Source organism: Magnolia sinica, chromosome 19 (assembly GCF_029962835.1).
Source record: "Magnolia sinica isolate HGM2019 chromosome 19, MsV1, whole genome shotgun sequence".
In the NCBI taxonomy this organism is placed as follows: domain Eukaryota; kingdom Viridiplantae; phylum Streptophyta; class Magnoliopsida; order Magnoliales; family Magnoliaceae; genus Magnolia; species Magnolia sinica.
In genome coordinates, this window is record NC_080591.1 from 2,162,852 (window position 1) to 2,234,940 (window position 72,089).

A 72,089-nucleotide genomic window follows, 5' to 3' on the forward strand; every position below is an offset into this window, starting at 1 on the left:
TACAGAGATTTCTCGAATCCATGAAGAAAGAAAGCAAGAAAAATAAAAATAAAATTCATAAAATTCATAATTTGATTGATGAATGAAATTAATAATCTCACAACTCTTTAAATATGGATACTAAGCAATGAGAGAGATTTAAGAATCAAACTACAACTAGAACTCCTATAATTTGCAACTTACTATAAATAATAAATTTACTATTTATAAACGATTATAATTTCCACTAGTGTATGAGGTTTTTGGCCAGAAATAGTAAGTGTCCTATTTGGCTTTGCCATGTTGTTCTCCTAATTATTCTAAGCACTTTTCATGTTGGGTGCAACTTCTAAAGCCCAACAAATGAAGAATTAGGGAAATGACCGTCGATCTAACGGTATTTCGTAAATTTAGCTTATGCAACTTAGAGTAACAGAGTTGGGTGGCTAAAGTAGCTTGTTCTACCCCAAAATCATATATTTTACGTCTGATAGTTCATTCCGAATTGCAAGATACGCCCGATCTAAGGTCTAACGGTCCAGATCACTTTTGTTGTCGACCAAACCTTTTTTATCCATCTTGACAAGGAAACCGTCCATGACCTGCTCTACATCACCTAAGCTCTGTGGGGCCATGATGTATATGCTATATTTATAGCATTTAAATATTTCCCCTGCTCATCTCTCATGAACCCAAAGAGAGGAAGATCCAAATCCCAAGTTTGACCACAACTCGAAACAATGGGAAAAATGATGCGGGCATTCATTCCCCACTATTTCTTATGGTATGGTCCACTGGAACTTTGGATCTACCTTATGTCTACTTTCATACCCTAAATTGAGGCAGAGAAACGATGAATGGAGTGGATGTAACACATATATTTCAGTGGTACACTTGAGTTTTGAATCTTTCCAAAATACCTTCGCTACCTTTTCCGCGTCTCATTCCACCTTCATTTTCCATAGCTAAGAAATGGTTTTTTATTTATTTATCTTGAAAAAAGAAAAAAAAAAGAAGAAAAAGACAGAAATACACTAAAGTTGCGGAAAAGGTAGTGAGGGTATTTTAGGAAGGAAAGATGAGATGGGCCCATTGGTGGACGTTTGGAGAAAGTGATTGCTTAATGCTCAAGTAGCTTTCAATCTTCTAGGAGAAATGTGCCTTTTGGGAATAGTAATGAGGATGTTGTGATGGGTGTTTGCTTTTACGTTGGAGAGTGATTAGAGGAGAAGATCGGAGAAGACGAGAAGGATGTGTGGTTGTGGGGGATTGAGGCAATGATTGGGCGTTTAGGATAAGGAAGCTTCCTTCATGCTATGGTTGAGCCCACTTACATCAACACCCCATGTGAGAGAGAGAGAGAGAGAGATTCTTTTATCTTACTCAAGGTCTGTTTGGATGCGTGGAACTCTACTCCATGGAAACTGCACTTTCAACCGTTTGAATGCCGGAATATAATAAAATTAGATTTTAATAAAACTCAAGCTCCATCAAGAGGGATAACTTAATAGAAGTGTAGACGTGAAATTGAAAAGAAAGAGTAAGTAAAAAGGGTGCAGACTATATACCAGAGAGAGAGAGAGAGAGAGAGAGAGCATAAATAAAAATGCCCATGATTTCAAAAGATGGGTAACCCTTTTTCAAGTACTCCCGTGTTGTGGCCTACTTAGAATCTTGATCTGCCTTTTTCTTTTATTTAACGTCCTAACTTAAGTTAGGACAACAGATGTACGGTATGGATTTCAATAGATCTACAAGGGAATGATCATGTAAGGTCTACTATATACCATAGTATTGATGAATGCATGAAGCCTACTGTGACATGTGCATGACATCCAACCCATGCATCATGTGCACCCCACCATGAAAATGAGACCCATTTGAAATTAGTTTGATATAATCATAAGGTCGGCCACAACAAGTGAATCTATAGTCTTTTGTGAGCATTTCCATTGTTTTTTTATGGTGCATCTCACCCTACTTTCACTATGGTCTGCTCACCTGATGGTTTGATTGTCCTAATTTTCATCACCACCCTACCTGATGATTGGATCTACCTGTTGAACGGATTGGATGACATACACATGTCTCGGTGGGCCCCACACCACAGTTTAACAAAGGATTGGATAAGTGTTACATCTTTTAATCATCTCCATTGATCATAAGTGCTACACAAAGTACAATATGAAAATCAACCATTCAATTTCAGGCCACTGGAATCTTTGGTATAATTTCTTAAATTCAGAGCCATGTGATTTCTTGCTGTCGTGGCACGTTTGGATGTCCCTTCTTGTAAAAAATAGAGGATGACATGATGTGGCATTTAACTAAAATAATACTTAATAACACAAGGCATGTGACCAAAGTAGATTCTTTTATATAATAACAGAGCTAATATTAGTACCCCATCTTTTTGATAGATACACCTTTTTCTTTTCAACTTTTGCCCATACAATGGTACAAAAATCTGATAGATATACCTTATTTTTGTACTTTCACCCTTTTTTCTACTTGTGGTAATAAAATAGTACCAAGCTTATATATAGGGGTAGTGGGTGAGAAATATACTTAATGAGGCGTGTGTAACTCATCCAATCCATTCATCAGATGTGTCCCACCATTTGATAGGACACCCATAAAAAATCTGCCCCATCCAACCATCAGGTGGGCCCCACCAATTGAATTTAAGTAATATTTTCTACAGTGCGGGGTCCCCCGTTACGTGTGTTTTCCATGCAACCTTGCACCATGTGCATCCCAGCATGATGATGGGGTGCCTGAAAAATAATCCGAAGACAACAGTGGAGTGGGCCCCACCACTTGAATTTGTATTTTGGGCCGTTTTTTACATTTTGGTCCATGGTGTAGAGCAGATTCGCTGAGGCCCCAATTGCGGGGCCCACCTTGATATATGTTTTATATACCCACACTATCTATCCATTTGGTCAGATTAATGGTGGGCATTCAATCACCACTGGTTCCTGTGGTGTGGTCCACCTGAGATTTGGATCCGCTTCATTTTTTGGTTGACTCCCTAAAATGAGCTGCAAAAACAGATAAACTACTTAGATATACAACACATACATCAAGGTGGCCTCACCATTGTTAGTAATTCCCTGGCCTCAATGAATCTGCTGTCTCCATGGTGTGTCTCGTCTGACGGTTGGATCGCCCTATTTTGGGGCATTCCATTTCAAGGTGGGCCAACCTTTTGGACGGTTGGATGTCATGTACCCATCACGTCCGCCCCATTTTAGACTCGTTAGTTTTGGTGGTATCGTTACTACAGAATTTGCCGTATAATTACTGTTGAGGGCTATAGTGCTATGCAGTAACCACACACCAAAGATGTGGTGCACCGCACGCATGCACGTGCAAACTGCACACGTGGTAAGATGTATCTCAATCCAAACTTCCAAGTAATGGGGTCACCCAAAACTCCATTTATGGATTGATCAGAAAATCCAGACCTCTAATTGCCGGATATTCGTTTGTTGAATTTGGACAGTTTATTACTTTCAATTTTAACCGTACATTGTATGGCCTACAATCTGCCAGTTCGGATCGTACCTTCATTGTCAGACAGCTAGTGTTCTGGTTCATCTATTGTCGGCTGCACGATTTGGACGGTCTGACTAAGTTAAATGAATTCCACGTGTACATATCCGTGCATGCGTGCGGAGCATCTTACTCTGTCGGAGTATCGAACTCTGTCGGAGCATCTAACCCGGTTCCTCTACAAACGTTGTAGAATAAGCTTATTCTATAAGTCTACCATCACGTAGAGCTCACATCCACTTCATCCATCATGCACCCCTCCTCATGTTCTCCCTGCAGCATAAAAATCAGGTTAATCAAGAAATCTGGTGCGTCACACCATTTAAAATCATACCTAAAACAGCTAAATTAGGTGGTATGGCCCACCTACGTTTTGGAATAGCTCATTTCTACTGTGTCCATTTAGTCCTGATGCAGTGCATCTTATAAAATGCATTGGACAAGATATACAAAATGCAGTGAGCCCCACAAACAATTTTTCCTTGGTGTGATCATTTGTATTTTGATTGGTATGAATTTTTGGAATTGGGAGTGAGTACAAAGGAGCCAACCTTATGAATGGGTGAATGTGGACCCCATATCACAATAGCCCCCATAAAAGAGTTATTAAAACAAGCTCATTTCTGCTTTGGGTGAGGCCATGTCAGTGAGCATATTGAGAGTACAATGGACCACCTATATAGGCCAGGTAATGTACGAATTGCCTATCTCATTGACTTAGGCTGAGGAAATGAGCATCTCAACATTAAAGCAGGCTCCGTAAGGTTATATATTTGGAAGAGTGTTGTCCAAGTATATAAAGTGACTCTGTTTCGATGAAAATAATTGCACCAATTATTGTAGTGAACTCTCTGTACGTGAATTTTTTTGTGAGTGATCTTTAGGTAGGACTCACTTCCTTAGTTTTCCTTCTCTGTCTAATTTGGAGCAGTGTTGACTCCTATATGAAAATGCATTTGATTTTCGAGTTGCACTAATTAAAAGAAGATTTAGAATTTGCGGCTGGCTAGATAGTATAGAATCGCTTAAACATAAACTGTAAATTCTGAGTAAGAACCTTAGTGATAGAAAATGAATGAGTTAGGTACCATTTTTTTGTTTACACTTATATGTGGTTTTTATTTTACAGGATTTATCAGTTTTTAGAAAATTTTAGCAGAACTTCAGTAATATTTACATCTAGCCATACTTCGCAAGATTTATGATCCTGAGTAGACAAATAACAATAATAAAAATAATTATAGATAAGAGAGAAGGATTGTAAAAATAAATAAAAGAGTGAATGTGTGTTACTGGTGTCCTTATAATGTGTGGAGTTGAATGCAAATTGACTTGAGATGTGAGAAGGAAAAGAGGGGACCAAACACCCTTTTCTGCAAAAGAGATAGTCTATTATCCTCGATTCCAACACTACTCTTGATTTTTAGCGGCTTCTTGGATAATGTCTCCTTGATTGGGCATAAGAAATCTCTAGATACTTCGGAACCTTGGACAGATGCTACACATGCACCCTGCACATTCTAAGACCCTGAAAACCCTTTTTGTTGTTTTTTTCTCTCCCATAACATTTCTCTCATTGTCTATTAACTTGTTTTTTTTTTTTGCCCCTGAATGGTTATCATGATGCGGTTTATATAGATGAGATAGACAATCATTCAAGGATTGCCTATAACCTTATAGGTGTTAAAAACTAATGTCTTAAATCTGTTTTGTCTAGGCTGCTCGACCGGTCGAGGACCTGGCTCAACCAGTGGAGGGTTCACTCGACCAGTCGATGCCAGCTCCACTCAAAGTCTAGCGTGCACATTTTTTGGAAGTTCATGGTGCTCGACGAGTCGAGGCTCAGGCTTGACCGGTCGAGGGTGCCCTTCGACCAATCAAGGACCTGACTCGACTAGTCAAGGGTTACGCAGATTCGTCCATGGATTTTACACAGACTGCGTAAATTTATGGCGGTTTCGCAGAGCTGCTAAAAAGGAGTTCCCTAAATTATAAATAAGGGTCCCTAGGGCTATTCTAAGACTTTCTAAAGGGGTTCCTAAAAGGGTTTTAAGGTTTCTAAATGGTGTAGCAAGGGTGAGATTCGAGGTTGTTCGAATTGGGTAAGTCGTTTCTCTTTGTAATTTATGCTTTCATAATGGAATTCTGTCGATTTGTGCCGTAGTTTTCCACGTTAAATCTGTGTGTTCTCTTGTGTATGCTTGGTGCCATTGGATTACTATCCTAAATCTAGATCTGTGTGATTAAACAGATCCCCAACAAGTGGTATTAGAGCAATCGTTGGGGCACAAATCTGAATATGAAGGATTAGTAATAATGGAAAGCACTAGGTATGAGATTGAGAAGTACTCAAGAAAAAATAATTTTAAATTATGGAATATCAAGATGATCAGTTCCTTAATCAACTAAGGCAAAGATGGTGATCTTAAGGAGCAAAAGTCTATTATGACTGATGATTAATGGAATACTCTTGATAAGAAGGCTTTATCATCGATCCGTTTATGTCTCACAGATGATGTTCTCTATAATGTCATGAGGAAGAAAACTGCGGCTAAGTTATGGGCGAAGTTACAGAATGTCTATATGAAACAATCCTTTGAAAATCGCATATACTTGAAGCAGCAGTGGTATAACTTTAAGATGACAGAAAGTGGAGATCTGGAGGCTCACATCAGCAACTTTAATAAATTTGTTTGCAAATTGCTTGATATGGAGAAAGTGATGAAAAATGAAGAACAAGCATGTATGTTGTTGAATTCTCTTCTGGCGTCTTATGAGTCATTCAAGGATACTATGCACCACTAATAAAACCCTGAGTGTCGACACTGTTATCTTAGCCCTTCAAGGGAAGGCTATGAGAAAGCTTAACGACGATATAGGGATATCTTCTGATGCACTGCTTACAAGGGGTAGGAATTCTGAATAAGGTACAGGTTTTTCAGGTTTTAAGTCCAAATCTAAGGGCAAGGGCAAAAGAAAGGTAAAGTGATAGAACTGTGAGAAATGTAAAGTGATGGAACTGTGGGATGGAAGGACATGTGAAGAAGGATTGTACAAATCCTAAATCTAAGAGAGAAGATTCTAGGGCTTCGTACAAGGAGGTCAATGCTACCACGTCAGATGAATTGAGTAGATGTGATGGTGATGTTTTGTCCGTGTCTACGATCAGACGGTCATACAATGATCGTAAGGACGAGTGGATTTTAGATACAAGGGTATCTTTTCACATGACCCTTCATCGAAGTTAGTTCACCAGTTATTGGGAGTGCGATGGTGGACAGGTATTTATGGGCAATAACATTGCCTGTAATGTTGTGGCTATTGGTACTGTGTGCATCAAGATGTTTGATGGGGTGGAGCGTATCCTGAATAATGTGAGGCACGTTCCTAACATGAAGAAGAATCTAATTTCTCTTAGCGTACTTGAGGTAATGGGCTGTAAGTACACGAGTATTGATGGTGCTCTTAAAGTATCTAAGGAGGCACGAGTAATCATGAAAGCGCACGACTCGGTAACATGTACAGGTTGATCGAGAGAACTTCAAAAGATGGAACTGCAGTGGATGTAGCAGATTCTACCTCTGCACGTGTGTGGCATGATGAGCATGGCCACATGAGCGGGCAGGGCAGGAAGGCTAAGACGCGCGGACAATGATACAGAGTAAGTGGAGCAACCACCTGTGAGAAGAATCACATAGCATAATCGCAGGATATCGGCGAGGTACATGGACGACTTCAATATCGCAGGGGATTCATCTTCTATTCAGATGACTCTAGGTGATCCTGGTGCTGAGAAGTGCAAGGTGACTATGGGTGATGTGATGGACTCATTGCACCAAATCGATACATGGGAGCTGTGGAGCTTCCAGTGGGTCAGGAAGCGGTTGGATGCAGGTGGATCTTCAGGAGGATACAGTATAGATATAGGGCGATGTTGGTAGCGAATGGTTATGCTCAGAGAGAAGGGATCGGCTTCTCAGAGATATTTGCGCCGATGGTATAGCAGGTGTCTATTAGATCCGTGATTGGCGCTGGTTGGCCAACGTGATCTCAAGCTAAGAAGGATGGATGTAGAGTCTGAACTTCTGTAAGGAAAAATGGAAGAACAGATCTACATGAAGCAAACTAGAGTAGTTCGAAATTTAAAGGGACTGAGAAAAAAGTTTTCAGGAGGTCGTTGCACGACATATCACCTAGGCAGTGGTATAATTTGATTCCTTCATGACAAGTTAGGTATTATATGTTAATGACATATACATCGTCAATTATGACATGTCTGATATCAATATAATAAAGACTCGGTTAAGTGAGACATTTAGGATGAAGGATCGGGGGCTGCAAAGATGGTTCTCGACATTGAGACGAAAAGATGAGTAGGCTTTGGTTATCTCAGATAAAATACCTTAGGTAGGTATTGATCAAAGAGGTGATGAACCATGTAAAGTCGGAGAGCGTTCCCTACGCGTCTCTCCTCAAGTTTTCCTCAGGACATGTCCCAAAATAGATGAGAAAAAACAGGATATCTCATGATCTTTATTTGAATGCGGTTGGCAGTGTATGCCATGGTCTGGATTAGATCGGTTATTTAAGAGGCTATCAGTGTTGTGAGCAAGTACCCCAATAACCAATATTGGGTAGCGATGAGATGGTAAGAAGACTACGTCTTTCCTTTTGAGAAGACAAGAGCAAAAGTGGTTGGGCACGTGGATTTTAATCCGGCAGACATGCTCACCTAGAATGCTCCTGTAGAGAAGTTCAAGTTCTGTGCAACTTCTCTGAGCTTGAAGATGGCAAAAAAGAAGGATAGAGTGTGCACGAGAAGCTATGATGTGATATAGAAATAAGATAAGAGGTCAAGAAGCTACATGGTTGAAGATTGAAGATATGATGGAGATTGTTGAAAACTGATGTCTTAAATCTGTTTTGTCTGGGTTGCTCGACCGTCCGCCCGACCGATCGAGGCTAGCTCAACTCGAAGTCCAACGTGCACGTTTTTTGGAAGTCCATGGTGCTCGACTAGTCGAGGCTAAGGCTCGTCCGATTGAGGGTGCCCTTCGACCAGTCGAGGACCTGGCTTGAGCAGTCAAGGGTTACGTAGATTCGTCGCAGATTTTACGCAGACTGCTTAGATTTGAAGCGGTTTCGCAGAGGTGCGAAAGAGGAGTTTTCTAAACTATAAATAGGGGTCTTTAGGGCTATTCTAGGGCATTCTAAGGCTTTATAAAGGGGTTCCAAGGGTTCCTAAAAGGGTTTTAGGGTTTCTAAAGGGTGTAGCAAGGGTGAGATTTGAGGTTGTTTGAATCGAGTAAGTCCTTTCTCTTTGTAATTTATACTTTCATAGTGGAACTCTGTCGCTTTGTGCCATGGTTTTTTTCCCAAAAGGGTTTTCCACGTTAAATATTTGTGTTCTCTTGTGTATACTTGGTGTCATTGGATTGCTATCGTAGATCTAGATCTGTGTGATTCCGCAACACAAATCCCCAATAATAGGCTGCCTTCGTAGTTGCTATTAGGATAAAACGTCATAGTGTGGGGCCTATGACAACGTAGCTTTGGAATGACTGCCTATAAATTTTTGTCATTTTTGGGCCGTAGTTGCAATGCAAATAATTTGAAATTTTAGGCAATCATTTAATGATTGTCTACCAAATTTTGTTATTTTAGGGCCTAGTTGTTACATGAATAATTTTGGGATTGTGGGATTTATAATATGCGGTTGAGATTTGTCCTATCAGGTTTGTTTTGGGGTTGATCAAATCCGGCAGTTGTCTCCGAGAGGCGCCGGTGATCCTTTTGACTTCATCAGTTCGAATTTTTTCACTATTGGAGTATGAGGAATGTGGCTTGATCGAAGTTGTACATAGTCAAGGTTTCCTGGTATTTTAGACAATCGATATCTGATTTCATCGAGCCCACCAATCCAGTTCGTTAGTTATTTTTGTGACTAGTCAAAAGTTTATCCTACCTGACTTGCTTGGCTTTTCAATAGGGACTAATTCTCCCAAAATATTTATCAAAGCTGGGCTAAAAATCAAAGAATAGTTTAATCTCATTTTGGGTAGGATATCTACAAGAACAAAGGCTTCAATTGAGCCCATGGGTTAGACGTAGTTCACAAAAAGAACATACGGGTGGTTTCTAGCAATGGTTGGCAGATTAACAAATATTCCTCAATTAATAAGATTTTTTTAAAGCACAATTAATTAACAATAGATTTGATTGTGTTTTTTTTTTTTGTTTTTTTTTTTCCTTTTTTGGTTAACTTTTTTATTTGGGGCCATCCCTCTCATATAAATAAATAGCACTCTAAGCAATGAAAGGGCATGCAACTTTTTCCTCTCCAATGTTTTCATGGTATCAGAGATTGAGACAGCAATATACCTTTTGAGTAATGAGATTCAATCTCAACCCTTCATTTGCTCCATTACAGAGTGAGTCTTGCAAATAGAAATCACCATGCATTAATAGCATATTGATGCCTTAAGCCCAATATCAAGACACATCAACTTGAAGGGGTACACCTTATGAACAGTGTGGATGTAGTGCTACAAAGAAGTCTTGGAGTAAGCTTATTCTGCAAACATTGTAGAGGAACTGCCTTTAAGAAAATGCAAGAGAGAAAAGGCCAATTTCTCTGCAATATTCGTAGAAAAAGCTTATTCTACTATTATATTTCACTCTACAATTATATTTGTTGAACCATTATGGTTTTTTGTGTGCTCAGCGATATAAATAAGGCCTATCCAACCATCATACATGATATGCATGGTCCACTCTTTTACACGATATAGCTCACTTATTGATTGTATTGATTAACTTATTTTTGGACATCCAATCATCATAGTGGGACTAACATGATGTTTAAGTGGTTTGAAATACATAAAATATGGTGGACCCAGCACAGAGAGTTGAATAGCATTTACAGCAAACTGCTCCTTTATGGCAGTGCTTAATTTGCAGAAACTAAAATGTCGGGGCACGTGCCATGCACGAGTAGAGAACCCACGAGAGTGGACCACAAACAAATGCAAAACAACGCTCGAATCAGATGGAGAGAGAGAGAGAGAGAGAGAGAGAGAGAGAGAGGGACTGCAAATGGGCACGTGAGTGCACATGGCTATCAATTTGTCTATACCTGACCGTACATGTGACCACATGTACTTTAATCGTGGGACCTTTATTTGGTGGGACCCACGTCTCAAAGGCAATGATGCAATATGACACCGAGTGGATGATCTCAACTGTTAATCGGGTTACAATTGAAGACAATGGAAAAACGGTTGGCTTTCAACCAGGTCAGTTCCTCTGCAACGCTGCTTGTGGGGCCCACCATGGTGTGTGTAATGCATTACATCCACACCATCCATCACCCTGATCCGAAACCATAGTTTAATAAGTCAACTTTCCCGAGTCGACTCAACTTGACCAGATGTCATGAAACTTCGAGGAAAACTCAATCTGGTCATGACTCAGTCAAAACTCGATAAACCCTTATTCAATACTAGCAAAAAACCCAGTAAACACTACTCAACTCAACACAACTCAACGTTATTTATATATTATTTGCACAATTTTAAAAGAAATTGCCTAAGTACTGAGTCGACTCAACTCGACTACATTTAAAGTCGAGTCGAGTTTTCATGTTTCTAAAATATATCAAAGACTAAAGTAGGCCAATCATGTAAAATCATGCACAATATATACCTCTAAAATCACATGGTGTGGCCCACTTAAGTTTTGAAAGGGAGTGATTTTTAGGTGTCCATTCATCAGGGGTGGCTAGATGAATTGATTGGATGGCATATAAAAAAAAACACTGTAATTAAGTCCCACACAATCTGAAAGGTTTTAATGGTGAATGTTTCCATGCCAACGGTCCCGATGGTGTGATGCTGCCGATGCAGGGTGAAATTGATGGGACATGCACATAGGATGGACTTGAGTCCATTGAGCGGTTAAGATTGTCTGATCACTTGATTTTTTGGACCATGGTTCTTTCATGGTTCAATTTTTTTTAATTTTTTTTTTTTTTTTAAGAGTTGAATTGCATAACAAGATCCATGTAGCCAACCCTAATTAATTGAAATAAAGCTTAGATGGCAATGAGTGATCGTTTTCATTCGTGGTTTGCATACCAACCATATGAATGGTTTTATGGATAATGGCATCGATGCTGCTTTGGAAAGTCCATGGTTCTATACCAGGCAATGGTGTTAAAATGTGGACCCCACATCTTTCAAACCCACTACAAATGGTCAAAAGCCCAAAATTTTCCTATCAGATGATCTTAGCCATCCAAATGCTGACCTACAAATGGATGGTACACAAGATTCATCAATAATCCATATCCAAGTGTGGGGAGCTTTGATATTTCACCCATCTGCCGGCGCATGTGGTCGACATGCTTGTGGACCCAGCAAAATTCGATAAATGAATATATTTCTCGGTCACCATCATGTCGAGGGACCAAGCTTATTGAAGGAGCTAAATTAGGTATTTGCTCATTTTCTGCCCATTTCATATGCCAAAGACCTTGTACATTTAGAGAATTTTACAAAACGATAGAAGAGCATTTCTAAAATGTTTTAGAGTTCTTTTATAATTCTTCGTACAGAGTTGTAAAAAATTATATAGATGAATTTTTAAATATATTTTTTTAATGGTTGAATGATCGCCACATAACATCATCCTAGCCATTGATCATAAATGCTGTTGTATGATGATGAGGGAGTCGAAAGCATTTTTCACTTGTGCCTGTCCGTCTTGCCATTGCAGTAGGGCCTTGCATATTTGGTATGGGTTGACTAATCCACAACTATAATGGATAATTGGACCCAACTCCACACTTAGTGAGTCCGAGCTAGTAACCCATGGGGTGGGTCTAGATCCAGAAGTTCAACCCAAATTACTAAGTAGGTTGGATTTGAGTCCTCTTAAAATCAACTACTCTGACTTGACATGGACCTAATTTGTATGACCTAATTTGTAACTGGGTCTAATTTCTATCATACTAAAATGGACCAACATGGGACCTAACTTAGACATGAGAAAAGGTAGTTTATTAAGCATATGAGGGTTTTTTTAAAAAAAAAAAAAATCTTTTGGAATATAACAATCATTCACCCATTATTTCTAGAACATTGGTGCCTTTCCACTACTTATGACAATCAGGACAAGCAAGTCATTCATTTGACTCATTCGGTGGTGATCCCTCCCATGCCCCAGTACTGGTTGAGACTGGAAAAGCTCCGTGGGTTCACCATGATGAATGTGTTTTATCCACGCCATTCATTTATTTTGAGAGCTCATGTTAGCATATGGTTCAAAAAATGAGGCAAATCCAAAGTGCAAGTGGACCACACCACAGGAAGCAGTAGGAATTGAACGTCCACCGTTGAAGCCTTCCTAGGGCCCGCCAAAATGTTTATTTGCCATCCAACTTGTTAATAAAGTGACATAAACATGGACAAAGGGAAAACGCAAAAATTAGCTTGATTTAAAACTTTTGTGGCCCATAAGAAGTTTTCAACGATGAGTGTTCAATCCCCATTGTTTCCTTTGATGCAGTCCACTCGAGCTTTGGATCTGTCTTATTTTTGTGCTCATGGCCTAAGTGATATGGAAAAATGGATTAACAACATAGATAAAATAGATACATTATGGTGGGGCTATAGAGCTTTGACCGGTACACACTAGTAATGACATCATTATTAAAGGAGTCGCTACTAAATTGAGTCTAAGTTATTAACTTTATTTATGATAGAGAATACACTGAAAATTACACTAATTTAATTATCATAATCATCCGTTTTACACATTGAATTTAAATTGTTGGCTATTTTATTCTTTATTGTTGTAATGGATAGCCACCACTACTAGTGGATGGTTTGGATCATTACCATTGTGAATACTTTATAATTTCTAACTCAACTCATGTGATAAATGGGCTGGGTCTAGGTCCTATACTCAGACTTGACCGATGAAATAAGTAGGTCAGCTACTTTTTTCTTGGACCCAACAAGACCTAATCTAGATTTTAATGAATTGGGCTAGACCAACGTCCAAAATTACGACCTGATTCTTGATTCTTCGATGGGTTGGGTCCAAGGTAACACCTGACTTGAGTATTAATGGTAGGAATTTGGGTCCAAAATTACTATTCAATTCTTAAATGGACCAGATCAAGGCTACCATGAACTAATTTGCATGCTTATAGTCTATGTTTGGAGAAGCACTTAACCATGATTATAAGCCCGTCATCATGGCTATAATGGGTCCAAAAATCAAGCTGTCCCATTGATGATTTGGGCTAGAACATACAAATCAACCGAAGGCTGATTATCTAACCTAACATGCATGTTTGGCCTCAATGGGCAGTGTATGGAAGACAGAAAGAGCTTCTGTACTGTGATGTGGTCTGTTAAGGTATTTTGTAATTATAACGGTCACCGCAATGGTTGAAAAAATCTTGCATCGGTCTGTAACAGACCGTGACGACTGCCACCGTTATCTTTACAGCACACCATGATCGACATGATGATTGAAAAGGCAGTAGGGGCCACAATCAAGTAGGCAAAGGGAAGGCAAAGGAAATTTATGAAAACAATGGACAATGTACCAATCAAGTAAGCAAAGGCCATGCATGGAAGACGGAAAGAGCTTCTGTACTGTGATGCTACAATGTGAAACCTTATACTTTTTCTTTTACACACACTCACCGCCCACATACGCACACAACACATGGGTACTCAAACCCATGACCTCAGTGTTGAAATGCATTGTGTCCGCCACCCACTCATGAGTGAAGACCCAAGTGAGACCTAAGTAGTCATTTAGATGCTTGTAAAATTTTAAGTTGTAAATACTTTATATTTGAGTAGAATTTCAAGAGTGAGTAAGCTAAATAGACTGTGTAGTTGGCTAACTTGCAAAGTATTTGGGTCCTTACTCTTGGCCCTAGGTCAAAGGTTCGAAATCCCGCTACGGTGTGAGTGTGTGGGTGTGAACAGAAGAAAAAAAAAAAAAAAACTAGTAAAGTATTTAAATAGATCATGTGTTTGGCTAGCTTATAGAGTATTTACAGCAGATAAGCTAGGCAGGTATTCATACTATAGAACCTGGGTGATAATACTTACCAAAATCTGTAAATCACATTTTTTTTTTAAAAAAAAAAGACCTTTTTTTAAAAAATTCCTTGAAAGAGTATTAAAGCATGCCCACACGAGATAGATTGGATGTCCTCCACCCATCATGGTGGGCCCAAATGCAATATGTAAGCTTTAAATAGTGGACATCTCATCCTTCCGTCCCTTGTGTGGTCCATTTGATAATGGACAAGCTATTATAGCCATATGATAGCATCAACTATCAAGGAAAGTAGATGATACACTAATTGAATGTACCGTACACATTTATGGTGGGCCCCACATATTACCGACTGCCATTGTATTTTACCATATGTAATACCTTTATATATATATATATATATATATATATATATATATATATATATATATATATATATATCTGTGTGTGTGTGTGTGTGTGGCTTTATCTGTAATATGAAACATAGCCTTTTGCTAGCTAAAAGCTGTAATGTGTTTACTGCCTATAGAACCAGGGATCCATACCGCCCCTACAATCCGATTACCTGTTGTACAACTTCTCACGTATCCAGAAAATCAAATTACTTCCCAAGTTACAAAATGCCCAATCAGAAAGGTGGGCCAGAGATCCAGCCGGTGATATGAGCAGCGCCTGCGGTTGCCCACCAGATACTGCTGCTGAATCTCTTTGCATATCAGGTGGCCATCTGTTGAAGGGCTAGGATCCTTGTAATCTAGGGGCGGTACGATGGATGGGTCATGGATCATCTCGTAATACCAGATGGATTAGAGTACAACCGTTGCAGCCCGACGATTGTCATAATCAATGCAGAGAAACGAACACCTAAAGCAGACATGGGCCAGCCCCAATTCCAGAAACAACGCAGCGCGCTGCACATGTAAAAAGCAAATTCACCTGTCTTAGCAGATCACCTTTTTTGGGGTTCGACCACCATCAGGCTGTTTTGGGCCAGTTCCACACCAGGCAATGCGTACCAGTACCAATTTGGGACTGTATTTTAAACCTGAACCCCTGGTCGGGGGACCCAATTTGGTTAAGGGATGTATCTCGTACAGACTGGATCGGTTGAGTATGAAACGAAGCCCGAAAACACCCAATCTGATCTAAAGAGGACCCAATCTTAACCCAACCCCCGAATTTCCAAACCCAATCCTAAACATTCCTCAACCCGATTTCAAATCAGGTTGTAGTTTTCCAAACCTGATCCAACCCAAGGACCCTGACAGCGCAACCCAACTGGCTTGCACTAGGGTTGAGTCAACAAGGGCTCGGGTTGACACAAACCCATGTCATATCAACAAGACGATGAGAGAACATGTTTCAGATAACACTTGCTCATTTAAATAAATAATTTTTTTTTTAAAATAAAATAAAATAAAATAAAAACTGAAATTCATTAAATCCGTAAACACAAAGTACTCAAGTACATAAGTTAAAAGATAAGGAAAAAAAAAAAATAGGCAAAGAAAATATCATAGAAAATGGTGCATTTGATCCTGAGAAGCAAACTGCTACCTTCCTCTCACACAAAGGAGCAAAAAGCACTCTGCTTAGACAGGTGCAGTGATTCTATTATCTAGATAAAAAGCACCAATGAGCTGTAGTTGTTTTTTAGTTATAAAGATCATCGTCATCCGCAGTGGCTGCAGCCGGAGAGAAGGGATCAGAGGCCCCAGTGCCAGAAACATTCTCTGTACGGTCCGGAAAGCGGAATTCGGACCCGAACCCACGGGACTGCTGCAGAGTCTGTGCAAAGAGCTGATACTTGCGGATATCAGCATCGCTCACACTCCGACGAGCAAACTTCATCGACTCTTCAAAATGTGCAGCCTTTATCTCAGAGACATCATCGGTGTCATCTTCCTCCATTGCTTCTGGATTCTCTCTCCTCTTTCGCTCCCTCTCAATGTCCTGTGGGCCAGGGAGGAAAAAAAAATGAGGAAAACTGTCGCACAACCACACAAATGAGTTGCATAAACAAGAATGGAGAAAATAGCATGTCAGTTTTTATTTAAAAAGGTCAAGCACGGATTCCTGCCATCGGGCTAAATAATTTCTAATCAAAGTTCAAACCGGGTTTTGTGGTGGTTCTAAGGATTTCAGATGCAATCGAATGGGGCATTGGTTTGAAGACATTCAACGGTTAAAATAAACAGATGGATAATAGATGGTTGCCCTAAAAAGCTTGCATCCATGGGCACCCTTTTCTGCTACTCAAACAGGGCGCACTGTAAATGAGTGTGAGATCCAGGCTTTTCATCAAACAGCCCCAAGTAAATGCCTTGGCTCAATTTGGGCAAATCTCCTCATCAGGTGTACCCCACTTCTACAAATAAATAGTCGGTTGAAATTAAATAGCCAAGAGAACCTGCATATTGTGTAGCTAATGTAGGCGCATTTTTACACCAGGCTCAAGTGGAGTGGCCTGTGTGAAGCAGGGGCACACTCAGGGTGGGCAGCTAGTGTGAGGTGGGTGGTTCGTGTGAGGCGGGCCCCACCATGTGAGGCAGACGAACCCATGTGAATTGGGAACCACAAAGGGGGTTCAGCAGAGGATTGAACCTGGGTGTTCGAAACTCCTCACCGGAGGTGATTAATGCAATAACATTTTCACATCAGGGTTGAGTGGGGTGGCCTATGTAAAGTGAGGGCACACTCAGGGTGGACAGCCCGTGTGAGGCGGGTGGCTCGTGTGAGGCAGAACCCATGTGAATTAGGGCACATAAGGGGGGTTTGGCCGAGGGCCTGACCATGTGAAGTGAGACCAGGGCTATATGAGATAAAGGGATTGATCCGTCACGCTCTATCATTTTGAGCTTTTAGACCAAGTGGTTAGTTGTCCTGTGTCAGTAGCCCATCACATGACTGCAACAACCTGATTATTATTATTATTATTATTTTGTTTTTTGAACCAGGGCAACGAAAAGGTGGGAGATCCACCAGCCCAAAGTTGTTTGCTCTAACACATGCCCATCGGTGACATGTAATGTATGATCAGGATTTTTTACCAGAGGCAACTAACAAGTGGGAACTACCTGATGAGTGGATTGGATCCATGCATGCATCAATATCAACATGTGCCATGCATAAAGGTGTATCAAACATATCATGGACATTGATGCATGCATATGTCACATGCAACAAATCAAAGACCAGAGTAGTGAAGAGTTGACTCACCTTCTCTATATTTTCTCTGATTGCATATTTGCAAGCACGCTGACAGATCTCAGTAATATCTGCCCCACTAAAACCATGTGTATATCGGGCCAGAGCTGTAAGGTCAACATCCTTTGAGACAGGGGACTTCCGCAGGCAAGATTTGAAGATTTGAAAACGGGAGGCCTCATCTGGTAGGGGTATGTATATCAACTGATCCAAACGACCTGGCCTAAGCAGAGCCGGGTCGATGATGTCAGGCCTGTTTGTTGCACCGATAATGAAAACTGTTTTCTTCGCATTCATCCCATCCATTTCTGTCAGAAGCTGATTAAGAACTCTATCAGCAGCACCACCGGCATCTCCAACAGAACTTCCACGCTGGGGAAAAAATCATGAATAAAATGGTAATCAATAAGAGCATGATTTCAATGCATCTTGCTAGTGCGGCAAGCTGGTGCTTGGAACCTCATCATCTCCCACACCAGTTAATGACAGCTGGCAGGAATCCATAGGCACTTTGAAATTTGAATTCTCAATACTCAATTTTGAAATGCATGCTAATATTCCCACCCACAAATTGTTGAATGGTGGGACTTAGAAGATGTGTTTGCACCGACTCTCCATGCACACTGAGCGAATAAATCTTATCCAAATAAGCAAGTTAAAAATACTGAGGCAATTGAGAAGAAACTGAGTAACAAAACAGGAACAAGGTCTCTATGTTGCCCCAGCTATGGGAGGAGATTGCAAACTAGAACAATGGCATCAACAATTGCTGAAACCAAGCCAACTCAGCTAAGTCGACTCAGTTTCAGCCACCACCATTCCGAGTTAAATCCCTCATATGGATTCTGAACACGTTGGATTGTGACATTTAGGTTCTGGTAGATAGCTGAGTTACTCTCCAAGACAGTTTTGATTCCCTGAGCAGAACATCAGGGAGCACAATAAGAGTTTAGTACAGAGCATAGATTACCTGGGTTGCAATTGAATCAAGCTCATCAAAGAAAAGCACGCATGGAGCTGATTGGCGAGCTTTATCGAATATCTCCCTCACATTAGCCTCACTCTCTCCAAACCACATAGTCAGCAGCTCAGGTCCCTTGATGCTTATGAAGTTAGCCTGGCACTCATTTGCAATGGCCTTTGCAAGGAGGGTCTTACCGCAGCCCGGAGGCCCATAGAAAAGGACACCTTTAGATGGAGACATGCCAAACTTCTCAAACTTCTCAGGATGCTCGACCGGGTATTGCACAGTCTGCCAACGGTCGCACGATTAAGACGGAATTTAGCCCACCATCATAGAAACAATAAGTAAAAGCAATGAAACAAAAGCAGGCAGGAAACTCAGAAATGCAAAATTTTGTTATTACTGGTGCATACAAGCAGTCACAATGGATTTGATTTATCAAACAGCTGATGAAGACTATTTGTACAAGCTATCACTATGTTATGTGTAAAGCAATGTATTACATAGCACTAGATGATTTTTTTTTTTATAAAAAAATAAAAAATCAGCAGTCATGAATAATCTATGAGTTCCACATGGGCCACAAATCACTGTTCCAATTGCCGCTTTACCAGCATATGTTTTTTGTATGAAAAACAAAGAAAAGGAAAAGCCCAATGAAAGACATACCTCCTGAAGTTCCCTTTTGACATTGTCCAACCCGCCAATGTCCTCCCATGAGACATTAGGCACCTCCACAACCTGCCAGAAACAGTTCATTCTCATGATCAGGTTACATCCAAAAGACTAAAACAGACTGCAAGCAATGAAGGGGGGAAAAAACAAAAAGCGTAGGCAAATTCTGAGTCAAGGCTTACTGTTTCACGCAATGCTGACGGGTTCGAAGAACCCAATGCAGTTTGGAAGTGTTCATTTGTCACAGCCATTGAATTAAGAACCTCAGCATCAATTGTCTCATCTTCTAAGTCAATAACATCCATCTTCTCTCTAATGCACTGAAGAGCAGCCTCTGTGCAAAGAGCAGCAAGATCTGCACCTACATAACCATGTGTATCTTTTGCCACTCTCTCTAGATCAACCTGCAATAAGGATATACACATATTTATACTACTCTATCTATACATGAGCTGCTAAAGGTAAGAAAATATAAAATAAACAGTCCATGTCTCTCTTTTTCTTTTTTCCTTTTTGTGAACAATACAAGAGGTTGAATCTTACATCCTCTGCAAGCTTCATATTCTTCGTGTGGATCCGAAGGACCTCCAACCTTCCAACCTCATCCGGAACACCAATGTCGATCTCACGATCAAACCTTCCAAATCTCCTCAAGGCAGGGTCAATGCTGTTTGGCCTATTGGTTGCCCCAATGACAATCACATGAGCACGGGACTTAAGACCGTCCATTAAAGTCAGAAGTTGGGATACAATACGCCTCTCCACTTCACCATGTGTCTTTTCTCTCTTTGGTGCAATAGAATCTATCTCATCAATAAATATGATAGAAGGCGCGTTCTTTTCAGCCTCCTCAAAAGCCTTCCTCAAGTTGCTTTCACTTTCTCCAGCCAACTTTGACATTATTTCAGGTCCATTAATCAAAAAGAAGAATGCACCAGTCTCATTAGCTACAGCCCTAGCAATCAAAGTTTTCCCAGATCCAGGTGGCCCATAGAGCAAGATGCCCTTGGGGGGCTTAACACCGATGGACTTGAACAACTGTGGGTGCCTCAGAGGAAGTTCCACCAACTCACGAATTTGAGCCATTTGCTTCCTCACACCACCAACATCATCATAACCAACTTCATTTAATCTCTCTTCATCCTCACGTTTGACAGGCTCTCCTTCACAGAAAATCTCTGTATCCGGTGCGACTACACAATACTCACCAGGGTCTGTCTCAATAACTTTAAATTCAACACTGCGCATGCCTCCCCTCACAAGGAAAAGGTCACCCTTTCTGACAGGCCGATAAGACTCCAAGAAGTAAGCTGTTGAATCAAGCAGAGAACATTTACAACAATGTAACAAAGAAACAATACTAGGAATAAAATGAAAAGAGAAATTCCACTCACGCTTTAGATAAGCATCAAAGAGGTTGCCAGTAACACCCTCGATGGTATCATCAATCGGGAGGATGTGAACACGCTTCCCATACTTCACATCAGGGCACTGATGCACGGATACAACATCACCAAGGCGTACCCTGAGATTAGCACGGACAACTTTGTTCATTCTGATCTTAGGCTCTTCGCATTGGTCGTCAACAAGCACAATGCAGACAGTGTCCTTCCTCTTCTTTCCCTGTTTCATATACATACGTTTAAAAACCTCTGATGCTCAGATACATCCGACATCATAACAAAGACAAAAGGCAAGAATGAAACCTTGATTAGGATGGTGTCTCCCCTAAAAAACTGAAGCTTATCCATGGTTTCAGGGTTCATAGATACAACCGAATTGTCATCATTGATGGCTTCATCAACAACAAGGCGGTTGGGAGATTTCTTGCGTTCCAAGATTGCAGTACTGAAATCCCTTTTGGTACCTTTCCTGTTGAAAACACATGAATTACTGGCATGAACCACAGCTTAAAGGAATACAATGAAGGCACCAGTGCCATCAGTAAGAGTCATGGTTGCATTAGAAATAGCGCAACAAATCAAAAGATTGTGAATTATTATAAAACTGCGCGTGCAGTCGCTTGCATACAGTCAAAACAACCATTGTAAGATAACTACAATTCTGAAATTCATTACAGAATCTACATGTTATCTCAATAGACTAAAATCCGTCCCATCTCTGCACAAACAAAGCAGGAATCACGTAAAGGCAGCTTAACAATTGTGAACCATTCTCAATCTGCTACAATCCAGACCACCATCAACAGATGTATTGGGTTCTTAAATCCTGGGGCACGTGTTAGCACCATAACAAACATGATGTAAGTTAGAATTCACTTTCTTCTTCTGCTACACAGACCCCATAATGCAATCACACCCCCTTGCACACGTGAATGCTCCACAAGTGTGTACAAGAGGAGGCCCTGATGGACTGTCCACTTAGGCACACATGGCTGGAGCCCCCACCCTCATACATATGACTAGGAAATCTTCTTTCATGAATTTCCTTGTGTGTTTTGGTTTCAGTTTCCTCAGTTGTTTTGCACTTTTGGAAAGTCCAAGTTGTAAGTAGATTAGGACCCCATGGACTTATGTAGGGATAACTTTTATGAGATTTTGCAAAAAGAATTTTCTGAGAGACTTTCCAACAGTAGATGAATTGGTGAAGGTTTGTGTGATTTCTAGCATAAAGAATTGAGGACTGTTGAACTTTGCTCTCTGTCTTTTACTTCTTCTATCTATCTATCTTGTGGATAATTTGACCTTTGAATTACTAATGACAACTTCAATTTGCAAGTAGCTTCAATTTAATTCCAGTTGCATAACCCTGCCATCAACAAGCAAAAAGCTGAATTTCAATATCCAGCCGCAAATTCCATTCAAATATTTGGTGTCCATGTGGATTAATGGTGTAGAACAAGTCAAGGACAATCTTACGGAAGGCCAGGATTGAAAGAAATGAGACCGAAAGTTCAATCTAGGGTAAAGACAGCCTAAATGCGCACCAAAGCTTCCAACAGCCATAACTTTGTGACCGGCCATCAGATAGCACATGTAATATCTTGTTGGAAAGCTATCTACGAGCCTTATGACATGGATACCAATGGAGTCAGTTGGGACAGGGATTTCTTGAGAAAAGGTTGGTTTCAGGGTCAAAATTGTGTTTTAGTTCAAATTCTATACTTTGTAATTAAGATTGGTTTCAGGGTCAAAATTGTATTTTAGTTCAAATTCCGTACTTTGTAATTAAGACTGGTTTCAGGGTCAAAATTGTGTTTTAGTTCAAATTCCGTACCTTCTAATTTTTCATTCTTAGGGCTTTAAGAGTCCATAAACCCACTGCATTAATTAAGATCTTCACGCGTGAATACACCCCAACTCTGTAAATTCTCATACATGTTTACCTTATAATGTTATGCACAATGCCTAGGGTAGAATCCACCTCTCAATCCGCTAAATATACGCGCGAGCTTATGTTAGGGTGACTCTCTCTCGAAATTCGGAAGCTAATACTCACAGAACAGAACCCCTAACCCTAAAATCAACGGTGAGATGACATGTTCTCGAATTGATTGATTCAATAAGCAGGCGAACGTAAATCTAACCTTAATCGCATGGATTCAATGACGATGATTACAGAAATTGAAGCAATTGAACAGGAAATTCGCAATCGTGTGAGAAATCGATTGAATACGTACGATTCAGATGAAGGCTGGCCGCGATCAGTTGCAGACGATGAGCTCGGATCCGCCATCGGATGGATTTAAAGGATTTGTCGAAGAGATTTTTTAAAACCCTAGCTATCGGAGAACGATCAAACGATTTTGGATTGAATTGGGGACGATTCCAGCTATTTATAGGAGGATGAACCATGTCACGTGATGTGCACGTGACAATGCTTGGTAGATACGAAAAGTTCGTCCAATAGGAAAAGACTCTGAATCTGACGCGGACACTTTGTTCCGGACGCCGATTCCTTGCGAAAGCCATTGGCATAAAGCTGTAACTTGTGGGGATAATGTGATGTTTTCGAGAAATCCACTCCGTCCATACGTTTTGAGAGCTCCTTTAAGGACATTATACCAAAAATGAGATGAATACAAAACTCATTGGACCACATTAGAGAAAATAGTGGAAATTCATTTACCACCGTTGAAACATTCACATGTCCACAAAAGTTTTGTATGAAGCTAATTTTTTGGTGTTTTCCCTTCATCCCAGTGGCAATGCACTTATAGACGGTTCAGATAGTATATAAACATCAAGGTGAAGCCCAAGAAGGCTTCAATGGTACGAATTTCATTTCCAATTTAGTATCTCTTGTGGTCTAATTGACTTTTGGTTCGGCTTTTTTTTTTTTTTTTTTTTTTTGTCTAACGTCGTAATAAAAGGAGCTCTCAAAACCAATAAACAGAATGGATTTCTCACAAATATCACGGTAGGCCCACCTTAGATCCCATGTACTAATGGGATCAATCTTTCGCACGAAATCTGCGTCTGTGGTGCGACGTGATTAGATGCGACCAGGGCCTCACCCAGGATGGGGCCTCCTATGATGAATGTATTCCATATCCATGCCGTCCATCCGTTTTGCAAGATTATTTTAAGGCACAAGCCCAAAAATTAAAAAATATACAAGTCTCGAGTGGATCATGCTATAGGAAACAATGGTGATTGTATGCCCTGTGCTCAAAAGCTTCACGAGAGGCCACCATAATTTTTATTTTCCAATCCAACCTATTGATAAACTTATAGACCGGGATGAACTAAAAAAGAAAAAAAGAAATTTCAGTTTGATCCAAATCCTTGCCCTTTAATGGTTAATCACCACTATTTCCAATTTCCTATGGTATGGTCCACCTTATAATTGAACCCACTTATTTTTTAGTTCATGCTCTAAAATGATTTGGTAAGATAGATGGACGGCGTGATATGTACCAAACGTAAGGCTCGCACTGTCGTGGGTGAGACGAGCCGCAACTATTCCGCTCCCAATCTTGGGTTAGGCCGGGCCGCACCTGGGTGCTGGGTCGAAACTACCGTAACTGTTTTCCAACAGCGAGTGAAACAGCCACGCTTCAGGGCCCACGATTTTTATAGGAAAAAGAAAATCTAATCCGTCCATTAGGTTCTGTTCCAAATTCTATATATATATATATATATATATATATATTCCATGTCCACAACTTAGGTGGGCCACACCACGGGGAACAATGGCAATAGGATACGAGCCATAGGTTTGAGTACGGGGTAAAGTTGGTGTGTATTTTTCATCAAACCCATTAATCATGTGTAAATCACAAGAATTAAGAGAATGTATAAAAATCAGCCTGATACAAAAGTAGTGAAGGCCACACTTCATGAGCTTGTAGACTTTATGAGTAATTTTACATTATTCCCTTAGCCATATCATGAGTTTTTTTTTTTTTATAGGATTGACTTCTTTGCGTACCGATTCAGACAAGGTTTCCAACTGATGGACGGATGGATTTACGTATTAACATGGTGGCCCTACAGATCTTGTACGTTTTACGCAAACGCCTTGAGGGCGATTCTACTCCAAAAATAAAAATAATAGTAACCTGACGTGTTAGATTTCAGATAATTAGTTCAGTGCGCCCGTGTTATTGGTCGGTCCTAAAGCCCACGGCATACCACCAGGCCACCACGCATGCCTTAGCCAGCGTGAAGGTTTAAAGCGTGGGTGAGATTAGGTGAGACGCAGGCTCACCCAGGACAGTGCGGCCCTTAGCGTGGCCCCCACCTTGATGTATCTATTTTATATTCATAGTATATCAGTTTTTTCGTATCGTTTTAGAGCATAATTCTAAAGATGAAGAGGATTTAAATCTAAAGTGGACCACACTTTGGAAACAGTGGTGATTGACACCCTACCATCAAAACTTATTAAGGTGTACCTTGATGTTTCCATAGTGTTTATTCGTCATTCTATCCGGTTTTTAAGATCACATGAGCCCGGATGAAGGGAAAAAGCAAATATTAGCTTTATTTAAAAAAAATTATAACTTAATAATGATCAATCACCACTATTTCCTATAATTTGGTACTGAACCTAGAGATAGGAGATAGGCAAGGGGGCACCATGATGCGTTTTATTTAGGCATGTTGTCCATCCCTTTTCTTGTATCATTTTAAGGTGTGAACTCAAAAATAATGATGATTCAGCACTCAAGTAGACCACACCACATATGACTGGCATTTAATGCAAGCCAAGCTTATTATTTAGTGTGGTCCACTTAAGTGTTGGATCTCCTGCATTTTTTAGCTTATACCTTAAAATGATACGAGAAAAGGGATAGAAGCGTGGATAAATAGATTCATCATGGTAGCCCCTATACATGCCCTCCGGAGAAAGATTGCCTATAGAAGCTATTGGATGGTGTCATGGTCCCCACAATGATGTATGTGTTTTATCTATGTTGTTCATCCTTTCATTTATGGGCATAATCCCAAAATTTCAAGCAAATCCAAACCTCTAGTGGACCACACAAAAAGAAAATGATGGTGATTGAACAACCACCATTGAAAGCTTCCTAAGGCTCACTATAATGTTTATTTGTCATCCAACCTATTGATCATGATTGGGTCTTAATTTAGATCTAATAGGATTGGTCTCATCGGATATGTAAATCTTTATAGTAATGATAGAGGGAGATTTGAAAGTGGTTTGGATCGTGACCCAACCAATTCAACCCTACAGATCCATGAGTCTCTATACCAATGCTGGTAAGAAATCTGAAAATGATTTATAACGTGTATAAATATCTTATACAAGTATAAATGATTAGAGAACAATCTAGCGTCATGGCTATTAGGGATACTATATAAAAAGAAAACTTAATGAGGGTTTTGCCACATCCCAAAGTTATAAAAGAAGAACGTTACAAATAAATTCAAGCCCACTCCAAACAATTTATATTCACAGCACAATACTATCATTAAAAAAAATTTTAAAAAAATTACTCCAAATTTAGTCATTTTGCTTCTATTAGCTATGTTGTTGAGCGTTTGAGATTTAGATTAGCTTAGATTGCTCTTGTCTATCGCCGTCATTGAAATACGCTCAAGTGTATGTGACGCAGGGGAGGACATGAGGTCGAGCACCGTTTTCCTTAAGAGGATAACTATTCTGAATTCACGGAACTTCTCTGAACTCCTTATAGAGACTCCTCAAATTCACGAGGAAAAACACAAAAAATAGTAAGTGTTCTATTTGACTTCACCAACTTGTTCTCCTAATTATTATAAACACTTCTCGTGTTGGGCGCAACTCCTAAAGCCCAACGAATGAAAAGTTATAATTAAATTAAAACTTACTATTTATAGTAAAAATGGAATTAAAATGGGGAAATGGCCGTCAATCTGATGATATTTCGCAAATCCATCTTGTGTAACTCGGCACAGCAGGCTTGGGTGACTAAAGTAACTCGTTCTATCCTAAAATCATATATTTTATACTCAATAACTCATTTCGGATTGCGAAATACACCCGATTTAAGATCTAACGGTCCAAATCACTTCTGCCATCGATCAGCCATTTTTTTATCCATCTTGGCCATGAAACTGTGCGCGACCCACTCTACATCAATATGATAAATATCCACAACCTTATATTATCATATCTCAATCAACCAAATTCATGTTTGGAAGATTAAACCTTGGCAATGTCCTATTAACCATTCATATAGGTCATCGGTTCATACGGTGGCTTAAGTATTGATCTCTTGTCATTTTTATTTATTTTCTCTAGTTTATTTGTTACTCTAATTATTATATCGAGCATTAATTATACATCAATAAAAATCGGTATTGTTTTTGGACTATTTTGTTTTGAATTTATACGACTCTATTCAATTGATAAATACAAGAGATGCAATTATTAGTTAAAGAACGGATTTTTAAAACAGAATGCAAAAAGAACAATCTAAAATGGACTAATCCAAATGAAGGCATTGATACTCTTGTAATCACACACATTATACGAATGAAGGCCATCACCCACATGTGGGCTTGTGTTGGATTGAAGTGCGCAAACACACAGCAATTATAGTTTTTCTCATGTAACATTAAAAAGTTGTTATTATTCATTTAATACTATAAAATGTATGTGAAAAAGCCAGTTATATAGTTGGGTCTGATCATGAGATATATGTTATATCCAAACCGTCCATCCATTTGGCAAGCTTGTCTAAAGGCTTGAGACGAAAAATAAGACAGATTTAACTATCAAGTGGACCACACTGCAAAAGGTAGTGGGGGATTGAACGTCTACCATTGGAACCCTTTCTGGGATCACAGAAGTTTTGGATCAATATGAAAAAAAAATCTCCCTCTTCGTTAGGGTCTTTATGACCTTATGAATAGATTGGATGGAAAATAAACGTTATGTGTGGGCCCTACGAATTGTTTAACGGTGAAAATCATTATCTCCGTTGCCATTTTTGGTGTGGTCCAGATGATCTTCGGATGTGATTCATTTTTTGGATAATGCTCTAAAATGATCTCTAAAAATAGATGAACGGTATAGATATAATAAATACATCACTGTGGGGCCCATGTAACTTTGAACTCCTTTGAATCGTTCTTACAACTTGGACCTTGAGGTGCGTGAGTGCTCGTCTTTGCACAACTACAACAACTATATAGCTGATGTGTGGTACACGAGATAATCTGCTTCCTGAAAAATGTGGACACGATTGCGTACTCACACAGTCAGTTGTGAGGTGGCTACTGACAGTGCTCTATGAACCTCGCTTTGAGACTCAAATATTGCATAATTTTCTTCATTTATATTTTGATTTTATGAACATGAATCAGCTTTATGTTTTATTTTACTCATGTGTATGTTGTAATGTGAATTTAAGAGCTTGAATTGAAAAATGGTGCTAAAAAGCATAGATTTGATACTCAAAAATCACCAAGGCAAGGGATAGATCTTAAGAGACCAAGATTGAAGAATTGACATACCAAAGATCCAAGAAAACCCAGTGAGGAACGAAAAGAATCGAAGATTTGAAGTGAAAAATTCTAAAGCTCTGAAGTCTATTTTGAAAAAGTGCGTAAGTTTGAAGCGATTTCTAGAGTTTTCCAACTTTGTACGAAAATTGGAGTTTCCCACTTATAAATAAGGCTTCTTAAACATCATTAAAATCATTCAAGAGCAATATTTAGGGTTTTTAAAGGGTTTTCGGTTTTATAAGTTGTTTTTTTTTTATTTATAAATTTTTTTAGATCATTTCTATTTGTATTTATTTCTTTCATGTTACTTTCTTTCTATATTTTAATTATGTTTTTCTAAGTTCCTTGTAATCCAAGATAGAAAGGAAACACATGGGTTTAATAATTCTTTAAGTTATGATGATTGATTGTTTTAATGATGAGAAGAATGGTGTATGCATGTTATCTACTGTTTAGATTTTGTTTTCGATCTTCTTGTGAGATCCATATGTTTTCATCATATGAGATCCACATTGATAGATAGACTTACCCTAAATCAATCAGGTTTCCTAGATAAGAGAAGTTCTCAACCTGTTATATTTCTTTAATTTTTATTATTTAATTGATATTGAATTCTTAAAATTACTGGCGCTTGAGAATATATGTCAATGGTGCAAATCCATGATTTTCTAATCTTTTATATTATTTATTAAAATATTTAAACTGTTTTATTTTCCGATTAGGTTGACCATAATACTTAGATCTTAGTTGTGTTATCCAATTCATTATGATTTTGGAACATTGACCTATGTGTGAAACTTTGAAGCTTGAGTGTTATTTTAATTCAGTTGAATTACATCGATTTAAAAATTACAAAATCAAATCATTAGTTTAGTTTTTATTACTTAGTTTGTTTTGCATTTGATTTTCTCCTTTTCGCAATTTTATCTCCCTATGAAATCAACTTTGTTTTCACAAGATATTACTTATAAACTTCTGCACTTGGCGGCAAGCAATCACCCACATGTTATATGTGTATTTTATTCAAGCTGTCTGTTTTTCTATATCATCATAGATCATGAGATGAAAAATGAGAGAAATCCATATCTCTAGTGGACCAAAAAGAAAAGAAAAGAAAAAACAGTCGGCATTAAATGCTCACCGTTAAAAACTTTCTAAAGCTCATTGTAATGTTTATCTGTCATCCAACCTCCTTGATTAGGTCACAATTAACTGGATGAAGATAAAATACTCATATCAGCTTAATCTAAAACTTCTGTAGACCCTAACAAGTTTTTAATGGTGTGTTCAATCACCACTCTTTCTGGTGGTGTGGTTCATACAAGATTTGGATATACTTAAATTTTGAGTAAAATAGTCTGGAAAAAAAAAAAAAGAGGATGAATGGCGTGGATAGGACACATATATCATAATGGTTCCCACATAGCACCGTGAATAACCATCTCGTTACTGGTGCTGTCGGTCCGAAAAAAGTACATGCAATTCTTTTGTATCCAATTCCAGGCGCAATAAGAGGCGATACAAGATAACATACTGCGAGAACAGATCCTGAAGAATTCTTATAATCAGATACCATTCATTGGGAGCAACGGTTGTGGTAGTTGGCACAGGTTGTAGATGAGACTTAATTGCGCGCTGCTAGTATTCTCTCTCTCTCTTCAACATTTTCAATCTCTATTTGTTTCCAGAACCTTCTCGAGTAGATTTTTCCTATCCATCCGGTAGCCGACAATAAACCCCTTACTTGCTTCTGGTGCTCTTGGGCCACCTCATTGGTGTGTCAGGATATCTAGGGCCCCAGCTGATGGACGGTGGAAATGACAGGCACTGGCCCAACGGGAAGCATACTCGCACGTCCAAGGTTAGCGAACCACACATGTCGAAGTCCGTAAGGAGAAGGTCAGCAGGTTTTATTTCTCTACACGCATCAGCACCACACGTGCCAACATGTGGCCTGAGCAGAACATCCGACTCGAGTACCGTGGACGCGGCTTCGGTGGATCCCTGCCTCTGGGGCTCACTGTGATGTATATGCTTTACATCCACGCCGTCCACCCGTTTTGACAGCTCATTTTATGGCATGATCCAAAAAATGAAGCAGATCTAAATCTAAGGTGGACCACACCACAGGAAACAGTGATAATTTATATCAAGCTGATATTTGTGTGGTCCTTTCATCCTGGAACGGATTGGCTACTCCCCCTGACACCAGCCCCGTGGCTGGTGGTCGGTGCTCTGTGTGCCCCCACCATGATGTATATGTTTCATCCATTCCGTTCATCCATTTTTATAGATCATTTTATGGCTTTATCCCAAAAATTAGGGGTATATATATCTCAGGTGGACTACACCACATGAAAACAATAGTGGTTGGATATCCATCATTAAAATCCTCCTAAGGCCCACTATACTTTTTATTTGACATCCAATATATTGATTAGGTCATACAGGCCCAGATGAAGGGAAAAAACAAAAATCAGCTTGATCCAAAACTTTTATGGCCCCAAAATGTTTTTTAATGGTCTACGCTCATTCAACACTGTTTCCTGTAATGTGGTCCACTTAAGATTGGGATATACCTTACTTTTGGTCTTATACCGTAAAATTATCTGTAAAAATATATGGACGGCATGGATGAAACATATACATCATGGCGTGGACAACGGAGCACCGACCACCAGCCATTGGCTGGTGTCAGGGGGAGTAGCCAATCCGTTTCCCTTTTCACCATCATGTCAATGTTAACATATGATAGGTTGGATGGCAAATAAACATTCCGGTGGCCCCAAGAAGTTTTTAATGGCGGTTATTCAATCCCCACTGTTTCCCTTGGTGTGGTCCACCTGAGATTTGGATCTGCTTCATTTTTGGAATAATGACGGAAAATGAGCTGTCAAAACAGATGGACAGGTTGGATGCAAGGCATATACATCAAGATGGGCCTCACTACCAGGGATCCTCCGACCTTGGGATCCACTGACTCGAAGTTCTTATCCACACCATCTCTGGGCCTTTTCTTGAGTTGAATTTGGACGGTTACTGTATATCTCTCCGGGGATTGATGCACTGTTCAAGATCTGTGGGCCCACTTCCCAAATCATCCATTAGATGCTCCCCAGCGTGTTAGGCCCATGCCACAAATCCAACCATAACTCAGGTGGGTCACACCAAAGGGAACCATGAAGGGACATTGGGAGGGTGAAGCCCCACCAACCAGCCCATTGAATGTGGGGTCCGTGATGTTGTTCACATTCCATCCAACCCATTAATCACATGCACCCAACCAGGATGAAGAGATATGCTAAAACATATGATATTCAGAAACTCAAGTGGGCCACACCACCGGAATCCGTGATTTTTACTCTTGATTGTAGATTTCTCTTTGCGGGGTGCCCCACCAGAGTTTTGGATCAGGACGATCCTGAGTTTGTACGTTGAAATGAGTCGGATTACCATATTCATGGTTTGGATTACGCGTAGACATGATAGGTGGCCACACACAGCTGGAACATATGGTGATTACCATACCGCGGAAGGCATGCGATCATTCCCCTTCTCTTCTCAACCGTCCATTTTCATCCAACAAATACAAAAATTTAATCTTGTCCTATCCATTAGATAATTTGGAAGTGGCCCATCTACGGTGGGAGGCAACGAACGAGTGGTCTGGATTACAGAATTATGGCCTCACTCGTCATAATTAAAAACCCTCGTATTATGCGAAATCAGGCCGCGTATGTTCTTCTCCACTCGAGATTGCGACTCTCCATTTTCATTTTTCAGCGAGAGATGGGCCTGAACATTGGAGGGAAGGTAGAGAGAATCAACGGCAGAGAGCTGCGCTACCATGAATTCGTGGACAGATATCTTCAGAAGAATCAGCCTATTGTGATAACAGGGCTAATGAACGGTTGGATGGCCTCCAATGACTGGACCACAGAAAATGGGGCCCCCAATCTGTCTTTCTTCTCTACCCATTTTGGGAAATCCAAAGTTCAGGTACTTCCCATTCCAACTTTTGAAAATCTCACCTTCTTTTGTAGGAATCAAATATTGCAATTCATTGCTGAGATGATTATATAAGTCTGGATTGCAATTTCAATGTTTTAGATAGGAAAATTGATATCTCCACCCAACCTGATTGATTTGCATCCAATCATTTTTCATTTTAGGTATTGGAATAGTACAGTTTTGTGCCATTTTCATAGTGTTGTGTTCTATTGGTTATTTGGGTTTCTTCAGTAAAGTCTTTTGTTGTTGTTGTTGTTGCTGCAATAGTTATGTTTTTTCCTTTTCAAAATTTTAGGGCCTGTGTGGGTGTCACTTAAAACTCCATCTCATTTGGTTGATGATAATTATGTATTAGAGATCATAGGTTATATAAATTTACTACAAACCGTAGTTCGATTGTTGTTGTTGTTGCAATAGTTATGGTTTTTCCTTCTGAATCTTAGGGCCTGTTTGGGTGCCACTTAAAATGAGTTCATTTCATTCTAGTTGATGGTAATTATGTATTAGAGATCATTGTTTATATAAATTTACTACTAACCATAGTTCGAAAACCCAAACCTCAATTGGACTCAATGCTCCGCCAGGTTGGGTCGACTTTAAGACTCTACCCAACTTGACTCAGATATTTAATAATCTATACTACGTATTACGTAAAAAGAGTGAGTTTTCAGTTTTCGTTTAATGACATTTATGTCATGTGAGTGCACTCTCCTGTGGTAAAAGTGGGAGCCTTGCCACGTGTGTGCGCATTGACCGTGATCTTGGACACACCCATCTCTAACATATCTGGGTCCATCTTAAGCAGCAGTAACCACAAAAATTCAAGCCCCTCATCGGTAGATCTAACCATTTAATTGATACCTTGCAAACAAATGGTTAAAACTGAATGGTCACATTGGTTCAATGCAAAGAGCTTGCCACATGTACTGTGCTGATTCATGTATGAAAATCATTTTGATGGGAATTTTATGGCCTGATCAAAGTTCTGGCTCTCCAAAAACTGGGTCCCACCTGTTAGAACTGGAAACCTGAGTACATGTGGAAAGCGTAGTGTTGAGTATCCTACTCATAGACCCAAGGCAACAAAGCATATAGCTTTGAGGAATCTCTCAACCATCAATTTTAACTAATCCCTTGCCTCTATAACTATTCATACTAAAGTCCCACTCCAAATAGTCTCTCGTTTTTTGCTAAATTTTAAGCCTCTAGGCTCTTGGAACACTCCTTCAAATATCCAATTCAGCATTAGCCACTTCTCTCGTCTTGCCAACCAACACTGAGTCAATTGCAAATGACATACACCAAGGGGCTTCATCCCAGATACAGTTGATTAGTCTATGATAAGTACAAAATGGCAAGGGCTTAATGCCAATCCCGATGAATAATTGAAGACACGTTATGTTGGGGACTCACATGCCTCTGCACAAGTTCTTCTTCCTCTTAAAACAACATTTTCGTATGTCCTGAATTATATCAACATATCTTCCTTGGATCCCTTTCCTCATCCTCACCACATAACCTCCCTAGATAATCTTTTGTATACTTTTTTCTAAATCTATAAATCCCATGTGTAGAGTCTCCCTCTGTCTCTAGTTTGGAGGGTATGACAGAGTAGTCAATCAGCTGCCATTGTTTTGGAGCCATTTCACTGTACTCATCAAATTATTCTCACAATTTTCCACGCTTCTGCATGATTCAGTCCCTAGCTGTTGACAATCTTTGCATAGAAACTCCTGTGGAATATGCATCCACAAGAAGCGTCTGGGTCAGGGAATGGGAGAAAGATCAAGGATCCAGCTAAATAACAGTTTTAAATATTGTCCAATATAACTTGATATCATCCGAGTTGTATCGGTTTCAGTCCGAAACAGAACGAGTCACCATACCGATACAGGACCAAAACAGACCAATGTGTGTGAGTCATACTGGTTTCGGTCCTCTGCCGAATTGCACGCCAAAACCACTACTTGAATTGTTGGTCTAAATGACCCTCAAAATGCAGATTGCAAATGCACCAAAATCCACACACCCGCATTTTATGGAGAGGACTAGTTTGTCCCATCTGCCAAAACTCGGATGAACACTTCGTCAAGCTACTGCAATTTACATTTTTTGGCCCTATTTATAAATGGGGTGATAACAGCTACATGCAGTTATCATCTCATTTGCAAATCAGGGAGCACTCGAGTGACCTGTCTGACACATTTTCAAGTGGCAAGACATTTTAAGTGGACCTGATTGTTTGCGTATGTGGATTGTGATTATTCAATCTTAATGATGTGCTCTCTTAGCTGCGTCCCACTTGTTCCTTGGCTGCAGCCCACTTGTTCCTTAGTTCCTCTAGTCATCTTGTCACCTGTAGGTTGCGGACTGTGCTAGAAGAGATTTCACAGATCAGAAGAGACTTGAAATGTCTGTATCAGAATTCATCAACTACTGGCTCCAGCTTTCTACTGCAAAATGCAGTAATGATTCAAGTCATAAGGATAATGATCACACCTTGCTATATTTGAAGGATTGGCATTTTGTCAAGGTGAGTTGGAAATAGGTGGATGTTTTCTCATTTTAAGTTTCTCTTTATCTTTTAATATATTGCCATTCACAACCTTTGTTGTTCTAATATGGTATTTCTTACATTAGTGAGTTTGGATTCTGATGATTTTTATGCTAACCATGTGCCTCTTCTGTATTATAATTAGAAAAAAAACCCTGACCTTTGCTAGCCCATATGCCCCTGTACATGCATCCAAGTTTTCAAACCTGGAATGGGTGTGGGACATCTGAGCCATTCATCAGGTGGGCCCCACCTGACAGATGAATTAGCCAAAAATAAGTTCATTTTCAACTCTGTGTGGACCACACATCTATAAAAATAATGGACTATTTATAAAAATGCCAGTGCCAGTGGTGCAACTCAACACAGGCAGGTAGACTGTAAATATATCATAACATTCTTGGGCTGTTTCCATTGCTTAATCCCCAAAAAGTCATTTAAGTTGTTGGTAGCACATGACAGTGGGGACTATGGGCTCCTTATCAGGTTATTGTTATTATTATTATTTTTATTATCCATTGTAGGGAAGAGTGTCAGCTTTTGTTTTGGAAGCTTTTGTTTCTGTTCCAGGCCAAAACAAAAACCATTGGAAAAAGGGGCCTTTTTTTTTCCAGAAAGAAAGTTGACTCGCAGTATCTCTTTTCAGAAATCATCAAGAATTTGAATTCATTTGGTTCATGCAATGCAAACAGGCTGTAAAAATTCTTCAAAACACTATGAATATAAGTATATCTACATAGTATTTAAATTGTATAACATGGAAAAGTAATTAAGATATCCTGATTGTTGTGTTGACTTGCATGTCTGACTGACAAATTTATTTTACAACAGAATATCTGTTGTTAACAATATGCTGGTAGTAACCCTTTCATCATCATTAAAAAAAGAAGAAGCTAGCAGCATATCAATAAAGTAAAACCAACATGCTTGTAGATTGTTGTTGTGAGTTAAAGGATTTTGGGAATCTTATAAAAGTTACCACCGTTTGTCCAAAATCTTAAGAGTATTGTTCAATTTCATGTGGCAGCAGTCATATTGGTGTGTGTGCTGTTACTTGTGTAGAATACTACTTGAATTCTAGAAGAAGATTAAGAACAGATACACTCTAATACAGGGTGTCATGTAGTAGAAAGTGGATGATTAAGGGATCTGAGTATCACAGTTATGTAGAATAACATGTGTTATGTAGAATACCATTTGTCATGTTGAGTTCTAATACCACCTGTTTGTGCGAAGTTATGTAGAAGATGCTATGCAGGAATAGTGGATGATCAAGGGACCGGATCATAGTTTACCTAAATCATCAACCCCTCACATGTTTCTGTTATGAATGATGAGATCCATATTATGGGTCATTCACGATCCTGATTGCTATGCTTACTGAAATTATGGTTCCATAGCATACTTCTGATTAAGTTGTTATGTAAATTTATATTTATAAATAGATATGTCTATACTTTGATTTATGAAAGCATGTCTATAATATAGTAATATGCATGCAGCATCTATAATAATAACTTTCATTGTTTCAAGTATAAATTACAGTATTGATTTGGTTATAAAATTGTATTGCAGTGTATGAACTGGGGCGACCCACATGATCCTATCCCTAGTGTACCTCATATTGGAGGAAGTCGCATATTGCATACCCGTTCCATTACCACATTTTGAAGGAATCTGCTCTATTTTATCATCAATACTTCATGGAGTAGGTCCTTAGCTCATAGGCCTTGGGCTAAGGAAAACTCTTGCATTCCTCACGTAGGTACCTACCAGGGTCACTTTGTCTAAAATGGGGGAAGCGACTTAACGTGCATGAAATCCACCTGGTTCATCAGGTTTTTCACCTCACCCCTTGTTTAGCCTTGGTTCCAAAAATCACGCTGATTCAACACTCAGGTGGGCCACCCCATAAAATTATATTTAAAAACCTCTAAATTCACGTGGTATGACTCAGCTGAGTTTTGGAATACTGTGATTTTTGGGAAATTCTTTCATCCTGATGAGGCACATCAGATGAATGGAAGTACTTCTCTAGCTGCCTTAAATGGCTTGCTAAGTGGACGGTCAAGGTGAAGGAAATCTTGTACCTCGGGCAAGCCACTTGATGGTCAGGTGTAAGTGAAGCTTAACCTCCCAGCGCCTAGCCTCAGGATGGGGGCGGTTTCAGATGACACAGTCTTTGTTTCTGGCAAACCTGAGGTTAGCCACCGGAGGTAACAAAGGTGGAAAAACCAACCACTCACCCCCACATCAGATGAATGGATTGGATGGAATTAAGGGTGGACCCTACACAAAACTAATCTTGGGTGGCTCATCCCAACATTTTCCTAGGTTGTGGGCTACCTGAGTTATGGATGGTCATGAATTTTCAGTGCCAGGGTGAACACGACACAATGTACCTGGTGGACGGGGTGGATCTCATTAAAATTCCACCCATGTGGCTCTCAGTGCGCAAGGTACCTAGTTCAGCTCTTAGGTCAACAGTAGAAAGGCACGCCTTGGTGAAAAACTATGATGTTAGTTTACCAGCTGCTCTTATGCATCAAAGCTGGGAGCTAACTTTCGTATGATGATTGCTGATAGGCAATATTATAACACATTATGATTCCTTCTAACTTCTGCTCATTAGTTGTGTTTGCAGACCTATAAATAAGATGGATTCTTCGTAGTCTGCTGGACTCTTAAAGTAGATAGTTAAGAGGCTTGTCGGCTGAGTTGTTTGCTATCTTCCTTAATGTGGTTCTCAGGAATACCCAGAATATGCGGCATACACAACCCCACTGTTTTTTGTTGACGATTGGCTCAATCTGTATCTCGATAGTCATCCTATGCATATGGATGGAGACGTGTGTCACGATAAAAATGAAATAAATTGCTCCGACTACCGTTTTGTTTACATGGGACCAAAAGGTATGTGTGTAGAACGTTGGGTCTCTGATGTGTCAATCCCTCGGTATCTTCTTCAGTGATGTGGCACTTACAGGTGGGCCCACTTAACACAACATCAATATAACCATGCTAAGTGGGTTCACCACTGCTGCATCATTAAGCCTATGCAACTTATCACTTGATATGGAGATGTTGATTTGCTCTTTGTTGTTTCAATTGGATAACCATTCATAGGCAACTAAAGTCCCTGTATGTGTTATTTTATAGGTACTTGGACTCCTCTTCATGCTGATGTTTTTAGGTCATATAGCTGGTCTGCAAACGTGTGTGGCAAGAAAAAATGGCATTTGTTACCGCCTTCACAATGTCACCTTTTGTTTGATCAGTAGGTGAACGTGCTCTAGCATGAGTTAGCAATTGAGAATGCATCAAGGGCTTGAGAAATTCTATGATCTTGCAAGTCTAGCTTAAAGAATTGTGATCATGACTGTATGAGTGACAAGTTTTGCATGTGAAACTGTGAGGGCATGTTGCACTATATGAGCATCTAATAGGTGTGTTTGGATGCACTATCATATCGGATTGCAAAAATTAGTTCAATAAATTGGAAAGGACCAAAGTATAATCACATATTTATATTGATGAACTTGGCTCCAAAAATCCAAATTGCAATTACGTTAGCTTCATTGTAAAGAAAAGGGCCGTAACTGCTGTCTAAGAGCTGCTTCCTCATTCAAATAGCTGGTGAAGTCATTAGACTCATTACAATTCGGTCATTTTGTCTTTTGATTAAACTAATCCTTGTGACCCAGTTCAATAGTGCATCCAAACACACCCTCCAGAATACTTCCTGCTAAGTTCTGATAATGCTTGGAAACATCAGAAATTTTGGAATGCACACCACGTGGACCCCTTAGAGACAATGCAATTTAAGAAAAGATGATCTGATGATTGTTTGATTAGGGAATCACAGATTTCCTGTCCCCCTTTGACCCACTTCTCTTATAATTCATGCAGGAACATGAAAAGTACTGTCTATGATATTTTCGGCGAAGTTTCAGAAGCACAGTTTCCAGGCTTTAAGAAAGTAAGGCACCCCTATTTCTCTTTGTGCCGTTCCTTGTTCTGTCCTCTTTCTACTCTGTACTAACTGCACATAACATGTGCAGACTGTTTGGTTGGAGTGTACACAAGAGCAAAATGAGATTATTTTTGTGCCGAGTGGATGGTATCATCAAGTTCTAAACTTGGTATTCTTCTAAGCCTTCAAATACTTGTTTACCTTCTGAATTAGTGCATTGTAGATCTTTCTTCCTTTATTATTTATAGGAACTGGTCAGGTACCATTATCCTTGCTGTAATTTTGTAGAATAACCATGATGGTGAATTGGTGATCCACCACTATGATTCTTGGATCCTTAAAAAAATGGAGTACCTAAGTTGGATATTTGGATACTTGGATAAGGGTAAGGGAGCCCCCACCTTTTCCAAGCATCAAAATCTAGATTTTCTGGGATGCGAATTCAAGAGTTATCAATGGTTTAAGATTTCAAGTATGTGCCAATTGGGAAACAAAGTTCAACTTGTGATGTTGTTAGGGAAGCATTTTAACATGATTGTAACTATGAGCAATTGTTAATCCTCACCACACCTCTGTCCTGATTATTCGAATTTTGAATATCCTCAAACATGATCATTGTACATGTAGGTGTGCAACTCAGGCGAGTCGGGTCGGGTGGGTTGAGGGTCAACCCAAGCCTGATGCTACCTCAAAAGGACCCAACCTAACCCGAGATTCCCAATCCGAGTTTCTCTATACTCAACCCTAAACCAACCCAACCTGACCCCCGATACATGTGATTATTCGAAACCCATCCTAACCTGAAGTTATTTTGGAGTTTTCCAACCCTAACCCAACCCGAGGACCTTGACAACTCCAATCGGACTTGAACTCGGGTTGGGTAAGTTGGGTTAGAGTTTACCCAAACCCAAAATGCACCCCTACCTATTTGATACCTGTACGTGCATTCTGGTAGCATAGATTCAAACTATTTCTTTCCTTCCCTTCATTCTGTTGTTGGAAGATGGCCCAATTATTCTAAACAATTATTTGAAAATTGAATCAGATGGTGAAATAGTAAAAAAGATGAATTGAATCAAATTGTAAAATTGGACACTAGCGATAGTATTTTAAATGTTTTAAATACAACTGATAAAAATATGAGAAAGAAGGTAGGACCAAATTAACTATATTCTAAATTTTCAAATCAAAATCTGAGTGCATCACGTCCATCGCATTTCTACACAGTTGGGAACTAACATAGCATCCAGATCAATCCAATCTGTTGTAACTTGTAAGAGCTGAATCAACTTTTAGGCACATGGGATTATAGTAGAATTCTGGAATTTGAATTATAGACTGTTTGATCTCAATAACCAGGGGTCAAAATGCCAATACTGCCCATTATTTTGGTTGGGTTGTACGCATGGCATTGTCTTGTCGTGCTAATACAAGAGTTTCATTTTATCTCTTTCAGGAAGACACAATATCCATAAACCACAACTGGTTCAATGCCTTTAATCTTTCTTGGGTGGTGAGTAAAACCAAGTGATTTTTTAATTAAATCATTCCATCTTCAGTTAAATCTTATGTCATGTTAACATTGCCCAATTTCAGTGGAACTTGCTCTTGAAAGATTACAATGAGGCAAAAGAGTACATAGAGGACATTCGAGATATTTGTGATGATTTTGAAGGCCTTTGTCAGCGCAATCTTGCAGCTAACACAGGTAAAACTATTAGGGCATGTAGGATGCTTCGTCAAAAGAAATGGTGACTTTCCGTTCAATCCAACAATGGTATGGTGAGCCCTGCCATTTGCTGATCTAATTCATTCACTTTGTGAGCCCCATCATGGGATGGGCTCGATATTCCCCTACTATATGAATAAGGGTGGCAATGGGCGGGGTACCCACCTGACCCAATGAACCCAACCTAGCTTTGGGCTAGGCTTGGGCTTATGCAACCAAATGGCCACATAAGTTGGTTGATCTAAGATTTGCCTAATCCAACTGTTCAAATTGTCTTGATTGATGATCTGGATGAAATCAACATTTAATGATCAATTGGATGGGATCAATGGCCAGCTTGCACTGTGGGGCGCATGGGATCAATTGTATGGCCATCAATTTCATAGGGTTTATTTATTTAATTTGTCTTTAGGGCGAGATAGAGTCATGATTTAGTTAACAAATTCTCTTATATATTTTTGTCACTTTCTTGGTGGGCTACTTTTAGGGCATCAAACGATGTCTGAATGACACAAAATTGGTCCCGTTTGATAGCCCATTGAGTTGGTTTTTAAATGAGCCCAAGATCATACAATTTTGACTTCGTTTGAGTGAGTTATGGCCTTTTCGCAAAGGCCCATATGATAGTGACAGGATTTAGGGGCAGTTTGGTCTTTTTTTGTTATTAGGATTTCTCTACTTGGTTTAATTCTATATAAGGCTATGCTACAAAAATGTAAGGGATTATTATTATGATTATGGAATAAAAATTCAGTTTTCAGATTCCTTTCTTCAATTTAACCAAAAAAAAAAAAGAGAGAAGAAGAAGAGAAGAAGATTCAATTTGGTAGAAGATCTGGAGAGAGGGTTTATTGTGGTCTCTAGCATTCAGTTAGGGGATTGTTGGGTTCTTTCCCATAATCTTTCTTCTTTTCTTTGATTTATTTGCATCCCCTTTTGGGGTTTGCATTATGGGCCTCCAACACATAACCCTATTAATTGTTGGGTCAGGCTTAGGCTCAAGTCATTTCAGCCCACCCCAGCTTATACGCACTTGTCACGTACCTCGAATATGCCATTCCAATCCTTAGTTAGGCAATCCATCCATCTTGCATACAGTTGATTTCATTCCTATAAAATGGCTTTTTGTGCATGTTTTGTCTACTTGATCAATGGAAAGATTTGGAGCATTCAAGCAAGAAATAAAGATCTTAGCAATTTTCGGGCCTGGCCGGATTGCGTCAGGCCTGGGCACAACCATTTTTTCAGGCTCGGTCTTGGGCTTGCACTGCTGGGCCCATGCTAGGGTAGGGCCTTGGGCCTCAAATACCAGCCCAAGGCCAAGCCCAAGGCCAAGCCATATCTGGCCCATTTCCATTCCTACAGATGATCCTACCCATCCAGATAGCGATATGGAAGTGGACAATCAGAGCCAAGGGAGATGTCCTGGGGCATCTCCTGTCGATCTTAGCAACCACATTAATTTTGGGACCACCAAAAGGTGGATGAACAAGCATAGTTTGTTGGACCGAGCAAGTTTCTCAATCGAACATTTTTTATATCCACGAAAGTGAATATTCTTACTTAATTGTTTTCTTTAAGCTGATGGTTGATGGAATTCTATTGTCTTTCTTGCAGGCATGAACTTCTTCGATTTCTTCATCTTCATCACGCGGTTTTCCTTCGCCAATTTGTCCCTACTTTACCATCACGTCAAGACTGATGAAAATCCCATATGGGTTTCACCCAACAGAGCACATAATCTAATTTCTAACCTGATATCTATACATAAGGTAGCCACAAAAATGAAATCTGTCGAAGCATTTGCTGGTGTAAAGCAAAGTGCCATTTCCGACATTAGAAAAATCTTGCAGGAGCCTGAGTTCATTGAGCTGTGCATGGCACTGAACAGAACATACGGGTCGATAGATGAGCAACAGAAACAATGTTCTGGAACGAACAATACATCTCTCCTTGCCAGAGCTGATTTTTTGCACTTGGGGTTTGTAGAGTCTATTGGTTTTGAGGTAGCCGGTCCAGAAGACCTGATCAGAATCATCGAGCAAGCAGCTACAAATCTCAGTTGCATGGGTAGCGATTGGAATTTAAGTTTGTCATACGAATTGAACGATCTTGAATCTCCAACTGTCCTATAACAGAACTATATTTCATTTTATGAAAAGCTTCCAAAATTCAGGGTCACTGCTCTGGAGAGATATGAAGACCTTTTGAAGCCAAGTGAGGCCACAGCTCGATTACCATAATGGCAAATGATAGATTTTTCGAGAAATGCTCTGGCAATCCATGGTTTGATGAGCGGTGGCAAACAAGGAACATTGGCGTGCATCTTGTTGCTATGAACAACACTGTCTACTACAAGAGAAGAGTCCCATTCAAGCCATAAACCACCAGTGCAGGAGAATCTTGGAGATCGCTAGTTGAAGAGGTATGTAGAGGAAATAGAGCATGGGACACGGTAGGCAATCAATGCGAAAGAAATCAATGTCTACACCAAAGCTGATTGTTAGTAGCACTGTTTCATTTCTACTTTTAGTGATAAAGGAATGCAACTTTGTAGTGTTGTATTAAAGTAGAAAGAAAAGGGCGACGGTGTGGCCAACAAGGCGGGTGTAAATGAAGGATTCCTTTCTGCAATCCTTCTTGAAATCACAGAACCTAACAACGGCAGGCGGGAAGCTACACAGATCCCATGTTTGTTTAGATTCCGAGAATTTCAAGTCCATGTTGGCATGGTTGGTAAGTGTTGTCCATAAGATTGATATTTTGCAGTTTCTTGTGTAGTATCTTCAGCCCTCAGGTCCCTTTTTTACCTTATCATCAGTAGGGACCATGGCCCCTCGATCCAGATGATTGACTTGATGGGGCCCACTATGAACATATCATGCCCCAAATATCAGTTTGGAATCCTCTACAACACTTGTAGGAAGTGCGTGCAACAGCCGAGCTCTGTGGGTCCCATCTTGATAACAGCTCGACGATCCAAAGCTCCCATGGGCAGCTTCATGGGAACAATGTATTATGATGACTGGAACCTCTAAATTCACATGGTGTGCCCCACCTGAGTTTTGGTGGTGGATTATTACTGAAAAATTTCTAATATTCTGGTGTCCATATGGTAGGCATGTATAAACAAAGGTTCCAACGAATAAATTGATATTTATCATGCGTCCATGTTGTAGCTGCATTGGAAGGTCTCCAACGCAAGCAACCTAAAAATTCATTGCTAAGATTTTGAGGAAGCATGTCTAAATTTTGGGACCCACCCACATTGTACATTTCAAGGTTGATGATGGCACACATAGCACATGGGGGTGCTTAAAAATGAATGTTATTACATGTCATGTGCATTTTTTTTTATTAGGTTTGAATGTGGGGTTCTTGAAGGTTGAATGTGGCATACATTGGCAACTAAAGGTTGACTGTAGTGCATTTGATACATGTGCCATATGCTATGCAGTTTTCAACATGCACCAAGTAGCACCAAAATGGATTGGTATCTAAGATATGTTATCTTCCTTTTCTAATGATAATTATTCTCGCTATCTAGAGCTTATTCTTGTTTAACTTGACAATTGTATGGAATTCAAAAGGATAGAAAGTAAAAAACAATAACTATCCAACAATGATTTTCATGAGAGATAAAAATATCGATTTGAGTTTGAGTTTCTTTTTTAGTAGAAATTGAAAATGTAATATTACTCTCACAATTCAGTTTCATGTGCTTAGAATTCAAATTATGGAAAATATGATGATTACTAGGTGGAATCTACTTATTTATCTTGTTATAACAAACAACACATTGTCACATCAAAGGTAAGACCTTTTTCTTTCCATTATTTGGCATGGAATCCATAGGAAGAAAAAGTGTTGGCAAATTGTGAAAACCGCTACCTGTACTGCATAAGCTCCAAAGGGACCTAAAATCTAGGTTGCTAATGGGTTGGCTTGAAGGGAGTCTCCAACTGGCAACATTTACGGGGCATTTGGATCTTATGTTACTTAAGGTAAGATATTTATGCCTTACCTGATGAAGTAACTTTTGTTAGATTAAAAGGTTTTAAAAATGAGATTTCAAAATTTTAAGAAAAGTAATTGTCTTTGTTAACCAACTTACCTTAATTGGATTTAGTTTGATCCCACATTGGAAAGTTTTTAAGAAAACTAAATCTTTATATTAAAATCCCTCACTAATCTTTTGTATTGTAAAACAAGGACATGCCATATGAGCAACTTCGTACATTTACCAAAAATTAATGAGTTGACATGTGTTGCTGGATTTTCCTTATGTGTTCTTTCTATGTAAATTAGTTTGAGTATTCTTGAGTTAGTGTGGTTGTGATTGAGAGTGCACCAGATCTAAGCCATTTATCTTGGAGGTGAGTTGTTGTATCCCACGTCAAACTTGCTGAGACCTAATATATTAGAGATTATCTTCCTATGAGGGCAAATATGTCTTTAAGACAATGATAATAACGTGTATCAGTTCTCCAAATTCTTTTGTTATTATTTATGGTTTATTATTTTGATTTTTTTTTTTTCTATATCTTTGTATTTTAGAATCAACAATTTAAAGATAAATTTCTCTCTAAAATATTTCAGCACTATGGCTACCATTTCTGAGACTCTTAGAATCAAGATTTTTTATGAGAAAAACTTCAAGAAATGACAATAGAAAATGGAGTTCTATCTGACTTCCCTCAAGTTGATTTACGTCATTAAAAATTTTGCCCCATCACTTGAGGCGAATAAGCCATCAACATCTTTTGAATTATCAAAATAATAAAATACAAATTTTCACATCAAAGATAAGACTTTTTCCTTTTCATTAGTTGGCATGGAATCCATAGATTCCATATATAGGAAAAATGAGTCGGCAAATTAGGAAAACTACTAGTCGTATTGCAGAAGCTTCAAAGGAACTTAAATCTAGGTTGCTAATGGGTAGGGCCGAAGGGAGTCTCCAACTGGCAACATTTAGTAAGTTGTATGTCACCCATTAGTATGTGTGTTAGGCTAACTCAAAATAAGCCAAGTTATTTATTTAAGGTCTGTTTGGATACCATCAAATAAATTACTTTTTCTAATTACAATAATAAATATGTAACTTATTTTGGTTTATGATTAGTTATAAATTTTTTTTTTTTTTAAACTTAAAATTACCTAATCACTTTAATTATTATTATTTTTAGCTCTTTTACTTTTCATAAGTTGCTAAAAAGAAGTATTAGAATAGATGAAAGAGAGGAGAAGATAATAAGTATTTTATTTACCAAACATTCTTATATGCTTAATAAGTAAAAAATTAAGATAATCTACTTGAGGCATAAGTAGCTTATCTTAAGTAACCTATGATCAAAATGCTTCCTTAATATATCAAGTCTAAGTATAGTTGGATCCAAACCCAATCCATGACATTCATAACTATGGTCCACGCCGGTTTAAAAGCGTTAAAGTCCCTTAATATACATTAACATGCTATCCTCAAGTGGCTTGAGAGTACTAAACATGACTCCCTAACATATTCTCCCATGAGAGGCCATTTTTGGTGTGAGTTGTAAGTGTTCCTCCAACCTTACCTAAGTATCTTCCCGTGTAGATCAGCCCTTAAAAAAGTGGTTATTTGACCCAAAGCATTCCCATAGTTATCCTTGCATAATGAATGGCCCGGATCTCTTAAAGTGCACATTTATATTTATAATGCTTGTTTCATGAAATCCCTGTTCATGGGGCAGATAGACCTATCAATGACTCCTTTTTTTTTTTTTTTTTGGGTTGGGGGGGAGGGGGTAGATGAGAACAGATCCCCTGCAAGTTACTTACATGATAAGAGTGATTAAGTGTTTTTTTCAGTCCTTAAAAATCCACGTGTCAATCCATTTAGCTAGATCATTTTAAGGCATGATTTAAAAAATGAGGCAGATTCAAATTTCAGGTGAGCCATCACATAGGGTTTGACTTCCCATCATTAAAAATTTCTTGGAGGACGCAAGTTTTGGATCAAGTTAACATTTGTGCTTTCCATACATTCAAGTCTGGGTAAACTTCTCCACAGGCTGGATAGAAAATCAACATTACAGTGGCCCTTGAAAGTTTTTAATGGTAGGCGTTTAATCACCACTGTTTTCCTATAATGTGATCCACTTAAAAGTTGGATATGCCTCCTTTTCTTACACTCTGCCTTAAAATGAATAGACAAAAAGGATAGACGGTGTGGATGTACAAAACACGGATCCAAGGGTGTGCCCCACAGGGACTAACTGAATGAGTTGATGCTCCTGCCTCACCTAATTGGCCCCGGCAGCCTCTACCCAATTAGCTCACTTACCGGATTTGTTAGATAGTTGACAAGTGATCACATTAAATGGTTGCACCTCAACTTTCCATTCTATCTTTGTGCGGGACCCACTTACTAACTGCTCCATGGGTCTAAAATCTGGACCCGTGCCCATTTAACTTCAAGTCGGGTCGAGCTGACCCGGGTACTACCCCTGCCTGTCCCAGCTCGCTACCACGTGGCAAGACTTGGTTCCACTTCTATGGGGCCTACGGTACCGTACGTGTTTTGTCTATCTTGTTTGTTTTGCCAGCTCATTTTATAACATGCCCAAGAAAGTAAAATCATACCAAAGAAATAGTAGGGATTGAATACTGACTTTTGAAAACTTCCTGGGGCCGTAGAAGTTTTGGATGTACATGTCCGTGTGACACGAGTTGCATGGCAAATAAACCATATCTGTCCTCGAGAAGTTTTCAACGGTGGGTATTTTTTAGTCATACTTTAAAATGAGCTGGCAAAAATAGGCAGACGCCTTGCTAAAACACACATCACGGTGGAAACTTTAGAGCTTTGGGTCACATCGGGCAGAGGAATATCTTGTGGCCGCCGGTCAATGCGGCGCGAATTGCCTACTGACGCTGCCAGTAAGGAATCACTATAAGAGGTGCTCTATCAGCCTCAACATGATTATATGTTTCATCCAGGCCGTCCATCTAATTTTTTCTAAACTATTCTATGTTATGAGCCTGAAAATGAAGCAGATCTAAATCTCAACTGGACCAGACCACAGAAAACAGCGGAGATTGAACGCACACCGTTTAAAACCTTTGAGGTTACAAAAGCTTTGGATAAGCTGATATTTGTGTTTTCTGTTCAATCACCACCGTTTTCTTGCAGTGTGGTCCACGTGAGATTTGGATCTGGCTCAATTTTCTTCTCATGCCTTAAAATGATATTGGAAAATTAGATTGACGGCGTGGATAAAACACATTCATCGCGGCAGTCCGCGTCTGATATATGGGCTACTCTTTAAAATGAAAAATTAAATAGCCACGTGGTACCATAATGAGCAACCGCGTGTAAACTATATGATTCGCCACGTCGCTCATCACGTATACTCATTAAAACCTCATGTGTTCATTTTACGTATGTCGCGACTAAGAATCGCGACTATATGACACCCCACCCGGGCCCACATGAAAAGATGGTACACTTATATAACCGTCCATTTTCTGTTGACCAAATTGGACTGATTGCAACAAAAAAAAAACACCCTGACCAGATGACAATCACCATCGATATATGTAATTGAACACGCACGGATTAAAATTAAACTTCCAATGGTCCACATTGAATTGCACAAATCATCGGATGAAATCAGTCCTTCAATGCAATTATTTGAAAACAGGCCATTCGAAGTAGTGACCAAAGGGCAGACAGTTCCGATCATTCATCTATATCTGCATGTGGGTCCCACAAGGAGACACATTGGTACTAGTCCAGAGTCGAAAGCCCATCAGTCAGGCGTGCAGAGAAAATCCGTCGCTTGTGGTCCAAGCAACGACATATACTGACAGAAGGAAGAGTCCGGACGTTTCAGTGTCGTGCGACCAACTTGCCTTGGACGACAATACTCGCTTTATTACTCTCATACACGAGCATCTACCAAAGATACTCATGCTCTTTCAGTGTAGCTTTTTTGCCAGTGGGCCATGGTCATGCCTTTAAAAGCTTCGGCCTGAGTCCACTCTGACTCGGTCTGGTGTGACTCGGACGAGTCGACTCAGTTTTTGGGGCTAATGATCTGGTCTGATTCCAGGTGTTGTGGTCATGGGGAGTGACTTGGGCCGACCCAGATAAACTCGTCTTTGAGCCTTGTCTTGATTCCAATGTGACTTGGACGACTGACTCAGCTTTTGGAGATAATGATCCGGTCATGGGAAGAATCGTGCAATATTTTAAATGGTTTTGAATTGTATTAGGTGGAATTGACACATCACAACGTAGCCATTATATTAGTTGGATCAAATTCATCCTTTGAGGAAAATATCATGTTTGGTAGACCATGGAATTATAATATATGGATCGGATTTCTTGACATATGTTGGCCACCTGGGTGCACATGAAACTCGATTGTCACATATAAAGGCACATATGGATGGATGCTTTTGATAAAACATATGCATCAATGTGGGACTTAACAAATATAGTAGATTTCAAAATTCACTAGAAATCACGTCGTATTTTTTGCTGGTTGGAATTAAGTGATATGATACTTGGATTAATTCAATCCTTTCCTTCATTTTCCGAATGTTAGATGGAGTTTATATTGGATCATATGCGATTTTGTTGTACCATATTTTTTTGCCATTTTTGGAATAGCCAATCAAAGAATAACAATTGTTGTTATTGCACAACGAGGATATAGCATGCAAAAGGATCTTAGACGATATTTGGAGTGTTATTTATGAAAACACAACTGACATTGAGTTGGACAATACAAGTCATTTGATGACAAAGCGTGGCCGAAAAGTTCAAGGGACAAAAGGCGGTCGAACATAAATGGATGCAGTAACAGAAAAGCTTATAAATAGAAGGGGAAACAAACAAAACAAATCGTTTCACACCAACTAAACAAACCGATTAATATATCTTTCCTTATCATAACTTTCGTTCTATTTTAGACGTAGCGATAATCTCTAGCTGTAATCAAAGTTCATGCTCTCATGTTGAACTAGTTCCATTTCAATGCAAAATAATTCTTCATTAAAAAAGGCTCCTTGCAGTCTTGCCTTGCGGTGGATTGTGAGTATTCATTTTTCTATGTGATTATTTTTAATTGCCTGTTATACAAAAAGTCTTTTCATACGAAAGACAAAGTGTAACCCATCTTCAAAGGAAGAACCCTATTCACCAACAGTTGCCTCATCATCTTGAAATAATCTTGTGTGAACAAGTAAATAGGTGACTAGTTTTCTCATGTCTCAGTCATATACGATCGCATTCGATGTATCTGCCTATCGTGACACTTGAGGTCAAAATTATTAGGTTTGAATCGAGTCACATAATCAATTTTATCAAGCTGAACACACCAGCCATGACACAATGAGAGACAATAGATTCCACATCACCTAGCCCCATCTTCCAAACAGACATTATTAGTCCCTTCTTGTAGCTACAACAGTTTAGTATATTTTAAATTTCTAAAATTTAAAGGTAAGAAAATATACAAGCAACTAATAAAACTTACAAATTTTTTGAATGTTTACATTTTTTTTCTTATATGTAGGTAGTAAGCTTTGAGTATTTCTATATGAATGTCTAGGATGATGGTACATAAGAATTAGTTAATGACTAAGAATGCTCTAAAGCTTTTATAGTACTCTAATTACAATAAACTAATAGAGAATTAGAAAATGTTAAAGAGATCTCTCTGCATAAAATTTTCTCTAGAATTTTGTGTATCTTGTGCAAAACCTCTAAAAATGTTGATTTGTGTTGGCTCGTGATGTTTCTGAGCTACCAAGAACTATTGGTTAATGATCTAATGGGGAATCTAGTTAGTTCATGGGGCCCATAGCGATGTCTGCTACTAATTTGTCCATCAGTTCTACAAGCTTATGTTAAGACATGAGCCAAGTGCAATCCCACTATTTTTGGTGGTGTGGCCCACTCAACCTTTGTATATATTTCATGATGTTGAGCTAAGGTGTAACATTTGTGGGCGTATCAAATTGATGGAGTGGACATAACACAAACATTCAGTGATCCTTGAGAAGTTGCTGAATGGAGAGATAGGTGGTGACTCGGCATGACTCACTAAGGTCAACTTGACTCAAGAGCAAATGAGTATATTCAAGTTGCTTAGTATTTCAACCATTCCAATGGTATCATGGATGGACCTTTAACTAGAGATCTCCTAGATTGAATGATCGTAGCCACCAACCTTTAAATATGGCCCAATGCTACCTCTTATCATTGGCACTTGGTTTGTTTTCTGTCACGTGTGGTGTGTGCGGGCATGCTAGAATCGATATAACAGCTTAATTCAAACCAATCAACTTTGACTCCAAGCATTGAACTAGTCAGTTATGTTTAACTTGACAATATATGACCAAAATATGAGGAGATCCGTGGCCTACCTAGCCACTTGCAGGATATTTGTAATGATCAGGTGACGTCAGAGGGTTTCTTCATCCAAAAATGGGTTACGCCTTGCCATTCACAAGAAAGGACTTTTCAGTATACCAGTGCAATCAAATAAAAAGAGATATTTACAATTAGTCACCAAAAAGCAAATGTAAGAATGCTTCTTCTAAAAGAATTGCTTTTATTAGAGAAGGATCAAGTCCAAAGTATGAGTATAGACTTGGATTACAACTAAGAGATTACCGCTATTGGATTATCACTACTCTTAAGATAAACTGATCTAATATAAATTGATAGATTTGATTTGTTTGTTGGATTTGATTGTGTTATTCCACTAATCTTCTTGCTATTTATAAATTTCTTATGTAGTTATTTTTCAAATGTTTCTCTTCTTTATTAGATAGTTATACCAACTGAGGCGTCGCCATTTAGATTATTCTCTTGTTATGTTTCTCATTTTGATTGTTCTTTTTCTCTTGGCTAAGTTCTATTTTTCTTGGTCATGGCTTGCTTTTCGACCGCGTTCCGCTTCGGTATATTTCGGCTGCACTACTTTGTTAGTCACTTGATGACGTGCAACATTAAATCGATGCCAGTTATGATTCTATAAAAAGTGCTCCAAAGTATCTAAAAAAATCTTCTTATACACCTATCTCTCTTATAATGCAACTTGTCAACCCTTATTGGCTTTTCCTGAATGGTAGCAAATAGGGTACACCACTTATAAAGGAGATACTTGGACTTGTTTAGTTAACCATTTACCAAAGTAAATGCAATTAAATAGGTAACAATTATTTACCCTGTTAAATTCATGTTAGCTGGTCGGATGATGTTGACCGGTGCATTAAAGTGGGTGAGGAGAAAAGTTAGACACATTAAAATTTATGGGGCCCACTTTAATATATGTGTCTGATCCACACCATCCATTCATTTTATCAGCTCATTTTAGGGCATGAGCCTAAAAATGAGGCAAATCCTAAGCATGTGTGGACCACGCCACAAACTACAATGGAAATCAAGCACTTACCCTTAGAAACTTTTTTAGGGCCACGAAAGTTTTGGACCAAGCTAATAGTTGTGTTTTTAGTTGATCAATGACTTTTTGAACTTATTAACAAGTTGGATGACAGGTACAAATCACTGTGTCCTATGCCAATTTCAGTTTTTAACAGTGTATTATATTATTCTCGATGTTTCCTGTGGGGTGGTATACTTAAGCATACAATTTGCCTCATTTTTGTGCTCATGCCCTAAAATGAACTAGTAAAATAGAAGGGGGTTGTGGATCAGAAACAAATACCTTGGTGGGGCTTACGGATTTTATAAAGGCAATCCCATCTAATATCTCCCCATTTCCCCTCTGAATTGGTCTGGGTTGGTGAGGGTTTGTTTGGCTTTTGGAAAATTCATTCCCTAGTTTTTATTTTTCATGGGAAATGTTAAAGTTGGCCCAATATTTTTTTAATTGATTAAATTTTATTTAATTGATATATTGACTTTTGTCAGAAAACCTTTGAAAAATCTAAATATTTGTTTGACTTTTTGGGTTTTTCATTCTCCAGCTTTTTGGGAATGGAATTCGTAGGGATTGTATATAATCAACCAAAAAGTATAAACCAAATATGTTTTTGGGCTTAAAAATCACATGCATTCGAACATACATTAATTACTATACATCTAAACCATGTGGGGCCACTATGATATTTGAGTGCCATCCAACCCATTTATTAGATTCCGTCCCCACCGATTGACCTAATTTTATAGATCTCGGTTTGATATATGTTGTAACCTATTTATGTCTGTTCCTTGGAGAGCCAATTAAAGAGAGACACAATTTTACACGAAATGCATAGTGTATTTAAAATCTATGGAGATACCCAGAGAGGATTTGCAGGTATATAGCTGGCATTTATTGAGAGATGCCATGTCATCCATAAAGCAATAGTGGCCAAAAAAAATGTGGTCGAGTCAACAAGAAAGCTTAGAGCAGTTATTTGTACAGGTGGCAAGCTAAGATGAGAAAAGGTTCTAGTAGTTCAGTAGTGCTAAAATGGTTATAGCAATTGTTAGAACGTGAGAAGCATTCAAAGGATCAATTCAAGGTTATAAATAGCAAAAGAATTCAGCGGAAAAAATCGTCTCATACCAACTAAACCAAACTAAATCTATCTTTCAATTACTTTATCTGCTATTTACATTCCCTAGTATAATTCTTTAACTTTATATACCATTTACATTCCTTAGTGTAATTCGTAATAGTAATTACGTGGCTGTTAACTTTAGCTATAATTTGAGTCTTCGCTCATACGTTGGACTCAGTTCGAGTATTAAACAAACTTCTTCATCGAGAGAAGTGTTCTGCAGTTGTTCTCCACAACCGAATGTAAGAATTTTTATTTTTATTTTTAATTTTTTAATCTTTATTGAAGAGAAAAAGTCATTTCATATGGAAGGCAAAGGTGTGACCTATTTTCAGAGAATGAATCCCACCCTCTGACTATCGCCTAATCATCTTAAGTAATGTTGTGCAAATAGCTGAATAAACGACTAATCTCATTAGATTTCAGTCATATACGGTTGATTCTCGACATATCTACCTATCTTGGCGCTTAGGTTCGTAGCTGTTCAGTTTGAATTGAGCCACACATTCAATTCTAGCATGCCTGCACTAATCATATGGTCGGTATTGAAATAACAACAACAACAATATATAACTTAGATGGGTTACACCGAAGGGAACAATGGGGCGGATTGGGAGGGGATGTGCTGCATTGAAATTCTAGATGAAATGTGGGGTCCACCATATGTATGTATGTCATCTAACCAAATCATCATGTTTCTATCATCCAGATGAAGAGAAACGGCAAAATTTAAAATTGTTTCAAATTTTAGGTGGTGACAACAAGTGAATATATGAGTTTTAAGAGTGATTGTACATTGCTCCCTATAGCGTGGTGTTTTACTTGCAACGTTGATAGGAATGATTCTTGTGAAGAACGGTGCCCATAATTAAGAAGGCCTACTAGATGCATGGTTTGGATTACATATATACATCATAGGTGCCCCCCACATATCTCAAACTTATGACACTTACTATATATTCAAACGCATGTGATCATTCATCTATTTTTAGCCTTTACAATGGGCCCCATGGTTCGGTGGCGTTTTCAGTCTTTATAGTGAGGCCTTTGGTTAGTGAGCTAAGACTGTTGGTTCGACCCAATCCACCGTAGATGACTATGTCCTAAAATTATCCTACGTGAGAGGGTCTTGATTCTTAGCAAAAAAATGTTGACCCATTTTAGTTAAATATGCCTAGCAATACCATGGTTAGGATAGTCCCACCAAGGAGAGTTTTAAGACTTGGTCAATCCATGATTGGGCCCAATGGTCAAGATCGATAACGGAATCCTATCATATGTGACCTTATAACATTAAAGATTATAGTATCATACATGTTTACACCCATTTTCGAAGTCCTGACATGGATCAATAGGAATATGCCACATAGAGACACTACGTGTTTGGCACAGTTAAAATCGTACTCGTATCCGCATAAGATCTTCTTTCAGCGTTATGCAATTTGTCATTATTGTGATGGTACATACTTTTATTAGGCCCTTTAAGAGGATGAATAATCGAATACAACGTGATCATGATTAACATGTCCATTAAATGATGGACGTGCCTGACACGACTATAAAAGACTCGTCGGGCGAGCATATCTCATCTCCCAACTAGATATAATCTCTTTAGCGAGGCCATCTCTTACAGTCCTTCCAAAAATGGAGATTTTCCAAGAGGCATTCGGAGAACCAACAACGATCCAGAAAATCCTGAAGACCAAAAGATATAATTAGCATACGAACTACCTTGGATGCGGTCTCAGACATGAATCATAGAGGGGCGACTGAACTTACATCATGTCTCATTCTACATAATGATTGGAATAAAGAGAATGAGAAATCTAGTTTATCTAAATGATATATCAGTAACAAGGTCGAATGCCTTCAGCACTCCAAGCCATCATCGTTTAATGTGATTAAATTAAGGAGGTGGGGTGAGCAGTTACACCAAGCCTTTTAAAGGACTAGTTTTAGCCCCTATATAAGATAGACAGATCTCTCTCATACTTCTTATGTAGAACACTCCAGCAACGTGACCCTTAGGCACCATCGCACTGCAATTTGCATTGGTTCGCATATGGTTGTGAAGGAGCAACTCATCTACAATGCAACACGCACGTGCAAAATGTGCCATTATAGCCCTACTGTCTCATGTGCCACACCCTCACATTGAGCCCAAGACCGTCCACGCGTGGTCCAATATGAAGCACAATTCACATTGGAACATGCGAGAGTGAAGTACTCAACATCCTGCTCGTTAAGAAAAGTATTTCTTCTCTCCTTTCCGATTGCGGATTATTCACATAATATAAAAAACCAAGTTTTAACAAACCTTTTTATATATATATTTATATAAATTTTTTTATTTAAAATATTTTTAATCAAAATTTTTTTCATAACAACTGGTGTTGACGGAGTGAGCTATATAACAACCTAATTCGTACCAGACCTTAATAATCAGCTCTAACCGTGCCATTCACATCTCGCCACCTAGGTGGTCCCCCTGATCCAACAAAACAGCGTCCTTCTCGCGGCATCATTTTAATCTTTTTTCCACTAGTAGGGTACAAAGAGATGCGCGGCATACACGCATGGGTTCTATCATTGCAATGCACGAGGTACCCACATGGGTTGTACCGTGCTCATTCTTTTTGGGCCACCACCATGCGCGTCTGAAATCTCATCCTTAGATCAATCAAGACCCTTAATTTTATTTTATTTGATAATACATCTTCTCTCTTCTAATGTAACCTCTAAAGTCAGATTATGGTATTAAGTTAAGATTTATGAGCTCAGGACCAATACCACTCCTTTTTTTATTGGTTGACCACAACAAATAATAGCAAACGACAAGATGGGTCTGATTATTTGATCAAGATGATTATTTTACGCTCAAAATTCCTCACATTGGGCCCACATAATGAACGATCCAGACCTCATCAGCATTCACCACAACCCACATATACTATCCCAGACCATAGTTTTTTATTTGTTCAAGAGTGAAATAAAAATGCATCATGCAATATGTGGCCCACCATAACATGTGGAATTACTCATCCTTTTAAAAAGGGTAGGTGGACAGCATTTTAGTCATTTGTGGGTCCCCCTAATTAAATGCATTGTTCCCTACCATTTACCTTCCGTTTGGTAATCCAATGCATTTCATTTCAGTGTATATATATATATAAACATGAATTAGAAAAAACACAAACCTGAGTATATTCACTATTTCTTTTTTCAAATTTACATCAAATTCCCCAAACATGGTATAAATTCAATCAATCACTTGTTAGAGAAAAGGTGAAAAAAATGGGATTTTAAGAGAAAACAAATCTAAAAATGACCCTAGACCAAACAAGTCACCCAGAAAAAGAAGAAGAAGAAGAAGAAGAGGAAAATTACGACGATATTCGATCTTGCGTCGGAATTCTCTTACGGGCACCTAACATTTTGTCCTGGCCCGCCGTAGTAAAAATAATTCGCCGATCTTGCGTCGGAATTCTCTTATGGGCACTTAACATTCCGTCCCGGCCCGCCGTAGTAAAAATAATTCCCCCACACACTGTTGATTCCTCCTTGAATATCGTAACAATTCGGATGATCGGCCAAAACTTTAAGGTTCGGCACCGGGATTAAGTTGTTATCCCAATCGACGACTTGTAAGTTCCGAAAGTATGATGATTTTCCGAACCCTTCTCCGGCGAAGTGCCCACTACCCATTTGGGTGGATGTGTGAAATCCCGACAGCTGAGTGTTGACGACCTCCCCTCCGAATTGCACCATGCTTGCGTGGTTTGTTAAGTGGCTGAACAAAAACGACGGCCAATAACCGACCAATAGCCCGGTCCCGAATTCTAGCCACCAATTTCCGTGATTGGGGTCCTGCTTGTCACGAATCACAACATTTTAGTATCACCTAGTAGCTAAATGGCACATATCATGCATGCTAGTGACTATGGGCGTGTTTGGTTACACCAATATCATGATATTAGCTAATAGCATGAAATTTCATGATATTTGTGTAACCAAACGCACCCTAAAGTAAGTTTTTGTCTTAATATTTGGTGCAACCAAACACACCAAAAGTATGTTTTTGTCTTACATTTCTAAAGGAAGCATTTTTGTTCAATGTGTGTAATCAATGTACATATATCTACACAAATCATAGATGTGGAGCCCACCAGCATGCTCATACACTTACAATCAAACGGTCGATCTGATCTGATAGGATGGCCCACAAATCAGAAGTCTTACAATAAGATTCTTTAAATTATATATGGATTATGTATTGAAAGAATCTCTACGATGGAAGGTCCAACTGATCAGTCTTGGAGCATCCAATTGCTGTGGTTCCACTTGGATAGGCCATACCCAATTAGTTTCATCGATCCAACGATCCCTACCGTCTGATTGGTTGGCTTTGCTGGGACCATTGGATTTAGCTTTAATTGTCTGTCTAAAATAAGACAATTGATCGAGCCCTACAGCATATCTGATCCGTTCAAAATTTTGGTTCTGGCCCATCCAACAGGAGGTCCGCAATGGATGGTTTGGATCGGGAAGTTGTACTAATTGGACGGCAAGGATGGTTAATTCACTGATTTTTCAGTATATATTTTATCATTCTGACTGAAATTGCCAACAAAAGTGTATATATATATATATCTAATACAAAATTGATATTCACACCCTTTGTTTTTGACAGGCACCCTTCCAGAAAAAAGAAAGGGTGTACATTTAGCTAAAAACGGGGCATTTATTATCTCTTTTTTGGTAGCTTCCATCGTAAAAAAGCAAAGATGTGGAAAGAGAAAAGCTTTGATGCTCTGCCAAAGTGAGATGGATGATACGCAGGCTCTAAAAGTTAGTTAATAATTGCAGACGTGGAATACAAGAAATTCAAACAAAACTATACAAGTTTAGATGTATCATAAACCAAAATTATGATTATTTATTGGACGGTTTGGAATGAAAAAAATCCAATGGTCCTGTTTCAACGATCAAGTGTCCACCAATCTGACGTCATATTTGTTCAAAAAATCTGATTTTGGGACTGTAAAACATTAGCATTGGTTTATACAATTTAGTCGGTTTATTTTGAGTTATTCTATTCTACGTATATAAGTTTTGAGTGCCTGTGTATCAAGCGTTAGTTTCTACCAGAGTAGAGGGTCTGACAGGTCGAAATGGTGAAATTGGGAACTGGTATGGGTTTTTTAGTCATGTCAAAATACAGTTGTAACAGTTAGTCAAAGTCAAGACTCCTGGTGCTCGTTTTCTGTTCGAGAGTGATGGATCGTTCTCACGCGCTCATATGCCACGCGAACCTTGGTCAATCGAGACTGTCCGACGTGTGGACCCCACTGAAATTGGTCAATGATCCTGACCATCCGATTGTTGCAAAACTTTCCTTTTGACTTTGGGTGTTAGAGGGCAGTCTATTTTGAGCTTCCCATCTGCCTATTTTTTGGGCAGTTTCACCTCTTAAGTGGGATCGACAATTTCAACGGTCATGATTGCTGGATAATTAATTAAGAGTGCTGAAAATAGATGAAAGGTTTTAGACGGGGTTAGAGAGGCAAATCCAAATATGAAACACGTGTATGAGATACGAGCTTTATATAAGGTTGGAAAGTAATTCGACGGTTGAAACTTTTTCCTAGCCATTCATTTGTTTTGATATGCTGTGGCCCACTGGAGATGTGAAATGGCCTGAATTTTATATTATAGAAGATCCAAACAATGTACTGCACCTAAGGGAAAGCTCAGATCTGACACATGTGTCATATTATGAGATATACCACCGTGTGTGAATGTGCACGATTTCCACACGCGTGTGGAACTAGCAAAGCTCAAAAAGCGTGTAGGATTCTTTTCAATATAAAGCGTGTAGGATTCGATAACCTATTAAAAGAAGAAAAATGAATCGAAGGCCCATATTTAAGAGGCCATATGCTGTACACGTGCCAATGTTGCGGAGCGATCTGGATCGTTCATCAACTGAGGGCTAATGTAAGCATACCCAGGCAAAAAAATAAAAATAAAAAATCAGGCAAATCCACTCATCGGGTAGCCTACATCTGAGAAAGAATGGACGGTTAGGAAGATGATGACCAACGGTCTATATTCGATGTGAATATTTGGCCCACCTTATAAATGATCCTTCTTGAAATTTGGGTAGGGACATGCTCACAATGCTCCCCACCTGATGAGTGATCCAGATGCCGTGCAAGTGTGCCACGTACAACACGGTGCACGAAATCACGTATTTAATGGGGTATTTCAAGATCCGGTCCATTGATTAGGTGGGGCCCATCATGCTCATTCTATGGACCAAAAATCAGACTGGTCCGTTCATCAAGCGGGAACACTTGCATGAGAGTAACAGACGGTCAGGAAAAGACCAACTCTCCATATTCCTGCTACAAACGTGGAAAACATGCCTGATTTTTGGGCCACGACATCCTCACATTGTGTACTACCTGATGAATGTCCGTAATATCTCACATGTGCGCCACGTTGGCATGTGTACCGCAAAGGCGTACGTCATTCTCGTACACTTGTGAGTTTGGGCTTTTCTCTAACGTGCGCCTTGGATTCATGTGCGCTTACTATCCTTCTCGTGCAGGCGTGCAGCAAAGTCAAAACAAAAGTCCAGAATTATGAAAAATCAACGGCGCATGTTTAGTTATTGTGTTAATTTTAAATTTTTTTTTTAAAAAAAAACTCTAAATTATTGTTGTTCCATTCTAGCAAGTGGGGCCCATTGTACAGTAATCCAGGCCGTTGATCCGTTGGGTCTCACTGTCAATAGACAATACACCAAACATCGCTTGAATCGGAAGATCCTAGCAGGCAATCTCAGGGCTTGTTTAAATTACATGTGGATCCGTGTTGTAATTTTCTCATTAACCGTCTATGTGTAGGCGATAAGTGAAAGGTTAAGATTATCCTACCGAGATATTTTATTCAGGGAATCGTCCATCAAATCTATGATGAAACAAACCAATGGTCTAGATCAATAAATCATGGGCCCCGCTACCAGAATTGAGTGCTGCATGTACTGTGGTTATAATACTCCTTAGATATTAACTTTCTTTTAAGTTAAATGGACAGAAACGCCCCTTGATTTACGGCCAATATCAATATTGTTGAATTACATAGTTTAGGAACTACAATAATCTAATTTTAAAATTTTAAATATATTGAAATTTTATTGAATTTCTATTTATTAATATTCTAACACTCAATCAAAAGGTTGTGGGTATTGTTTGATGTATATACGCATACGCTACGAGTCTTGCATGCATGGTATTTTATGCATTTGGTGTCTAACTTTTAATTAAGGGTGTGTTTGGTTGCATAAAAAATCACGAAATTTCATGATTATCAGTCTGATTGAATTTTGCTTAACCAAACAAACATAAATATTTATTGTATATTTTAAAGAAAGATTACCTTCCAAACCAAGAGACTAATGTCAAATTGCCCGCCATCGTAAGTCGATGTTGGAGAGATTGCTGCGCCGATCGCGATCTTGTTGTTCGTTTGGACAAAGCCCGAGCATAGGAGGTTGTAGCATCCTGTCGCTTGATACGCATCCGTCTATAAGATTAGAAAAAAAAATAATTAGTAATTTTTCATTTATTGTTTTATTTACAAAGTCATTATATGAGAAGAGAAATTGTACATTAATTCATATAACTATGAGTTGAGTCATGACTCAGTTGAGCTGGGCCGAGTCACTACCTACTTTCAATTCTGATTTGAAGTGTTGAATTGCACTGGGTCCAGCCAAGACCGAGTTGACTCAGACTAGTTGCATAGGACGAGCCAAGCAAGTAATTATAACTGTCCATTAGGTTCATTACACATTTCATGCACTACAATGCAAAAAATCACAATGATATCATGATCCAATCCATCCATATGTTGGCTTCTTTTCTTCCATCCATCCGTTTAGTGAGAAATAAAGCTATTTTTAAAGAACCCGGCCCAACAAATGGATGGCTTGGATTATTGCCTGGACATTTTTTATACCAACAATCCTTATCATCCATTTCACAGGCTACTGATTGGATGGCTAGAATTGCCTAGTCAAGTGTGATTTTTGCATGGTGGTCTATAAAAATGTGTGTTGGACCTAATGAATTGTCCAGATCAATCAATCAGACTGTCTAAATAAGAGAAAATTAAGATTGATTTTTTATACTTACTGTCCAATAAGTGAAAAACCGGGGATAATTATCTCCATATAGCTCTGGACTCACCTGAAGAAAATACATGGTATGTGTTATATAAAATAAATAAATATGTATCATACTTGAGTTTATTTGCAAAAAATAACCATGTCAGTAAAATCATTGGAATTTTAGAAAAAAATGTATTTTTACCGAAATTTTTTCATAAATTCCAAATTAACAAAAGAAATTCCCAAAATCAAAATACCTAGGTAGTGTTTTTTTGAGAAGGAAAATTACCAAAGTATATTGCAATATTGTTATTCTTTTAAAGGTAATAAAGTCATAAATTAGGAGCCCACATGGTATTGTATGACATCTGACCTGTCCAACATATATATGTACCTATTGTGATGATTATACCAACTATCTTTTTTCCACTTGAATTATCAGATGACGTGCACTTGAATTTTGATGTTTTTAAGTGGGGTATATTATTTTTTATGGTGCAGCGACCTTATATTGAGCTTGAGCAATTATTTGGTTATTCTAAACATCATGGGATTACATTTATTGGACCGTTTTGATATCATACTAATATGACGTGGTCTTTTAATTTTTCACTTCATTGTTTTGTAAGGAATAAAGTATATAGTTGGCATTATGATAATGTCTTCCCTAAAAAAAGAACCTCTCCCACTTTTGGTTCGTAGTCATTATTTGCTAAAATCATTTTTTTAAAAAAAATTTATAGTAAAAATCTTAAAATAAAAATAATCCCTCAATATATTAATTTTATAAAATGACCCTTGACTTGTTTGAAATCTCAAAACAGTTTTCAGACGAATAAATTACCAAAATGGGATTACTCTACTTCTTTAAAGTAGTGGTGGAATTAAGCATTGTTGGCCTCACATGCAGTGTGTATGACATTCAACCCATCTAGGAAGTGAGCCCCACCGTGTAGATTATATGCCCCAAAAATCAGGCTAATCAAATAATTTGGAGGGCAACAATGTAAAAAGTTAATATATATTTTTCAAAAGTCTCAAATTTCACTTGTGACCTACCCAACAATAGATTGATCCAATCTTTCTATGCAAATATTCATCATGGTTGGTCGCACCAATTGAATGAGTTGAACCACTAACAAAGAATAGAAAGAGGGCATTTGGATCATTCTGCCACGTCAAAACATAGTTTCGAAAATTCAAACCAACCGAGGCTCTTTCTCATAAAATCAAAACTATTAAGTATTTTTCCATAAAAATTCCAAAACAATTTTAGAAAATAGATAACTCAAAAAAAGCCAGATTTTCATGTAGTACAAGTGGGACCCATGGGTTAGTAATCCAGACCGTAGCATTAAGGCCCACCACATGTGCTAAAAATCTCCCAGGCTTGAAGATCCTCCCACCATATCAAATTGGTGTTTTGCTTTCTTTCTTAACTGTTTATTTGCTGGTCATCAATTGAAAAGTTTCAATCCTCTGACTTGGAAGATTTTTGGGACGTGGGCTAAAAATAAATAAAAATAATTGAAAAAAATAAAACTGTACATGCCTGCCAACCGGCCTCGATGGTGTTGAGATCATCGCCGAAGGAGCCTGAAATGACCCACAGCTGTGATAAGCTGAATTCATTTGGATTGCTAACATGGGGGGGCCACACATTCAAGCTAGCTTTTGCTCCATAGTACTGATCTCCCATCACATACCCAACTGCATGCTGTAATTCATAAATGCATCACAAAATATTGTACACTCACATAAAGCAATGACAACTTTAGTCCCCCTAAAAGACGCGTTTTTAATTTGGCTGAGGCCAGCTAAATTGTGTGTGGGTCCACCTTTTCCATGATCCATGCCGTTGATCGGGTTGTCCCATAGCAATGGACCACACCCATGAAAAAATTCCCCCCGCCGGAAGAAATTTTAGCGACTTGACAGGCAACAATTTTTTTACAGTTGAAGGTCGACTCTTGCTGATGATGGAATTTTACATGGCATGGAAAATAAAGAGTGGGACCCACAAGATGAATGGTCTGGATCAAATTTTGCACGGCCTCGCCTATGGTGTTTGATTTGTAATATTGCTTGTAAATTTAACCAAAAAAAAAAAAAAAAGAAAAAACAAAAAGAAAAGACTGGTTTGATTTGAATTGGAAGCATTTCTTGTTGATTCTTGAGATTAGAATGGTGGTATATTTTACAAGGAAGTTCATAGCATTTCTTCTTCCAAAAGTCCTTGAAAATGTTGTATTTTCCAAATGAAAGCTGTAATACATAAAGAGTGTAACAGAAACAGAAAACAAGACTGTTACCCTGTTTGAGATTGCCGACATTGATGAAATTCTCAGAATTTTATGAAATGGGGGTTTTGATGGTTTTTTTCAATGAATTGCAGGGTACCCATTTACAAAAATCCTTGAGCTTTAAATATCAGAAGCTGTTCTTCAGGAGAGGAAGAAAAAAGACAGTTTATATATATATATATATATATATATATATATATATATATATATTTATTTATTTATTTATTTATTTATTTGATGCTTTGACAAAGATATCTTTGGATTACAATTTTCAAGGAATTTTCAAAAACCGATAAATCAAAAGGTCTTAAATTTTCAAAACAAGAAAAGATAGAGAAGAAAGATTTGATGGCCTCTGTCTTGTTTTGTCTGTTTGGTCCTTTCTTTCATCTTCTTCTTCTTCCTCTTTTCTTTATGAAAGGTTAGATATTATATTATCATAAATTGTCAGAAAATTTTGGGTGATTTTCGTCTTAAATGCATTTTCAATGAATATAAAGATCATTGGATTTCTGTTGAAGCATTCTCAGACATGAATGGAAAGGAAATAGAAGATTTCTAGTATAAAATCTGAAAGGCCATTGATTCTACTCAGAATTAGCTTTCTCTTTTACTTTTTCTCAATCTTCCTACATTGTTTTTTTTTTTTTTAAATTATTATTTTAAATTCTAAAAAATACTATGGGGTTTTCCTAGCAATTTGAACTGTTCAAAAGCGTTAATGGGTTTCTCCCTTTCTTTCATTTCTTTGTGATGATTCATACAAACCTCATGGCCGTTGCTCGTTGAATCACGTCTTACAGCTCTCACTGCGGATCTTCTATTTTTTCTTCCAAATCTCGACACCGAACTAGCTCTCAGGACGTCATTCTCTGATGTTCTTCTGATCGGAATCGTTCCTTCGGGACACTCCTCGCCTGAAATTCTCCACAATTGGAAGCCTACGGGCTCAAAACGTGACGGATTGTGGCCTTTCGGTCTCTCTGGAGGGTCCTGCAAAAAACCCAAGAAGGAAAAATGCAATCTTTCAGTATCTTAAAATCACTTGCAAAACTCAAAAATCCAAATCCTTAAAAGACTACAAAGAAAAATCTGAACTTTTATTTATTGTAATTTCAACTACCATTGGTTTCTGTCCTTTCAATAGGGGATGATCAAATGCTGGTTGCTGATGAGATAAAACACAATCTATCAGATCACCATCAGGACTCTGCATCCATCAAAAGCACCCCAAATAAGAAAAAAAAAATCAGCTTTCAACAGTAAGGGAAAAACGATGAAAGGAGATTTCTGGGTTTTTGAAACAATGCCTGAATTGTCTTGACAGGAGGCTTATTAATCTTCCTGAGATGGGCTTTGATCCATTTCAACTTCTGCAATTCCTCCCCTGGTTGGAGCGTTTGATTCGCTGGGAAGCGGCCACCAGCCGCCGACGAAACGGGCTTAACAGACACAAGGAGAAACCCAACAAAGATGGCAATGATTGGGGATGATTTGCAGCAGCTAGAAGCCATGTTTTAGGAATTTCGTTGTGTTTCTTCTTCTACAACCGTTTGTATCTGTATGCATTGTTGTTGTCTTGTCGTGGGATTACAAGGCCACATAATCCCCTCGTTTTTTGTCCCATCACACTCCATTTCCTAACAAATCCATCCAAACGAAGAAAACCTCTCTCTCTCTCTCTCTCTCTCTCTCTCTCTCTCTCTCTCTCTCTCTTCCGAGACCTTGGTCTTGAGTGTTCGGACAGAAGTTTCAGGCAGGGGAGGTTTTATTCAGAGAATTTCCCATTTGGGGATGGGAAAAATGGATGGTGGGATTTGCTTGAAAGGCCTAGATTTTGATTAAAAAAGGATGATGGAGTTTTGGTGGGACACAAAAAAAAAGGAAGTCTCAGTCTCCAACACAAGGATTGCTGCAACTTTAACTTCTTTTTTGTTTTTTAAGAAAGGGATGGATTACACATACATGCTACTGATGATTTCTGTTATTCTTTTCTTGGGCTTGGGCAGAGAGGAATTACACATGATTCTGTTATTGTTCTATGTTCTTTTACTTTGTTCCCCTTTCTCACTTCCCTAGATGTTCTTCTGTCAGCCACTGTAGGGTGGTTTAAATACCAAAAGAAAGTTAGCCCACTTTTAATTTTTTTAATTTTTATTTTTTCAATTTGATATTTGTGATTTTATATTTTGTTTTTTGTTTTGGGTTTCTTATATATAATTTTTATTTTGTTATTTACTTATTTGTTGGTGGTTTAAATACCAAAAGAAATAACCCACTTTTTTTGTGAAAAAAAATTGTATTTGTAATTTTTTGTTTTGGCAAAATATATTTTATATTTAATTATTATTGAAGTTTTAGTATTAAAAAGTTTTTTTCGTTAATTTTTAATAATTCGTATGAGTAATTTTAGTTCTTTATTTTGGTTTCTCTTCTTTTAAAATTGCAGTTTTAATATAAAGTGCATTTTTTTTTAATTTTGATTTTTTTTTAAATTTAAATATTGCCCTCTAAAAGTCGAAGCGTGGCTGTGTGCTCATATGTGTGCATGCGCCTCAACAACATGTATGAACATATGTGGTTGCGTGCTTGGGCACGTGCATGTGCACAGGTAGATACCTTTACATATGCCTTCATGTTTTGTTATATATATATATATATATATATATATATATATATATATATATATGTGGGAAAAGGTACTATGCGCTCGACCTCACGATAAGCTCCCGTAAGGTCGAGCTATGTGGGCCCCATCGTGATGCGTGTCGACCATTAACACCGTGCATTTGATGAGTCCCCTCTAAATTATGAGATATCTCAAAAATCAGCTGTATACAGAACTCAAGTGGGCCATACCATCTAAAATCATGTGAAGACACCATTAAAACATATAAAAGCACTTGGTGGGGCTCACCTAAGTTTTGAATGCTGCTGAAACTTGGTTTGAACCCTCATCAAAGTAGGACACATAATGGATGGGCTGGATTTTCCAACCACATCTCGGTGAGCCCAAAAAATGATTCTGAATGTTTTAATGGTGCACGGCCCCTCTCCACTTCTGTATGTGGTGTGGCCCACACAAGTCACGGATTGACTTGATTGAGATCTAGGCCTACAATGGAATGGTGCATCTGACTGATGGGGTAGATGTTCGAAACGCATTACGGTGGGGCCCACACAGCTCAACCTCGTGGGACGGACTCGTGAGGCCGAGCGCATAGTACCTTTTCTACATATATATATATATATATATATATATATATATATATATTATTGAATAGAGTTGGAAGTAAAACTAATAAAATAATTTTTGAACTTCACATGGTGCAAGTTACCATTTTGAATAGATGATTAGGCACAAAACATGTTGCTCAACCTATCATGTGTCCTGTTATGTTGGAAATATGTGCATTTGTTTTATAAATATAGTGATAGTTTTGTGTTTATATTGCTAGTCCGATAATCATACGCCTGAATAAAAAAGAAGAGTTGTTTTTTACTATATGACTTTTTTATTATTATTATTATTATTTTTTACATGAATGATAATAATCTAATAATTTAAGCTTCTTTGACAAAGTGAAACGGTAGAATAAGATTCATGTAATTCAATCCAATTAATTGAGATAAGGCTTGGATGACGGTGGTAGTGATGACATTCATTTGCAAATTGCAGCCCACCTTATAAGTCAACCACCATGACTTATCGACCACGTCAATTACCAAGTGGGGTCTACCTAATGGACAGCGTGGATCTCATAATCATGCGCCATCTTGGCACATGAGCGCGTGTGCAATCCTAATGATGCAGTTTAATTTTAGTTGAGTTTGTTTATATACTAATAACCTCTTATCTAATTTATGTGAGCACCAATGTTGGGACCTTTCCTTCCCTCTTTTTAGGCCTTTGGCAATGATGCTTGCTACAACTCTATCTTCCTTTTCTTCTTCTTCTTCTTCTTCTTTTTAATATACTTTATTTTTTTTATGATTATTATTATTAGAAGGAAGGTATACATGATGGGGGGCCCACCAGAGTCACTCTCATATCAAAGAAGGGTCATTGAAATTAAGATATCTTAGTGGAAGCCTTGCAAAGTTGGATTGAAGAATAGATTCCACCCCACATCCAAGTAAACCCATATTTAAGGGCTGGGCTATATTGACAGTTCACCACCAATTTCAGAACGTTGATGACTCATCCAGTGCACATTTGACATATATTCATCATAATCCTCACCGTTCAAATTCTCGACCCTATTAAGGATTGTGCCAAGCCCGAAAATTACCCTGATCCAACAAGTTTAATTATCCATTTGGCCTGTTGTATCTAGACCGTTGGTTATCTTTTTCTTTTCTAATCGCGCATTTGATTGTCCACAAATGAACAGACTTATCCATTGAATCGCTGCGATTTCTAGGCTAAATGTTCCGAATGTAATGGGCCCCATGATTTGGAGAGCCTACCTTTAATTTGAATGCATCACCACCATCTAAAATGTGTTTGTGAACTCTCACTTTAACCTTGCGGATATTAAATAACATGAAATTTTTATTTATTTATATTATTAATAATAATATTTTTATTATTATTTACACGTTACAAGGAAAGCTTAAATATCCTCTTAACATTGGAAATCATCCAATGGGCTTATGTAAGTAAACCTTCCCATGCACTTAGTTGCATTTGGGCTTCTTGTCATCCCTATGACTTATCCGGACCATCCATTAAGTTCAGTCTACCCTTTTCCCACTACAGTGAAAACATAAAAGCAATCGGATGGTCTTAAACACCCTTTACTGGACTTAAGTTCTATAATGATCTTATCCATACATTTTTTTCATGTTAATGACTGGACGGTTGAGATGACCTGATCAGTATTACTTATTCAAGGCAGCCTTTGAGAGTGCACTGACCCTAATGGATGGTTCAGGTACGTGACGTAGATGTCAGAAAATCCAAATGCAACTAGCTGCACGGGAGGGTTTCCATACACTTGGCTGTTGGCCCACCAGATGATTTCGCTTGTTACCTCGATATTTCTACTCGGTGAGATAAGATAGTCACAATTAAGAATAATACGAGGAAAGATCCAGGACAGTCGACTATACGGGAAGTTCACATACAGCTGAACTTCTGTGGGACCCACCTTGATTTGTGTGTGGAATCAAGGACTAAAACCATGAAACAATGTAAAATCACGGACTAAAACCTCCACCATGAAACAATGTAAAATCAAGGACTAAAAGCCCTAAATTCACAGGGCATGGCCCACATGAGTTTTTGGGGTGTTCATTCGTCCTGGTGGGGCACACCTGATGAAGATTTTGAATGGCATGAACACGTTGCGATGGACCCCACCAAAATCAGGAAGTTTCTTTGGTGGTTGTTCCCTTCTCCACGGTTATCCATTGATCTCTGTGGTATGGCCTACCTGAGCTTTGGATTAATCTAAGTTTTGGGCTGTGGACATAAAAATGGGGATTGTAACTAATGGACGGATTAGATGGCATATACACATCACAATTGGCCGGACACTGCTCCAATGTATGGAAACTTCCCATACAGATAATATAATATATTTAGAGCACAAGTGGGCTCACATATGATTGTGATGGACCGTTGGGTAGAAAAAATACACTGTAGATTGAACAATCCCCCCTTATCACCCAAGTCAGATGATCAGAGCCATTCAAATAAGGGCCAGCAAAATGGATGGTAAGATGTCTTTACTCTCATCGCCTACTCCGCATGCAGCATGCTCTAAAATCGTACGGCTGAGAAACCAATCATAGTTGTTTTCAGGTGTGAAATCTATGGTGCTTGATGATCAGTTCTTGTTGGTCACAGGTGGGCCACTCATATGATCGTAGCAGATCATAGTTTAGCACGACAGAACATGATCTGAGCTAGTCTGAGTGATTGTACCTACTGTTAAATTTTCAACGGTGGCTAGGATCTGCCATGCGAGCAAAGGTCCGTCCCGCTGTTAGGTCCATGGCCCAAAACTCAGCTTCATACATGATTGGAAAGAGTGCAACGTGACCGTTCAAATTTGTTACCTTTGTGTGGTCTAGATCAATCATAGATGGACCCAATTTCCGGTTTCATGCCTAAATTTTGTCATAGCATCTAATTGATGGAGCAGATTTTAAATAATCAAGGGTGGATATCATTCTCCCAACCTTTTCCTTTGATATGAGATGAGATGTCGAATCATAGGTAAGCCTGATGAGATGACAAATCTAATGGTCAAAGTGAATTTTACATGCACATCGATGGTGGGCCTCATATAGGAACCGTTCCAAAAACAGAGATCTCTATCAATGTATTAAACAATGTTTTTATGGGACATGGCCACCTTGATTTTTTTGGGGCCCACCATGATGTGTACCTGAAATCGACGCTGACTATTATATTACGTGTGTAAACCCACATGATTTTTACATTGACACATTTCTAGGCCTTATAGTGATGTTTATTTGTCTTCCAACTTGTTCATAAGATTCCATAAACATGGACGAAGGTAAAACACAAATATAAGCTTAATCCAAAACTTCCATGGCCTTTGAGGATTTTTCAATGGTATATATTCACATTGTTTTTTGTGTTGTGGTCCATTTGAGTTTCAGAAGTGCTTAATTTTTAGAGTTAGGCCTTAAAATTATATGATAAAATAAATGGAATGAATATATATATTACAGTGGACCCACAAAGTTTACTCAGTAAGTGTAACCTACCGAGTTACCCGCTACGCAATCCACTCCCCATTTCTAACCTGTGATTCGGATAGGTCACATCGACGGAGTAAACAATTGAAAGATAGACATGAGTGCTTTTATACAGGGCCGACCATGATGATTCAATGAAATCCATTCCAACTATTAGATGTCACACCAAAATTTGGTCCTAGAGCTCAAAAGCTAGGCCCATTTGTAATTCTTATAGACCACACAAAGGAGAAATAGTTTGGACGATAAGCATTGTCCTGCACATTGTTTCAAATCTCAGGGTCCACATGAGTCATGGATAGGGCTAATTTTCAGGCCTTTACCTAACACGAGGTGACTCACCTAGTGTTCGGAGTGGATTTCGTGTCAATATCGTGATGGGCCCACTTGAACTACCAACCCCTCTGGGTGCATTGGCCGACACAAACCGCGTTTTAAAAAATAAAATAAAATCTTATTGGTAAGTGTTACTCGGATTAATGAGGTAGCTAAATGCGGATTGGCTACTCCCCCTGCCACCGGCCAATGGCTGATGGTTGGTGCTCTGTGGGCCCCACCATGTTGTATGTGTTTCATCCATTCCGTCCACTTATTTTTGTAGATCATTTTATGGTATGAGAACAAAACTGAGGTATATGCCAATCTCAAGTGGATCACATTAAAGGAAACAGTGTTGAATGAACGGCGACCATCAAAAACTTTTTGGGCTCAATAAAAGTTTTGGATCAAGATGATATTTGTTTTTTCACTTCATCTGGGTCTGTATGACCTAATAAACAGATTGGATGTCAAATAAAAAGTACAGTGGGCCTTAGGAGGATTTTAATGGTGAATATCCAATCACTATTGTTTTCCTGTGGTGTGGTCCACCTGAGATTTATATCCCTCCCTTTTTTTGCATCAAGCCTTAAAATGATCTTTAAAAATGGATGAAACAAATACATCATGGTGGGGTCCACAGAGCACTGGCCATCAGCCATCGGGCTGGTGGCAGGGGGAGTAGCCAATCTATTTCAAAAAGGTACTGGAATGTAATTCTATATTATGTCGGTAGTTTGTTTGTAAAATTCCCTTTTACTTTAAAGCATTGACCTAAAGGCTGCCACGTGGCCAGCATCCAAAGAAAAATAAAAAGGTCGTTATCTAAAACGAAAAATGATTGATTAGGAAAACTACCCACTTATCAATGGATCTGATTCTGAGGAATCAACGGTCCAGATGTGTAGCAACGTGCATAGTCCCTTGAATTTAGACTGTTGATTTTTTTTCAACTGCCCTTTTTTAAAAATATAAGTTTGACCTGCTTGATCAGTGGACCAATGTCATTTCTGGCCTACCGAATCTTCATGATGTCCCCTACTTGATGAATGGCTCAGATATCTGACATGTGTGCCATCCAATGGCAGGAATCAGGCACTAGGAGCTGCCATACGGACCACCTGCGCGTTCTATCAAAACCATCACTGCTCCTAACTTCTTATTATGGAAACTATAGATAATTCCAGGCTGGCATGCATGTTCACACGCACGTACCCTTGTAGACGCACATGTGCACGTGTGAGGTAAGCACCGTGTGTATAAGTAGGGGTGTACATCGAGTCAAACCGAGACGAGCTGGCCTCAACTCGGCTCGGCTCCATTAGTGGCTGACC

General features: G+C 38.7%; 2 protein-coding genes and 1 pseudogene across 5 annotated transcripts; 1 reads left to right on the forward strand and 2 right to left on the reverse strand.

Moving 5' to 3' along the window:
* Window positions 1–16,034: 16,034 nt before the first annotated feature.
* Window positions 16,035–23,263, reverse strand: LOC131235728 (cell division cycle protein 48 homolog). 3 transcript variants are annotated; one of them, XM_058233059.1, is made up of 9 exons: window positions 23,109–23,263; window positions 21,175–21,340; window positions 20,863–21,091; window positions 20,012–20,778; window positions 19,651–19,872; window positions 19,463–19,534; window positions 18,800–19,081; window positions 17,842–18,201; window positions 16,035–16,575 (listed from the first exon to the last, which is right to left on the reverse strand). In XM_058233059.1, exons 1-9 carry the CDS (start codon window positions 23,162–23,164, stop codon window positions 16,276–16,278), a joined length of 2,454 nt encoding a protein of 817 aa, XP_058089042.1. In that variant the 5' UTR covers window positions 23,165–23,263; the 3' UTR covers window positions 16,035–16,275. The 3 variants fall into 3 exon arrangements, with proteins under 3 accessions (XP_058089042.1, XP_058089041.1, XP_058089044.1); XM_058233058.1 differs by having other exon boundaries at window positions 20,012–21,091; XM_058233061.1 differs by lacking the exon at window positions 21,175–21,340 and having other exon boundaries at window positions 23,109–23,234.
* An 8,846-nt stretch (window positions 23,264–32,109) lies between these two features.
* LOC131234949 (arginine-specific demethylase JMJ20) lies at window positions 32,110–43,819 on the forward strand. Of its 2 annotated transcripts, XM_058231960.1 has the most exons (9): window positions 32,112–32,388; window positions 34,763–34,933; window positions 37,705–37,867; window positions 38,114–38,231; window positions 38,864–38,933; window positions 39,016–39,096; window positions 40,384–40,440; window positions 40,524–40,635; window positions 42,274–43,819. In XM_058231960.1, exons 1-9 carry the CDS (start codon window positions 32,179–32,181, stop codon window positions 42,789–42,791), a joined length of 1,500 nt encoding a protein of 499 aa, XP_058087943.1. In that variant the 5' UTR covers window positions 32,112–32,178; the 3' UTR covers window positions 42,792–43,819. The 2 variants fall into 2 exon arrangements, with proteins under 2 accessions (XP_058087944.1, XP_058087943.1); XM_058231961.1 differs by lacking the exon at window positions 34,763–34,933 and having other exon boundaries at window positions 32,110–32,388.
* A 12,584-nt stretch (window positions 43,820–56,403) lies between these two features.
* Window positions 56,404–65,781, reverse strand: LOC131235212 (protein neprosin-like; annotated as a pseudogene).
* Window positions 65,782–72,089: the final 6,308 nt, after the last annotated feature.

Bases quoted from the DNA above. Each gene is read 5' to 3' on its own strand.
- LOC131234949 (XM_058231960.1), top strand. From the start codon at position 32,179: ATGGGCCTGAACATTGGAGGGAAGGTAGAGAGAATCAACGGCAGAGAG. The intron at 37,868-38,113 runs GTATGTGTGTAG...GTTATTTTATAG, and splicing joins TGTTTACATGGGACCAAAAG to GTACTTGGACTCCTCTTCAT. The intron at 40,441-40,523 runs GTGAGTAAAACC...GCCCAATTTCAG, and splicing joins CCTTTAATCTTTCTTGGGTG to TGGAACTTGCTCTTGAAAGA.
- LOC131235728 (XM_058233058.1), bottom strand. From the start codon at position 23,164: ATGGCGGATCCGAGCTCATCGTCTGCAACTGATCGCGGCCAGCCTTCA. The intron at 21,092-21,174 runs GTTTCATTCTTG...TATATGAAACAG, and splicing joins GAGACACCATCCTAATCAAG to GGAAAGAAGAGGAAGGACAC. The intron at 19,082-19,462 runs GTATGTCTTTCA...GACCGTTGGCAG, and splicing joins TCAAAAGGGAACTTCAGGAG to ACTGTGCAATACCCGGTCGA.